The 72,089-nt window shown below is 40.8% G+C and overlaps 1 protein-coding gene across 1 annotated transcript; it reads left to right on the forward strand.

The window, feature by feature from the left end:
• Window positions 1-9,853: 9,853 nt before the first annotated feature.
• On the forward strand, window positions 9,854-12,716 carry LOC109241991 (cytochrome P450 86B1-like). Its single transcript, XM_019408820.1, has 2 exons — window positions 9,854-11,329; window positions 12,108-12,716. Exons 1-2 carry the CDS (start codon window positions 10,070-10,072, stop codon window positions 12,474-12,476), a joined length of 1,629 nt encoding a protein of 542 aa, XP_019264365.1. The 5' UTR covers window positions 9,854-10,069; the 3' UTR covers window positions 12,477-12,716.
• Window positions 12,717-72,089: the final 59,373 nt, after the last annotated feature.

A 72,089-nucleotide genomic window follows, 5' to 3' on the forward strand; every position in this document is an offset into this window, starting at 1 on the left:
CCGGTGTGGGAGCCAGTACGTGTTGTAATTTTGTTGACGGAATTGATCTAGTGAGAGTTTCCAGCTGATTTGATGTGTACCCTACTTGAGATTCAGAGTTGAGGGCAGGACCCTCGTTGTTTCATGTGATTTGATGTGTTGAGACCGGGTTGTGTACCGCGGTGGGAGTTATATCAGTATGAGATCCTTGTGATTCTTTTATATGCTTTAAATCTTCCTTGTTAGATTGTGTTGTAAATTAGTTTTGATAGAAAAATTTGTGCTTGACGGACTTGTGTGATAGTTCCTTTATGTGTTTCCTTTCAATATTCAGTCATTTTCGTTCTGTGCTTCTTGAGTTCTAGCTTGTGGGGTGTGTGCCCGTTGGTATTAGTCGTGAACTGGTGATTCGGGTGTTAGATGTATAATTTTCGTGGTTATTGTACCATCGTTAGTGTTGTGGAGGTTTCAAAAGGGTTCCTATCGAATATGAGGCTTATGGCCGATGCAGGATTTGATTTCGGGAAAATATTGTGATCAGGAATGTTATTATAAGCCTATGCGTGGTGTGTATGTTGTGTGGTTGTACACTGTGGGTGTAGGCATAAGTGGTTGCAGCTGGTTGAGACTGATACCGGATACGGATTTAGAATCAGGTCCCTTGGAAATGATTGGGAGATGGGGAGTTGGGCTCTAAGGCTTATTGGTATTGCTAGAAAGGCTAAATTTCAGTTGAGATGGTGTCGTCAGATTTATGTGGATTAGGGTAACCTGGCATCACTCGCAGGTGTATGCTGGAAGTGTGCATTCAATGAATTGAGAACTTCGAGGCGAATCTTGACACGTTCGTGGACGTAAGAGGGGGAGGATGTAACGACCCGGCCGGTCGTTTTGAGAATTTAAGCACCATTCAGCGGCGTAAGGTCTGGAACAGTTTCATAATGCGACTATCGACTTGCGTGCATGGTTGAATTCAGTTAACGGATGATTCAGGGTCAAATTGGAAGAAGGAATCTAGTTTTGGGAGTTTAAGCAGTTAGAATTTGACCGGAATTGGACTTTTGAGTAAACGGCCCCAGAATGAAATTTTGATGATTCCAACAGCTTCGTATGGTGATTTCGGGCTTAGGGGCGTGTTCGGATTGTGTTTTGGAGGTCCATAGCTTATTTAGGCTTGAAATGCCGAAAGTTGAATTTCTGAAGTTTCCGGTTCGATAGTGAGATTTTGGTCCGAGGGTCGGAATGGAAGTCCGGAAGTTGGAGTATCTCCATAGTGTTGAATGTGACGTGTGTGCAAAATTTCAGGTCATTCGGACGAGGTTTGATAGACTTTTTGATCGAAAGGATAATTGAGAGTTTTTGGAGTTCTTAGGCTTGAATCCGATGTTAAATTGGTGTTTTGATGTTGTTTTGAGCGTTCCGAAGGTTGGAACAAGTTTGAATGATGTTATGGGATATGTTGGCATGTTTGGTTGAGGTCCCAGGGCCTCGGGTGTGTTCCGAGTGGGCCACTGATCATTTTTCCCATTTTTGGAACTGCTGTTTTCTGCTTCTTTTATCCTCCTTCACGATCGCGAACAGCCTTTCGCGTTCGTGATGCCTTGTTGCTGACCACCTCGAAATCCTTCTTCGCGTTCGCGTCCAACGCTTCACGTTCATGGAGCCCTGCATTTTTCTTCTTCGCGTTCGCGTCCGTCCCTACGCGTTCGCGTAGGTTCTTGCCCTCCTTCTCCGCGTTCGCGAGCTCATCATCGCGTCCGCGATGAGCAACCTGGGCAGCCTCAACTTTTCTTCATCGCGAACGCAGTCCTTCCTTCGCGTTCGCGATGCACAAATGCCTGGGCGGACAGAATATATTCCAAAATCGAGGGTTTCACCATTTTTATCATATTTTGACTAGTGGAGCTCGGTTTTGAGCGATTCTTTGAGGGGTTTTCACACAAATCGATTGGGTAAGTGTTTTTCACTGAGACTTAAATATATTACATGAATTAGTCTTTATTTTTATCATTTAAATTGTGTTTTTAGTTAGGAAAATGTTGGTTTTTGGAGAAAGTTTTCAAAACGAAATTTCATGGTTTGAGGGACGAAATGGTATTGGAATTTGATAATTTTTGTATGGTTGAACTCATATTGGAATGGGTATTCAGATTTTGTAAAATTTGTCGGGTTCCGAGGTGCGGGCCCGGGGGTCGACTTTTGGAGCGATTTTTAGATTTTGTTGAAGGTTCAGACTTTATGATTCGGAATAGTTTCTTATGTGTTTTGTTTGTGCTTTGAAGTTAATTTGGTTAGATTTTAGCCGTCCGGAGGTCTTTTCACCCGAGAAGTGCATTTTTGAGTATGGATTTGTCGTCTTTGAGGTAAGTATCATGCCTAACCTTGTGTGGGGGACTTCCCTTTAGGATTTGAGTCTTCCATGCAAATTGTAATCCGTGCACGCGAGGTGACGAGTGTGCTCGGGCTTATTTGTGGAAAAATTGCCTTTAGGGTTCTTAGGTCCTTATGTTCATCATATAGGAAGTATTCTGTTATGATTGAGTTATCTAATTGCATAATTTACCTCTATATGCTCTATACGATGTTGTTAGCTATCCTCTAACTCATACCTGTTACTTGGCCTTAATTGCCTTAATTGAATTAGTTGTTCTTTTGTTGTTTTGTTAAGGTTATTGTGTTTTTCTTAGTTTCTCCGTGATTCTCTTGTTGCTATGTAATCATACTCTTGGTGGTGGAACTTCCTTGTGATTGGATTGTTGGACTATTATTGATTCCCTTGCCGGAATGCTATTGTTCATATTTGTTGGCTCAGGATACCAAGAGATCCCCAGCACATATATTGAGGATACCAAGAGATCCTCGGGATACCAAGAGAACCCCAGCATATATATTGAGGATACCAAGAGATCCTCGGGATACCAAGAGATCCCCAGCACATATATTGAGGATACCAAGAGATCCTCGTGATACAAAGAGATCCCCAGCTTATATATTGAGGATACCAAGAGATCCTCGGGATACCAAGAGTTTCCAGCACATATATTGAGGATACCAAGAGATCCTCGGGATACCAAGAGATCCCCCAAGTACTTACGTTTGGGACTACGGGACGGGATCTCGGGAGATCCCCTGTCGATATTCTATGAGTGTAAAAGCACGAAGGGTGATGCCGTGCACTTTCTGTTGCTGTGTTTATTTGTTGTTATCAATTCAAGTGTTTTAACGGTTTAGATTTCCCTTACTGCCGTGATTCTTTGTGTTGGAACCCATAGTGTTGTCAACACCTCGCCGTATATATAATTTCTACATTTTTTACTCAATTAGTTTCTCAACTAAATTTTCCTTAAATCGTCTGAGGTTGTATTCTACTTAAAAGGAATTTCTACTAAGTTGAAAATTAATAATTCATTCGATGTTGTATTCTGATTGAATATGCTACTTTCTTTATTCAAATGATTTCTAAAAATAACTTCATCTTTTCTCGCTGGTTTTTCCTAATTAGTTTAGAATTTGTAATCTACTCATATTAGGTAAATTAGACTCCTTGAACATATTAAACATCTTGAGTGCATTTGTACGGACATTATGTATTGTATAGCATGTGGATTTCTTTTGTTAAGAGTGAGATGGAAAATATGGGAGCACAAGGTGCATGTGTGTTGAGGTTTCGGAAGTTGAGATTATGATGTGAGAAACCGAAGATTGAGATGGTCGGGATTGTGTATTAGACATGATGTGAGTGATTGAGTTGGCATTGTTTTCTTTATTTGGATACATTCTTACTTGTCTCTGTTCCTGTTATGTCAGTGTTGATTTACTTGGTTATCTGATNTATTGTTGATTCCCTTGCCGGGGTGTTAATTGTTCATATTGTTGATTCCCTTGCCGGGATGCTATTGTTCATATTTGTTGGCTCGGGATACCAAGAGATCCCCAGCATATATATTGAGGATACCAAGAGATCCCCAGCACATATATTGAGGATACCAAGAGATCCTTGGGATATCAAGAGATCCCCAGCTTATATATTGAGGATACCAAGAGATCCTCGGGATACCAAGAGATCCCCAGCACATATTTTGAGGATACCAAGAGATCCCCAGCACATATATTGAGGATACAAAGAGATCCTCGGGATACCAATAGATCCCCAGCACATATATTGAGGATACCAAGAGATCCTCGGGATACCAAGAGATCTCCCAAGTACTTACGTTTGGGACTACGGGACGGGATCTCGGGAGATCCCCTGTCGATATTCTATGAGTGTAAAAGCACGAAGGGTGATGCCGTGCACTTTCTGTTGCTGTGTTTATTTGTTGTTATCAATTTCAAGTTGTTTTAACGGATTTAGATTTCCCTTACTGCTGTGATTCTTTGTGTTGGAACCCATACTGTTGTCAACACCTTGCCATATATATATATACTTCAAACTTCAATAATTTCTACATTTTTGACTCAATTAGTTTCTCAACTAAATTTTCCATAAATCGTCTGAGGTTGTATTATACTTAAAAGGAATTTCTACTAAGTTGTAAATTATTAAATCCCATGGTAAAGGTAATAATTCATCCGATGTTGTATTTTGATTGAAAATGGTACTTTCTTTATTCAAATGATTTCTAAAACTAACTTCATCTTTTCTCGCTGGTTTTTCCTAATTAGTTTAGAATTTGTAATCTACTTATATTAGGTAAATGAGACTTCTTGAACATCTTGAGTGCATTTGTACGGACATTATGTATTGTATAGCATGTGGATTTCTTTTGTTAAGAGTGAGATGGAAAATTTGGGAGCACAAGGTGCATGTGTATTGAGGGTTCGGAAGTTGAGATTATGATGTGAGAAACCGAGGATTTGAGATGGTCGGGATTGTGTATTAGACATGATGTGAGTGATTGAGTTGGCACTGTTTTCTTTATTTGGATACANGAACTTCCTTGTGATGGGATTGTTGGATTGTTGTTGATTCCCTGGCCGGGATGTATTGTTTATATTGTTGATTCCCTTGCCGGGATGTATTGTTTATATTGTTGATTCCCTTGCCGGGATGTATTGTTTATATTGTTGATTCCCTTGCCGGGGTGTTATTTGTTCATATTGTTGATTCCCTTGCCGGGATGCCATTGTTCATATTTGTTGGCTCGGGATACCAAGAGATCCCCAGCACATATATCGAGGATACCAAGGGATCCCCAGCATATATATTGAGGATACCGAGAGATCCTCGGGATACCAAGAGATCCCCAGCACATATATTGAGGATACCAAGAGATCCTCGGGATACCAAGAGATCCCACCACATATATTGAGGATACCAAGAGATCCTCGGGATACCAAGAGATCCCCCAAGTACTTACGTTTGGGACTACGGGACGGGATCCCGGGAGATCCCCTGTCGATATTCTGTGAGTGTAAAAGCACGAAGGGTGATGTCGTGCACTTTCTGTTGCTGTGTTTATTTGTTGTTATCAATTCAAGTGTTTTAACGGGTTAGATTTCCCTTACTGCTGTGATTCTTTGTGTTAGAACCCATAGTGTTGTCAACACCTCGCCATATATATATATATATATATATATATATATATATATATATATTTCAATACTTCAAACTTCAATAATTTCTACATTTTTACTCAGTTAGTTTCTCAACTAGATTTTCCTTAAATCGTCTAAGGTTGTATTCCACTTAAAAGGAATTTCTACTAACTTGTAAATTATGAAATCCCATGTATAATTCATTCGATGTTGTATTCTGATTGAATATGGTACTTTCTTTATTCAAATTATTTCTAAAAATAACTTCATCTTTTCTCGCTGATTTTTCCTAATTAGTTTAGAATTTGTAATCTACTTATATTAGGTAAATGAGACTCCTTGAACATCTTGAGTGTATTTGTACGGACATTATATATTGTATAGCATGTTGATTTCTTTTGTTAAGAGTGAGGTGGAAAATATGGGAGCACAAGGTGCATGTGTGTTGAGGTTTCGGAAGTTGAGATTATGATGTGAGAAACCGAGGATTGAGATGGTCGGGATTGTGTATTAGACATGATGTGAGTGATTGAGTTGGCATTGTTTTCTTTATTTGGATACATTCTTACTTGTCTCTATTCCTGTTATGTCAGTGTTGATTTACTTGGTTATCTGATGTACTCGGTTACTTGATTTACTTGGTTATCTGATTTACTTGGTATCGTTCTTTACTACCCGTGTTCTCCCTTTATTGTTCCTACTGTTTGTATTTTGATTTCTATCCGCTGTTGATATTACCTCGTTATCTTTATCTCGATATTTTATTATCATATCCTGTTCATTTTATTTGACCGGTAGGTGTCTCGACTGTTCCTCGTCACTACTCCACCGAGGTTAGTCTTGATACTTATTGGGCACCGCTGTGGTGTGCTCATACTACACTTCTGCACATTTTTTGTGTGCAGATCCAGGTATTGTTCACTAGTAGCTGTGCGGATTCTTGTCGAGGAGACTCAAGGTAGCCTAGCTGCTGCGCTCGCAGGTTTCGGAGTCACCTTCCTATTTTATATTCTCACTGCTGTACTTATTTCCAAATGGTTGTGTTTAGAAATGGTAGCGAAACTCAGTAGAGCTTATGACTTGTACTACCGGATTTTTGGAAGATGTTCATTGTATAAGGAATTTATTTTAGAAGAATTTTAGATGTTATTATTCATTGTTGTTATTCCGCAATTATTAGGATTACCTAGTCCTTAAGACTAGGTTCCATCACGAAACCCAACGGAGGGGAAATTGGGTCGTGACACCATAAGAACGTAAGTTTCTTTCTTAACCTCGACTTGAGGGAGTATTTTTTAAACTAAACTTACATGCTACATGTTATATATTTGTGGTGACGTATATGCGAGGTGACCAGCGTATATGCGGGCACCAAGGTTATACTATGTTCGGAGTAGATTTTAAGTTTTGTTATGCCTTATTTGTTACATGCTCTACTTGTGATATGCTTTAATTATTTTTATGATTACTTGGACTTTCTTATTTATGATAGAGATTATGTCTAGATTTTGATGCTTTATTTGAACTTGATGATATTTATGGTGAATTATACATTGGAGATGTAGTCATACGCATGTATAGAGATCATCTCATGTGCACATGCATACATTCCTATATGGTTATTTATCTGTCCATGTGCATCATACATGATTATCTCTTATTCACATGGATACGTTCTTACATAAGGTTCTCTTATATGAACCGAGATTATTGCACATAAGTTGTTCGTACAATTGAGAATTATGGCACGTGAGTTATTCATGTGGTTGATAATATTATGACACAATAGGCTTTGCCGTGCGATTATTGTGATATTGATATTGTTATGGAACAATACTTTATGTTGTGCGGTTATTGTGATATTAATATGTTATGGTACTATGAATTTTCTTGTGACGCTTAGATATGGATATGTTCCTTCGAAGTCAGGTGATTACCTATGTTACATTAGGCACTATGAGCGCAGGTGACTGGCGTATCGTGTTGGAGCACATGGGACGTGCTGGACCACATTGGAGCATATAAAATGTGCTAGATATTGGGTGTGCTTGAGTCTTGAGCATGTATTGACATTCTCGACTCATATAGACATATTCACAGAGGCGGATTCAGGATTTAAATCCTATGGGTTCAATTTTTAAAGTTTTTTGCATTAAACTCATTATATTTTTAAAGTTATGGGTTCTTATCTACTATTTTTGTAATTTTAATGAATTTTTATATATAAATTTTTACTCTGCATCAAAAGTTATGAGTTTAATTGAACCCGTCGATAATGCGCTACATCCGCTCCTGCATTTTCGTGCATATCATTGATATATTGCATGCATTTTACACATGTATTGGACTTGTTAGTGGATTGTTGGACACTTGGGAGAGTGTAAGATTGATGTGTATGTTGAGTGTTCATCACGCATAGACTTTTTAGACTCATATAGGAGAATTTGTATCAATGCTAATTAGGAATTAATCTGAAACTGAGTCTTTATCATGTATAGATACTCTACATTCACGTAGAAGTTTTCGAGTTAAAGATACTTGGTGCAAATCTCCTTTATATGTTGAATTGGTGCATTGTATATACTTTAATCTAGTTTTTGGAAAAGTATGCTTATATTATATTCTCCATTGATTGTATACCTTCTTATTGATATGTTCCTTGGTTGTTTCTCGGTTATTCCTCTGTTATTGTACATTTTATGAGCAACAAGTAAGTGAGTGTCTTTTGACAAAACCTCGCTACTACTCCTTTAAGATTAGTCTTGATACTTGCTGAGTACATGAGATCGGTTGTACTCTTACTACACTTCTGCACCTTGCGTGCAGATTTTGGAGCTAAGCTGTTGTAGAAGCCTAAGGCTAGCATTGAAAATGTACTAGCGTTCCAGTTGTAAACTACCATTTTGTTCATAGTAGTTTAAGACTTGTGTTTCTGTTTTTGTATATTCCAAAAGGATGATGTATTTTTTTTATATCAACGATGTGATCCTAATCTTAGTCGCTCGTGACTTATATTACCAGTTCTTGGGAATAGTTGTATTATTTTTTGTGTTCTTATTTTATTATTTATTTGATGATTTTGCGTTCGAACTGTGTTATATGTTGGTTGGTTTACTTAGGGGGTTGGGTTAATTGCCATTACAATTTGATGGAATTTGGGTCGTGATATAAATCTAAGTGTAGAAATATTCTTCTCTATTACATAGTTATCTATACTATATTAAAAGTACGAAGGCCCTTAGCGAAATATCGTTCGCCGTTTTTACCCTTTAAAAATAGATTATACATTGATTAAAATAGTAATTTAAGTTACTTTTCTAATATTTAGCAATTTATTTATAAAATCATTCTTTATTTGAAGTATATATCAAGTCCTAAAATTTAGGAATTAATAAGAATATTGTATGGAAAGGAAAACATGTTAAAGATTCTCTAATAAAGTAAAACAATCCGACTACATAGCATCATTAAAATTGTCTTGGATGGTGAAAATTTTAGTTTCCGACGATAATGGTGTAACTTTGAAGTGAAGTACACATATTTTGATTTTATAGTTTTTTTTCTAGCATTTAAAAGTAGTATAAATAAATAGATAATACACTTATATTTGAATTCCTTTTGTACTCAAATAATATTTTTCTTTATTATTTTTGATATAATATATAAAAATTGCACTCATTATTAGAATAAATAATTAAGTATTTTCTTCATTGAATTATGGATAATATTCTGAAAATTATGAAAGTAAAAATATAAATCGAATTATGAAATATACTGCAAATAAAGCCAAACTCCATCAAACAAAGTATGATTCGGTTTCTTTTCTTTAAAGTGTGAGTTGAATTCTTGCGATCCTACTTTTTCCCCATTCCTCTTTTTCCCATGCAATGGAATTAAAAGAAAGATTTTAACGGAAGTAAAGAATGAAATAATTTAAACTAAAAGAAAAGGGTAGGGTCCGGTTCATAACAAACCTGCCGCGGTTTAATGGGCTGACCCGAATCAGGCAGTTCAGCTACACACGTGGACAATTGCCCAGAAACTAACCAAAAAGGAATAGTTTCGACGTGTCACCAGTACATAAGGGTAAACACGAAACCAAAAGTTTTTGTAGCTAAACCACACACCTGAAAATTTTAGTATGCACAAAACCCCCTCAAAAACTGAAAAAACAAATAATGACCCTGCAAAACGTGTGCGACAGACTCAATTATACTTAGGTTAACTGTCTCACCCACTCCATAGCAAAAACCTTCCAACTATGGTCAACCCCATAAGCTTTAATAAGACATGTCTTTATTTCCACTCTTTCCAAAAATTGATTTTTGATCAAAACCCTGTTTTACAAGAAAAGTGATTGAAATCAAGGAGCAAGCACCAAATAGTTGAGACCCAAATATTGTGAGTAAACCTCTATTCCATTTTCAGCTCACCAAATCAAAACTGCTGGTTGTACAAACTTAAGCACGCCAAGAAAACACAAACTATACACCTCCCCCTTATAACAACTAGTATATTTCTAGCAGTAGAATCACACCAAAACAACCACTCCATGCATAGGTACAACATGATGAATTCATTGAACACCATTAACATGACTTGTTCATCCTCCACATCCTTGTTTGCATATTTAAACCCGAACACAAGTTTTCTTCTGTTGCCAGAGATACAAATGATGGAAATATTCCTAGCCTTTGTTGTTTTCATTTGTATACATTCTTTAAGGCAGGGAAAGAAACAAGGATTACCAAATTGGCCATTAGTAGGGATGTTGCCTTCTTTGATTTTAGGGCTACGGAAAGACATGTATGAGTGGATTTCTGATGTTCTTTGTAGGATGAATGGGACGTTTACGTTCCGAGGTCCATGGTTCACCAACCTCAACTGTGTGGTGACATCGGATCCCCGGAATCTTGAGTATCTTCTCAAGACAAAATTCTCAAATTTTCCTAAAGGTGAATACTTTAGAAGCACTGTTAGGGACCTACTTGGAGATGGAATATTCAGTGCAGATGATGAGATTTGGCAGAAGCAGAGGAAAACAGCGAGCATTGAGTTCCATTCTGCTAACTTTAGGAAAATGACTACTGATTCATTGCTGGAGCTTGTTCATTCTAGGCTCTTACCTGTTTTGGAAGATTCAATGAAGCAATTAATCCCCATTGATCTTCAAGATGTTCTCCTTAGGCTCACATTCGATAACGTCTGCATGATTGCTTTCGGGGTTGATCCAGGGTGTCTCCACCCTGGCTTACCTGAAATTCCATTCGCCAAAGCTTTCGAGTCAGCAACCGAAGCAACCATTCTCCGGTTTGTCACTCCCACGCTTGTCTGGAAAACAATGAGGTGGCTTGGGTTAGGAACAGAGAGGACGTTGAAGCATTCATTGAGGAAAGTGGATGAATTTGCTGATGAAGTTATCAAAACTAGAAAGAAAGAGCTTTCTTTAGAAGATGAGAGTAGCAAAAAAAGATCGGATCTTTTAACTGTGTTCATGGGGCTAAGAGATGAACAAGGAAGGCCATTTTCGGGTAAGTTCTTGAGAGATATTTGTGTCAACTTCATTCTAGCAGGAAGAGACACTTCTTCAGTTGCATTAAGCTGGTTTTTCTGGCTCTTGAATCGTAATCCGGAGGTTGAAGAAAGAATTTTGGCTGAGATTTCTAAGATTTTGAATGAAAGATCAGAGGATGCCATTAAGGAAACTCCTTTGATTTTCAAGCCCAAAGAGATCAAGCAAATGGAATATCTACAAGCTGCTCTTTCAGAAGCTCTCAGATTGTATCCTTCTGTTCCAGTTGATCACAAAGAGGTAAAACTTTCCCACCTTCTACATAAAATACATGTGAACACTATTTTATTTAAGTACTCCTATTTTAATAAAAATCTAACTGTTTGTATTTGATCATACTAGTCTATAATTTTAACAGTAGATTTGATCACTTTTGCGATAATATAACAACTCTTTTTTAATTTTATTAGCTACTCCCTCTGTTTCAATTCAGGTGAGGTAGTTTGACTTGACACGGAGTTTAAAAAAAAAAAGTAGACTTTTGATTCTTGTGGTCTTAAAAGCTTGAGGGGTAAAAGCTTTGTGGGGTCGTTACATTTGTGTGATTATAAAAACTTTTCATTAAGGGTAAAATGGGTAATACGAAGAATTTAAAGTTGAATTATTTTCAAATTTAAAAATATGTCATTTATTTTGGAAAGACTAAAAAAGAAAGTACTTGGTCTAATTTGGAACGAATGGAGTATTTATTCGTATAGTGCATGCGTTGATGGTCCTCTTCAGAGAAGTGGACGTCTTGTTTCTTTTATTTTTCTCTTTTGACTGGTAGAGGTGAAGTGTTCTTAGGTTCTTTATTTATTAGTTCAACTGTTCTAACAATTTGTTGGTAACTGAGATAATAATGTTTGGAGAGAAAAAGGTATGGCTTCCTGGAATGATCAATTGGGCATCGATGTTCCAAGAATAAAAACATCCAAGCTGTACGCTATTAAAGTCAAAATAGAAAAAGCTAGTTGAATGTAACTGGCATAAGGGTCTTTCCATTCTTTGCTCATCAATTGTTTGGTTTGTTATGTAGGTAGTTGAAGACGACGTTTTCCCAGACGGAACAGTATTGAAGAAGGGAACAAAGGTAGTGTATGCAATCTATACAATGGGAAGAATGGAAGGAATATGGGGGAAAGATTGCAGAGAATACAAACCAGAGAGGTGGCTGAGAGATGGCCGCTACATGACCGAATCCGCATATCGCTTCACAGCCTTCAATGGAGGACCTCGCCTTTGTTTAGGCAAAGATTTCGCTTACTATCAGATGAAATTCGTCGCTGCATCAATCCTCTACCGTTACAATGTCAAGGTAGTCGAAGGTCATCCTGTTACGCCCAAAATGGCTTTGACTATGTATCTCAAATATGGATTACAAGTCAAACTTTCCAGACGTACGTGATCCTTCTCACAAGAAATACTAAATACACCCTTTAGCTCTTAATGTTTAATTGTTCCTTTCTTTCTTTTCCTCCTTTTGTCTTTTTTCATATTTTCATTAATATAAAGACCAGGTTGTATGAAAAGGTGAGTTACTAGGAAAGGAGAAAGGGAACAAAAAAATTTATGAATTAGGTACATACGGTGAGTGACTGAAATATAATAGATTTCTGTTTTGATTGTTATGATTCTTTATTTTTAACATCCATTGTTTCAGTTTCTTGCTAATTTTCTATATCACATCATTATATATTACAAATATATAAGCACAGTCCAATAGATTATTGCATGCTAATACAGGTATTCTTTTTTCCTTTTTCCATAAACCCGAATCTGCCTCTCAAACAAATGAACTATGTCCATTTATTAGATGATAACACTATTTGGAAGAGAATAGCACTACTGGAAGAAACGGTATGTTTTCAGCCACAAAACGGCGGCAACTCTTCGCTTGAACCTGCTAGGCGTTAGGTTTATGCCGTTAGCCATTTGTTTTTCCTTTCTTAAATAGGGAATTTAAATTATTTAAAAGTATAATTTAGCAATTCAATTTTTTTAATTTAGGGTTCCTGCTTCCTCCATTTTTCATTAGCTTTAAGGCCAATTATTTCACTGTTCTTATTGAAAAGCCGACATTGGTCGAACATCAGTAACTAATACTCAGATGAAGAATTACAACCCTTCAAATAAATTGGTATTTTTCTTTAAATATTTTATATAAAAAAACTGTTTATCCGTAAAATCAGATAACAATTGAATTTATAAGTGGTTTTAAGGATACATGGATTAATCTGACACAAAGCGATAGATTGAATTATAAATAAAGTAAACAATAATAAAGTAAATTCAAACCGTGTGACTTGAACAGTTTTAACCTTGGGAAATAAGCAGGCGTTTGGACATGAATTCCGAAATAGATTTTCAAATTTGGAATTTCTCTAAAATGTGAATTGAAGATGAAGTAGTGTTTGGTTATAATTTTTGCAATATATTTGGATGTCTTTTTTTCAAAACCATAAAATATGATTTATACCCCATAATTTGTAAAAAATATCAAAATCGCCCCAATTTAATTATCCTACTTGAAATAAACAATCAAACATGCTATTGTTTAACTGTTATCATATTTTGCTTTACTTCAATATACAGAAGATGCAAAATCAATATCACATTTTCTAATATAGTCCGCTTCCCACTGCTATTACCAGTACTTGTATTCATATTCACAGGCCCGGTACCAACATGGTAGTCGTCACAAAAAAGGGTTCATTATCCGCTGCAGTAGCTTTATTTGATCGTCGAGGGAAAACAGGCGGGTAGTTGTAGGTTAATAATTGATGGGGTCATTTTATAAATTTTAAAAGTATAGGGTAAGTTTGTAAAATTAAAAACAAGTGAAAATGTATTTTCAATTGAAAAACTGGTAAGACCCAGTTTTCAAATTTGAAAATGTATTTTCAAGTGAAATTGGAAAAAATGGTAAGATATTGATAACCAAACATTGTTTAAAAAAAATTTGAAAAAAGGAAAAATTTTGTATGTCCAAACGGGCTCTAAGTCTCACTCGAATTGAATATGATCCAAATGATATCAAATACAGAAGAACAGTGGGTTGCAGAAAGAAAATAATATTATAATGCTTTGGGATGCGTGTTACAATGTGTATTACAAAGAATCAGACTCCCTTTATATAGTAGGGGAGTCCTGCTTTAGGTATAATTCTATAAAATGTAAGAAATCTCAGCTAATTAATCGGTATCTCATTGATACATGCCTAGATTCCCGTCGTGATATCCGACCGATCGCGGATATCTCATCCTTCCGTTATTGGGTCCGATAATGTTTCCTCGAGCTTATCCGGAGTCGGGGTTGGTTCCGGAGTCATAGACTCGAAGATCTTGGAGACACATGTTCTGACTTCGTACTTTGGTTCGATGGAACCTGAGGTCGATCTTCAATCCATCACGCTCGGTTCCGATCCGTCATGCAATATATGAGCCCGATTTCAGCCGTATACAGATAGTCCCCTCATTTTTTAGGAGAGCAAACGACGAGAAACGATATGAGCCCTCGATCTTCGTCACGATACTTCGCGCCAGAAACGATAATACTGACGAAACGTCTCGTCGGTTACGTCTTAATAGCATTAAATGTGCGTCAAAATTGCTGGTCGACCACTACAGGTTTTGAACCGTCACTTGCAAACTATATATACTTCCTCATTATCTCATTCAAACTTTACTTTCAAAGCTTCCTCTACTCTTGTTCTTAGAAATTCTTTGCACTCTCTAGTACTTGTACCCAGATTTCTTAAGGTTTTTGCAAGAATTATCGTTTGTCTCACTCCAAACCATCAAGCGTAACCTTTTAACTTCCTCTTCTCCACCTTTATTCAAAAGAAAAAATGGCAAAGACTTTTAAGACAGTTCCACAAAAAGAAACTGCCTCTTCATCACGGTCGGCCGGCGAGGAACCGGCGGCGGAACCTCCTCTTGAATCATTTATTCCTGGCGGGTGCTCAACCGGTGCTGATTTTAAGGTCGACAAAAACCTACTCGGTACCGGGTCGGTGCGAGCCAGTCTCGAGATATATATGCTCACTTCCTTGCTCGAGGAAGCGATTACTACCCACGTGGAGGGTTTTATAAGTGTTTATACTTATCCCTTTACATTGGGCCCCTTGGACCCGGTCATGAATATCTATCCACCCATATGGTCAAAAGAAACGAGAGAATCAGAAGGTACAAGTTTCAACAAGTAAAAGAAACAAGGTGAAGAAGGGTACAAGGTACCCAGTTAGTGAAGATGATCATTATCTACAATTCAGGAAGAGAGATATAAGCATTTTGAGTTACCTTCAACTGTAACAGAGGTATGTACAATTGGCCACACCCATCTGAGTTATGCCCTATGGGGGGCTAACAGAAGTAGTTTAAGAGAAGGACGAATATTAGGATCCGGCTGGGGTTAGAGTGACCCAAAATGGTGGATGAATTGTTTGCATTAGTTAACTTTCCGAAGGATATGGCAAATATACCAATAGATCTCCTTGTGATACACCCAAATGGTGCACTCTAGAATAGTACAACTAGATATGAATACTAGAATATTCAAAAAAAAAAAAAAATTACAAAGACAAGCATTGGAATCCTGGAAGGGATAAATATTACCTTAGTATGACTCCCGTTCCTAGTAGAGAAAGAACGTTAGGCAACCCGAAGAGCTAGTGGATGGAGCAAGGGGAACTAAAAGCAAAATAATGTCTTGTTGAAGTTTTCAGAATAAAGTGATAGACAGAAATATTAGCAGGGAAATAAGAAGAGAGATAATGAAGCATTATTGAGTAAGATGTGATAGATGGATGACAACGTTAGAAAAAAAAATATCAGTATTACAGAGCCTACAATCAAGCGAACGAAAAAAAATGAGAGGTGACAGGCCGGTGTGTAAAAGAGGAGGTAACCAGGTTGCTTAATATAGGTTCAACATATGAAGTTGAGTACCTGATTGGTTAGCTAATGTAGTAGTGGTACCAAAAAAGAATAATAAGTTTAGAATGTGTATTGATTTAAAGGATTTGAAGTCGAACATCGATCAAATGATCGATGTCACGCCTAGACATGAGTTGAAGAGTTTTCTTGATGCATATTTTGGGTATAATTAAATTAGGATGCACCCAGAGGATAAAGAGAAAATATCAGTTATTACAAATTTTGGTACGTGTTGATACAATGTGAGGCCTTTTGGGCTTAAAAGTGTTAGAGCCACCTATTAGATGCTCGTTAGTAAGATGTTTGAACATCAAATTGGAAAAAAATGGAAGTTTATATTGATGACATGTTGGTTAAGCCTCTTAGTGCTAGGGACCATTTGACTCATCTTCGAGAAACGTTTGACATCTTAAGGAAGTTCAACATGAAGCTTAACCTGGAGAAATGCGCTTCTGAAGTTGGATCCAAGAAATTTCTTGGCTTCTTGGTTTCACAATGAGGAATTGAAGTAAATCTTAACAACGTCAAAGCTGTAGAAGATATTCCTAATCCACTTAAAAGCATAAAGAAGGTGTATAGGTTGACCGGTAGGTTGGCGGCTCTTAGCAGATTTATATCAAGATCTTCAGAGAAGTGTCATCAATTCTTTTTGTTATTAAAAAAAGAAGGATGACTTCTTGTGGACACCGAAGTTCTAGCAAGAATTGAAGGATTTAAAGAAGTACTTGTCCCGTCCTCCTTTAATGCCTAAACCAAAGTACGGGGAGCAGTTGTTAGCGTATTTGGCGGTGTTAGAAGTTGCGGTATGTGCAGTTCTAGTCTGTGAAGAGGAAGGTATGTAGTTCCCTATTTATTATGATAGTAAAATATTATCAAGTGTAGAAACTCGATATTTGCACTTGGAAAAGTTGGCCCTAGCTCTCATAGTCGCCTCTCGAAAGCTTAGACCCTACTTTCAATGTCATCCTATAGCCGTTGTGACAACTTTTCCCCGGAGGAACGTCCTTCATAAACCTGAGTTATCAGATCGATTGGCTAAATGGGCAGTCAAAATTAGTGAGTTTGATATTGAATATAAACTGTGGACTGCAATCAACTCACAAGTTTTGGCATACTTTGTGGCTTATTTTAGTCGGTGGATGATGCCTTTAGCTGCAGAAGAAGCAGTTGGTATCAAGGACTATTTCTGGTGTTTGGACCTTTTTTATGGATGGTGCATCCAATGTGAAAAGGATTCAATCTTGGCATAGTATTAATTACTCTTTCGAGAGAAATACTGAGGCAGGCCATTCGAACTGTTTTATTAACTAACAATAAAGCCGAGTATGAGGCTATGGTTGCAGGACTAGAATGAGCCCGGGTACTAGGCTCTAAGGTGATTGAAGTAAAGTGCGATTACCACCTAGTAGTTAATCAAATATATCGGATTTTTTACGCTAAAGAAGAGCGTATGCAGCATAATTTGAATAAAATCCATGTTTTGCTTTCCCGGCTCAGGGAGTGGTTAGTGGTCCATATTCCTAGAGAGGAGAACGCGGAGGCTGATGTGTTGGCTAACTTGGGTTCTTCAACAGAGATGAAAGGCGCTAATTCTGGTGTAGTTGTGAAGTTGTAGCATAGATTCGGAGATGAAAGATGTTATTGCCAAGATAATTCAACAAATCCCGACTAGGATTGGAGATGAATTTATAAAATATTTAAGGCATGGTAACCTGCATGATGATTCTAAAGCCTCCCGGGCATTAAGAACAAAAGCTTACCAGTATTGTCTTGTTGATGGACAACTATAGCGGAGGTCTTTTCAAGGTTTGTTGGCCCGTTGCTTAGGACCAGAGAAAGCTGGTTATGTGATAAGGGAAGTTCATAAAGGAGTTTGTGGCAATTACTCCGGAGCATATTCATTTGTGCTCAAATTAATCAGAGTCGGTTACTATTGGCCCCGAATGGAGCAAGATTCAAAGGCGTTTGTGCAAAAATATGATAAATTGCAACGTGATGCTCAGCTGGTACATTAACCGGTAGAACTTTTCCATTCAGTTGTGACGCCATGGCGGTAGATGAAATGGGGGGATGGATATGGGTGGTCCTTTGTCTCAGGGACCCGGATAGGTAAAATTTCTTTTGATTTTGACGGATTATTTTACTAAAAGTATTAAGCCGGTTCTTTCAAGAAGGTTGGAGACTGATAGGTGATAAATTTCATTTGGGATCACATTATTTGTCGATTTGGAGTACCCAAAAAAGTTGCTTGTGACAACGGGCTACAGTTCATAGGCTCTAAAGTTACAAAATTCTTAGAAGGATTGAAGACAAAAATGATCATGTCGTCTTCATATCATCCATGTGTTAATGGTCAAGCAGAGTAAACGAACAATGTGATAATTCAAAACCTGAAAAAGGAGTTAGAGGATGGAAAAGGCAGGTGGCCTGAGGAGTTACTGGAAGTATTATGGGTGTATCGAACCATGGCAAAATCAAGCACCGAAAAAATACCTTTTTCCCTTGTGTATGGTGCACAAGCTCTGATTCCAATGGAGATAGGCGAACCAACCATGAAGTTCTCCTAGGCAAATGAGCAAGAAAATGATGAAGCGATGTTGATTAAGCTGGATTTGCTTGAAGAACATCGAAATTTTGCTTATGTGAGAATGATGGCACAGAAGTAGAGGATGGAAAGGTATTACAATCATAGAGCAAATCTTCATTATTTTAAAGTCAGTGACTTGGTCTTATGAAAAGTGACTTATAATACCCGAGAAATCAATGCCAAGAAGTTGGGACAGAATTGGGAAGGGCCTTACCAGATTTCTGCTATGATCGGTAAAGGTTCACATCAAGTGGAAATCAAGATGGAGTTATAGTACCAAGAAGCTGGAACGTGACTCATCTTAAAATGTACTACTGTGAAGATCGTTGATTATACTGAAAGTACGTGCTGCACTCTTTTTTTCTTCGTCCTATTTTTGTCCCAAATGGATTTTTCTAGCAAGGTTTTTAATGAGGCAGCAACATAAAGCCTTACTCCGACTGAGAATTGCTAATCGAAATGGGAAATCTAGTGTTTGAATTCTCATACTTTTCATTCAAATACGGCGGGGGGGGGGGGNNGGGGGGGGGAGGGGAGGGCTACTCCTATTAGAGCACTAAAAGTGTCAATGATAGCCTCAAAAGGGAAATGAAGAATCCGAAAATGCAGTAATATCGGGGACTGCTAAAACCGGAAAACATATCTTGAACTTAAATGTTCAGTTGTCACGAAAGATCTCGAGTCAGGACCGAGGACTGTATATCTAGCACCATAGAAATAAGAAGTACAAATTAGCCACATGTATTGGTAGTTCCATTTACAAAGCGAATGTAAAATTTTCTTACTTATATAAATGTACTTTTGAAAATAGAATGAATAAATGAAAGTTTTTTCATTTTATATCATATTTCTTGTCCAATAGAAATGGTTTTTTTTTAAATTTTAATGTCGTTTAAACTTCAAATGCAAGTGCCAGAATGAACAGGAGACATCTTCTTCAAGAGCATTGTAAACATAAGGCCCTCTCTTATGAAACCTTTCTAAATAAAGGTTAAAAACCGGAAGCATGAATACTCGGTATTGAAGTTAACCGGATGTGAAAGTTTCCAAACTTTATAAAAGAAAAGATTAGATAAAAAAAATATCTTTTTCTAACTAAAAAACCTGAGAGGTTAAGTAAGAAAGATATTTTTAATTTCGGGCCCAAAAGAGAGGCCAAAATTATAGTTACAAGAGTTGTAAAAAAAACTTTCAATCTACTTTATTAGCATAGGTTGAGGGTTGAGAAGCTTCTTCTGCATCTTTTGGGCTTAAGGATGCTCATCTTTGAGCTCAACTCCTTCTCCTTCGTCTTCGTCTTCGTCTTCCTCTTCAAATTCCGATGACTTGGAGCAAGTATCCGTAGAGCTTGAAGCAGTGGGCCGGGCAGGAATGTTCCCGAAGGCTGTTTTTTTCCAAAGCAAGAGCTTCGACAATGCACTCCTCTATATTTGAAATGCCATTTTTTGCATCCTCCAAAGTCTTCCTCCTCATGCTATAAACAACATGTTTCTCAAGTAAGAAAGAGTCTTCTTTGTCTCGGAATCTAGTTGGGAGTTTTTGGATTTTCAACTGCAGTCGCTCGTTATTGGCCTTTAATGTTGTAGGCCCCGAAATGGTCAGTGTTAGTCTTGGAATGTTTGCAATTTTGTTCCATGACCTTTTGGAACCTTTCTTCCATTTTTGTCTTCATATCTTCGACTGTAGTAGCTTCATCGGTCTTGGAACGTAAGTTAGCTTCTAAGTTGTTGATTCTATCCATAGAAGAAGACACATGCTCGACTGCCGAATTAACAGCATCCTGCAACTCTACCCACTTAATCTTCAACTCAGCAAGCTCGGCATGTGGCTGAGTGGCATCTTGTCTATGTGCCATTTTCTCTTGCTCTGATTGCTCCAACTGAGCTTCGAGTTCGCCCGTTTGAACAAGTTTGGCCTCTAAGACTGGAAGCCACTCGACAAGTTGGTTTCACTCAGCTTGAAGAGTCTCATTATCTAGTATCATCACTACCAGAAAAAATGCCTATTGCAACGGTTCGAAGTTTGTTGCAATAGGCTGAAGAACCGTTGCCATAGATCTATAGGAACGGTTTAGGACCCGTTACATTAGATCGCGTGGCAATAGGTCTACTGCAACGCTTTCCCGCAACGGTTCACTAATCGTTGCAACAGCTATATCTATTGCAACACATTAAAAACCGTTGCCCTAGCCTTACCTACTGCAACGGTCTTGTTGTCAAATGTGGCGGTTTAAAACCGTTGCAACTATAGTTATTGCAACGGTTGTATAGGGATATTGCAACTGATTTTTGATGCTATAGCAACAACTAAATGGGCTATTGAAGGCTATTGAAATCCCTCTTTGGAGCTATTGCAACGGTTGTTTGGTACTACTACTATAACTAATTTTGCGCTATTACAACGGTTCAATGGTCTGTTGCAATACCCCTATATATATATATATATATATATATATATATATATATATATATATATATATATATACACACACACACATACTGAAATTTATGTAAATCACAAAAGAAACTATGAAACAACTTTATAATCCAAAGAATGAACTAGTATTATTCATATATTAAAGCAAAATGTACAATATTGTTTGATGAATTTGAGAGTTGGTATACATAAATTTTCAAAACTTCTAATATAAAAGATTCCTAGAACATCTAAAGGCCTTGTGATGATCAACCAATATCTAAAGTACTTCACTGCTTTCATCTACTCCTTGTTCATTTCTTCATCTACAAAACCATTAAAAAAATGGTAAGCTATATAAGATTTGGTTATATAGCAATTAATCAAAAAAAAAAAAACTCACATGGAAAGGAAAGCAATATACAGAAGCTTAACATAGAGTTTGATTTGATCAATTTAATAATAAGCCTAAAGATATGCATATAGCTAGGGACTACCATCCAAATAATATCAAAGTGAGTTCGATTTTATCAATACTAACTATAGAGGGCAAGTGTCATAAGAAAAAAGCCGCAACTTCATAATTAAAAAAATCTAGGCAAATGAGAAACACCAAACTTTATAGGGCAGCAATTTCATATCTTACTCCCAGTTGAACACAAAAAGCAACATGAGGCAGAAACACTTCTTCAGACTACTATGCACCAACAAAAATAATTTAGATATTGTAACAATATCAACTCCAAGCAATACAAATATAAGCTATTAAAAGTAGATGGAAGAAATTTATTTCCAATACCTTCAGGTCATCTCATTAAACGATACACCTTATTTAACTCAGATACTTTTCTCTACTTTAAAATTGCAAGCTGTTTATGATTCAATCTTGATGAAGCAATCACAAACAAGTCTAATAATTTGATCACCATTAAGCAAACAACACTAGAGTCTCTGATTCTATTTTCTAATGGTTAATTCCTAAAAAATGATATTTTATCTTGTTGGTATAATTAATAACAGTAAGCAAATGAAAACTAGTGTTCTGCTTAAGCTTGATAAGTACATGAATTTCTTAGACTTCAACTGATCCATATGTTCAAATTCACTTATTTTATATTAGAAAATTTTAAAAAAATTTCATCAAATGGTGATACATTAACATAGCCACGTGCTGTCTGGCAAGCAATCATGGTTTAGCGTTTGACAAAAGTCAGTACCTATAAAGATTGTTGGTGTCAAACAACCTATGTTGTTTCTTTTTGTTATAATTATAAGTGGCAATAATATTCAATTGAAACTTTAGCACGGAGAAGAAATCTGAAACTACGAATGCAAAGAAACTTGGATTTTTACCTGATATGTTTACAATAGAACCTAAAATCTACACAAACAGATTGAAGGATAGGACAAAGAGCTAAAATCTACACAAACTGTAACTCATGGTTTTGGGGAGAGCGATTCAATAGAACAACTTTAAAAAGCTCTGCAATAATAGATATTAAAATTACGTATCTCAACAATAATAAGAAAAGTACTATGTTATGCATAAGATATATAGCTTTCATCTCTACAATTTTCATTTTCCAACTAGATGCACAAAGATGCCTCATTTCATTTCTTAAAAAGATGCCCTATTACTGAAAGTGACTAGCATACGTTCCTGATACAATAAAAGCATTGAGGGAGATTTAACATTCTCAACTAAAAAGGAAAACATAGCTGGTTGGACTCTAAAGAAAACTGAAGAAAGCATCAGAAGCATTTGCATGTTTTCATTCATAAACTAGTGTTTTTCTTTGTAGACCAATAATTTCTTGAGTTTATGTTTTATACTAATCATGGATGGCCCGTGCCAGCACAGGCCCAATATCGTGATGATATACAATCGCACATTATAAAAGCTGATATATGTAAGTCAAGAATTAGATAGGCAACACTCCATGCTAATTGTTAAATATTATTTACATACATTTTAAATAAAAATATACACCCTTATATTCGTGGCAACATCATATGAGTAGATGCTGAAAGTGTCACAATTTTTACATCAATATATGGATGGCATAACTATTTAGATATTGGCTAACAATGAAATGTTCTCATTCGGTGTGTAGTCTTCTTCTTAGCCTTCTTCATAGCATTTTCTTTTATACAAAAAACACTCGTAAATAAACAAGCAAGACAAGATGTATGTCAAAGTGAAGTTCTCAAGGTAGAAGAAAAGAGAACATATTCCAATGTATGGAGAGGAAGCATTATCATGAATCTCAACAGTTTCAATTTGAAAAAAGAAAAGGAAGTAATTTAAAAGAATAAAACATAATAGAGCATGTAAAAATTTACTATCAAAATCTTTTTCAAGTATATTACTCAACTAATTCGAAAAGATTAAATTTGAGAAGTATCCCACATCATGAGATAAGACTCATCCACATGCAAACTCATTCAAATAGACACAGATAATAGAGACACTCTAAATGAAATCTGCTATTTTTATTTGTTCAACCTTATCTATTTATTAAAATCACAACTTTACCTGCATGCCATCTGTATTGGGCTTTAAATACTCAATGTGCAAACCACAAATTGGTCTAATCAAGCCAAAAGTTCTCAGTCTCAAAGTGGCTCCAGAATCATAGATCTATCCACAACAATATAAGAGTAACAAATCTTTCTAGAGGTAAATAACAAAGACCAAAAAGAATTAAGTTTTTGCACTACCCTTACCTCATTCTTAGAGCTAACAAGTATTCACAAGAAAAGCAATAGAGAAAGAGGAAAAAGAAGGCTAACAAAAAGGTTCAAGGAGGTAAACAAGCAGACCATAGGTCCAAGTGTTTAATGATCAATTTTGATATCCGTGCCTTTATCACTCTAGTTATATGGTTAGGTAAGTATGTTTCACTACTTCAAACTGCTTCTTTAAGTTAGTATTTTTCGGATGAAAAAACTACATTTTCGTTATGTTAGTTATTTTCTTTAAAATTATGCATAGAGAAAATGAGCACTTCATATGGAGAACATCTCAACAGCACCATGAAAATACTTTCAAGAAGAGCTTTTTAGTGCAAATTCAACTTCTTCTTTATAAGCTAGCTGTTTAGGTTGGCATTCTATAGAGATATAGCTAAGGTAAAATGTAAATCAGTTCATACCATAGAAACATAGGACATGAAGTCAAACCTAATCTTAATCTGCAACATAGCATCATAGAATCCCAACTACGAATGCCAACTACATCATAAAGTAATAAAGATAATAAATAAATAATCCTGTAATCATAGAGGATATTCACTACAAAAGAGCGGATCACAAATCAGTTATTTCTGAACTCTATAGCACAAAATGGTTTCAACAGATTCACCCCCACCTACACACACTCAAGCATCTTACACTAATTCATAAACAAAGACTCCATCACTAGTCAAATTGGAAAAGGCTTTGTATATATATAAATACACCTTATAATATCTACAGACGACCTTATCAAATTCTACTATTTAATATACAAAAATACGATCAGCTACAAAATGAATCATCAGTATGATGATTGCAATAAAATCCAATAACAATAAGAAAGAAACACAAAAAATGAACTCTTTTCTTTTACATATATGATATACTGTACTTAATGCAGTACAAAATCCCTTCTTTCTAGTGCATAAAAAACTTGTGCTGCTAATAGCCAGAGAAACTCAAAGTTTTGGATACTGATTCTCTGCACTCGACCAGGCATCTATTGGCTTAAAATGCTCTCCCTTTTACGCGCTTATATATCAAATAGGATAACAACTAGAATAAGTATAGCAGCAGAAGCAGAGCAAGAATTGACCGCATTTGACAATATTTTAACATTTATCAATCTGGTCTAAGTGCTAATTCTATGATTCCATATAGCATAGTACAGTTTCAAAAGCAAGATACTTAATTAAATTAGAAGAATCACATTAACTTTAACCAATCAGAAGCATAATTAATCAGAAAACCCAAGATTATTGAAATTATTCGTGACTTTTTTCACTTTGTACATAAAGATAGAACACACCTTTTTTCTCACAGAATTGTATTACGGCTTCTCTGCATCTGGACTTTAAGCTTTAGGAGAGCCTGTACTTCAAAACACACACACAAAAAATTAACCATCAAACAAATACAAAACCAAAATCCCACATTAAGGAAGCTTACAGAAACACAGAAATTTAAACAAAAGCACAAAAAACCAACCCACGAGCAACCAACCCAGAAATTTAAACAAAAACAAATTAAAAAGCTGCTAAAAATTAAGCCTTCAACCATGAGCATATACTCAACTTGATGCGACCCACTTTCAAGATTGATATACCCAATTGATTAATTCATGAATGAGGCCCAAAATCAACACCCACACGAGTTAAGAAACTTTTGCAATAAGAATATGTTTACCGATTCAGATTTGGAGAAACTCTAAAGGATTAGAACGCCGCCTCCGGTGCGGCCGATTATGGAGGAGTTGTTGAGACTGGAGGAGATTGTTGATCGTCGAAACGGACGAGATTGTCGATTATGGAGGAGATTTATGAGGAGAATGTGAAAGTCGATCTCCTCGTAATTTTTTATGAAACTTGTACGCTAAAATAAATTAGGGTTTTACATATATTTGGTATTATATTAGATATAAAAACTAAAAACTAAAAATTGAAAACAGATTAAAGGCCCCTCTCATTTTAGCGGGTATAGAAAATTTGGGTAAAAAATAAGGAGGGAATAAAATAACCATAACAATTTATCCAACCGTTACCATATATATATTTATTGCTACGGTTATACAAAATCGTTGCCATATATACCTCTATCGGAACAGTTTTAAAGCTATTGCAACGGTTCAGTTGCTAAGTGTCCCGGTAGCTCCAATAATTATATGTAATGGTTAAAACCGTAACAATACACCATATATAGCAACAGTTACTTAACCGTAGCAATAAAAAGCGTTGCTATAGCTCCAGTTTCTATTAGTGCATCCTTTGCAAACCCCCAAAGGAATGAAGATTAGCCTGAAAATTTATATTTAAAATTGTCAAAGATGATGAAAAGGAAGTGTAAAGAAGAGGAGAGGAAGATGAATGATACCTGAGCAGAAAGATGCATATCGTAGTTGATTGAACATTCAACAGAAAGAGCATCCATCTTTCCACAATCCTTGTCCATTGTCAGAGGTTTCAAATCATTGGCAACCCCAACTAGTTTAGAGAGTACGTGGCACTCGTTTGAAACTGTAAAGGTAACATTGAATTTACCATTAGGGTTCTGGATGGAGGCCGGAAAGGCATTTCTATCTTCCATTTATCGGGGGATCGGGGGAATGTACACCTTGCTCTTGTTCGACTGAGACCGGTGGCCAGATAGGAGCTAGTGGTGGAGAAGATGCTGGGGAAGCATCAAAAGTAGAACCCTTCTGACCAACAGTGACAACCGGAGCCCGGAAATAGGAATCGGCCATTTCAGCCAATTTGTACTCTTGAAAGAGTTCCTCCACGTCCTCTCGTTGGGCTATTGGTGTTTTTCTTCTTCTTCTTCTTCTTCTATGAAGAGAAAGTTTTAATGTCGTCCTCGATTTTATCTTTATCAAGGACCACTGTGTCCGGTCCTTCTAGGATCACCTTCATGACCGGGGGCTTCTTTTTAGCCTCAGTCATATAGGGATGTTTTCTTTTTGGTTTCTTGCCCATGGGCTGGGGACTGATGGAAGATGCACCTTCGCCGGAAGTATAGCTCTATCACGAGCCCTTTTCCGGTCAGGAACCTCTTGATGTTGTTGTTGACCTACCCTCGGGTCGTATGAGACCTCGACGGTTGGGCAAACATAAAACCCCTTTGGAAGGCCTGAAGTAATAATATGAGATGTTAGCAATTTATTATTATATGAAGGAGAATATCAAGAAGGGAAAGATGAAGCTTTTCTCACCGTGATCTTTGGCCTTCCAGTTCTTCTTTATTAAACTTTCCTTCCACATGTGAAGATCCATATGGAAGTATCCAAAATATTTTGAACCCATTGAGTTAGGTCCTCTATTATTAGGGAAACCTAGAGAGTGGCAAAATTAGAAGGAAAGAAAGTTTAGGAGAGAGTGAAAATAATTTCAAAATAACACAGGAAGAGGTACTTGAGAAAACTTACGAGTGTAGTTCCAAGCTTTAGGGATAGGGGATGTTGATGCCAGTAAAATATCTCCGGGAGCGACAACAACAAATCTCTCCATTCAGCCACGGTCATTGTCATCATCCATACCGACAATGATGGCGTTATGATCACGTTTGTTGAGTTTGATCATGCCTCATCGGAAGATCTTGGGAGCATAAAGGCGAATCACATGTGCAAGGGTGAGGTTTTCTTGTGTCCAGACACATAGATAATGGAGGCAAGCTACCGTATGCCATATCGCCGGTCCCACTTGAGCCAGGCAGACTTGGTAGTTACGACAAAGTTCCAGGATAATTGGGTCTATTTCTTTGCCAATTATGAGAAAAAAAGAGTATCTATAAACAAAAACTTACTCTGGTTTGCTGAAAGTTACCCTCTCCACTTCAAGGAGGTCAAAACCTCGCTATTTTTCCGGTCAAAATCCTCCTTTAGAATGGGAATCCTCTCCGAACGAATAGAGGAAGGATATTTGCCGACGGCTCTATTTCTCTCATTGTCGGGACCATAGATTTCTTTTTGGACCTGACGATTGTCACGACCCGATCCTCCCTTCGTGAGATGTCATGACGGCACCTAGTCTCTACAACTAGGTAAGCCTAACATTTTGCGGAATAACAAAAATGAAAGCAAAACTTTAACAACTAACTGCAACAGATACTTAAATAATTGATAAAAATGCAGCTCGGCATGTATAATAACCAACACTCGAGTATACACAGTATTCTCAAAATCCGGAACATCATAAGTCACAAGCTATAGAAGAAAAATAGTATCTCTATACACCAAAGTCTAAGAAAAAGTACGAAAATCTAAATGACATAGGAGGGAATAGAGGGGGACTCCGAGGTCTGCGGACGCGGCGGATATACCCTGAAATCTCCAAAGTCTCACTACTCACTGATGACGAGGCTGATACGAAGTACCTGGATATGCACATAAACATGTGCAAAAGAGTAGCATGAGTACACCATAATGGTACCCAATAAGTGCCAAGCCTAACCTTGGTCGAGTAGTGACGAGGTCAGGTCAAATAAGGCAGAAAAAATATCGCAGTTTAATAAGAGACTGGAATTTAACAAAGAGGAAATCACAGAAAAGTAACAGTACAACACACAAATATAAAACAGCAGGGGATCTCCCGAGATACTGTCTCGTAGTCCCAAAAGTAAATATGCAAGGAGATCTCCCGACGTACCGCCTCGTAGTCTCAAAAGTAAATGTACAAGGAGATCTCTCGAGGTACTGCCTCGTAGTCTCAAAGTTAATGTGCAGGGAGATATCCCGAGGTACCGCCTTGTAGTCTCAAAGTAAATGTGCAGGGAGATCTCCCTAGGTACCGCCTCGTAGTCTCAAAGTAAATGTGCAGGGAGATCTCCCGAGGTACCGCCTCGCAGTCTCAAAGTAAATGTGCATGGGGATCTCCCGAGGTACCGCCTCTTAGTCCCAAAAGTAAAACACACAGCTCAAAACCGATGATTACAATAATTAACAGCAAGAATTCTACAGTTAAAACTGATCAGATCAAGGAAAAACAGGAAATCAACTAGGCATGCTGCACATAGTTCAAATAGGCATTTAAAGCACGTAAACATGCGATATTAGACTAAACAGGATAACTACACATGTTAGTATAACTCAATTAAGGTGAAAACAGGTTACTAGTCAGCAAAAATTGGATTTTACAACAAATAGCCCGTGTATGCACTCGTCACCTCACGTACACGGCACTCACATATCACAACAATACCAAATCCTAAGGGGATTTCCCCCACACAAGGTTAGGCAAGCCACTTACCTCGAACCAAGCTCAATCAATAAGTAAGAATGCCCTTTCAACAATTTTTCGACTCGAATGGCCCAAATATAACCAAAAGCAATTACATACCATAAATATAACTTAAGAAACTAATCTAATTAATGAAATCAAGGCCTAAGAAAAAAATAGAAAATGACCCCAAAAAGTCGACCCGGGCCCACGTCTCAGAATCGGGTAAAGTAACGAAATATGAACACCCATTCACTCACGAGTTCACTTGTACCAAAATTATACAAATCCGATATCAAAATCCGAATCAAAACTCAAAAACTTAGTTGAAGAACTTTCCAACTTTTTCCCCAAATTTATCAATCAAATTCCTTAATTAAATGATGAAATCAACTATAGATTAGTGGAATATAACCATAAATGAGTTAGGAATCGTTACCCAAAAGCTTCCTCTAAAAATCCCCCAAATTATAGCCCAAATCCGAGCTCTCAAAGTCCTAATGTGTAAAATGAGATCAAACCCTTGCATTCACTCTTTTCTGCCCAGCGATCTTCGCACCTGCGAACATTTAGCCACACCAGCGGTACCGCACCCGCGAAAATTCCATCGCAGGTGCGGACTTGACTTAAGTCCACTGGTTCGCTTCTCCGAGCACAAGGGCGCACTTGCGAGTGCGCGCTTGCGGACTTTTTTCCGCTTCTGCGACAATCCTCACTCAGCTCGCCTTCCGCTTCTGCGGTCCTAGCCTCCCACCTATGCCCACATGCCAAGCTTCTCCAAACTGCACCTGCGCTCCTCCTTCTGCATGTTTGAGTCCGCAGCTGCGGTCAACCCCACCGTAGGTGCGTTTACACCAGAAGCTGCAACGCTTTAGCCATTCCTCCAACTTCCAATTCGATTCGTTAACCATCCGAAATCAGCCCGTGGCCCCCGGGACCTCAACGAAAGGTACAAACAAGTCCTAAAACATCATACGAACTTAGTCGAGCCTTCAAATCACATCAAACAATGCAAAAAACACGAATCACCCTCCAATTCAAACTTAATGAACTTTGAAACTTTAATTTCTACAACCGAGGTCGACACTTATTAAATCACGTCCGATTGACCTCAAATTTTCAACACAAGTCATAATCGACATTACGGACCTACACCAACTTTCAGAATTGAAATCCGACCCCGTTTTAGAAAGTCCACTTCCGGTCAAACTTCTTGAAAATTCAACTTTCGCCATTTCAAGCCTAATTCAGCTACAGACCTCCAATTCACAATCTAGACACGCTTCTAAGTCCGAAATCACCCAACGGAGCTAACAGGACTAACGAAACTCCATTCCGGAGTCGTCTTCACACCGTTCCAACTACAGTTAAAACCTAGAACTTAAGCTTTCGTTTTAGGGACTAAGTGTCCCAAATCACTCCGAAACCACAAAGAAAATCTCCCGGCAAGTCACATAAGCATAAAAAAATACGGGGAAAGCAGTAAATAGGGGATCGGGGCTATTACTCTCAAATCAATTGGCCGGCTCATTACATCCTACACCTCTTAAAACCATTGTTCGTCCTCGAACGAGCATAGACTTATACCTGAAGTGGTGAAAAGATGAGGATAACAGCTCTGCATATCATGCTCGGTCTCCCAAGTCGCCTCCTCGACCCGTTGACCCCTCCACTGAACCTTCACTGAAGCAATGTTCTTTGACCTCAGCTTTCGAACCGGCCTGTCCAAAATAGCCAACGACTCCCCAACATAAGATAAATCCTTGTCCAACTGGACTGAGCTAAAATCCAACACATGAGACGGATCACCGTGATACTTCTGAAGCATAAAAACATGGAATATTGGATAAACTCCTGCTAGACTGGGAGGTAAGGCAAGCTCATAAGCAACCTCCCCAACCCGCAACACCTCGAATGGGCCAATAAACCTTGGGCTCAGCTTGCCTTTCTTTCCAAACCTAATAACACCCTTCATAGGTGAAACCCGGAGCAAGACCCGCTCCCTAACCATAAATGCAACATCGCAAACCTTCCGATCTATATAACTCTTCTGTCTGGACTAGGGTGTGCGAAGTCGATCCTGAATCACTTTAACCTTCTCCAAAGCATCCTGAACCAAGTTTGTACCCAATAATCTAGCCTCGCCTGGCTCGAACCAACCCACTGGAGACCGACACCGCCTACCATACCGAGCCTCATACAGTGCCATCTTAATGCTCGACTGATAACTGTTGTTGTAGGAAAACTCCGCAAGTGGCAAGAACTGATCCCAAGAACCTCCAAACTCCAACACATATGCATGGAGCATATTCTATAGTATCAGAATAGTGCGCTCGGATTGTACATCCGTTTGAGAGTGAAATGCTATGATCAACTCAACCCGAGTACCTAACTCACGCTGTACGGCCCTCCAGAACCGCGATGTAAACTGCATACCCCGGCCAGAGATGATAGATATCGGCACGCCATGAAGCCTGACATCTTGCGGATATAAACTTGAGCCAGCTGCTCGGAAGAATAAGTAGTCATCACAGGAATGAAATGAGCTGACTTGGTCAGCCTATACACAATCACCCAAACGGCATCAAACTTCCGCTGAGTCTGTGGAAGCCCAACAACAAAATCCATAGTGATCTGCTCCCATTTTCACTCTGGAATCTCTAACTTTTGGAGCAACCCACATGGCCACTGATGCTTATACTTCACCTGCTGTCAATTTAGACATCGAGATACATATTCAACTATGTCCTTCTTCATTCACCTCCACCAATAATGCTGCCTCAAGTCCTGATACACCTTCGCGGCACCCGGATGGATGGAGTACTGTGAACTCTGAGCCTCCTGGAGAATCAACTCACGCAACCTATCTACATTGGACATACATAGCGTGCCCTGCATCCTCAATACACCATCATCTCCAATAGTGACCTCCTTAGCATCACCGTGCTGAACCGTGTCCTTAAGGACAAGCAGATGGGGGTCATCATACTGACGCTCCCTGATACGATCATAAAGAGAAGACTGGGAGACCACGCAAGCCCAAACTCGACTCGGCTCAGAAATATCCAATCTAACAAACTGGTTGGCCAAGGCCTGAACATCCAATGCCAATGGCCTCTCTGCTGCTGGTAGATATGCTAAACTCTCCACCCTGTGACTCAAGGCATCGGCGACCACGTTGGCCTTCCCGGGATCTTGTCTCTTCAAATTTAACTATAAATAGTGATATTTGTACTCGTTGAAGGACACAAAATACTTGTATTAGAAAAGGCTAATATTCTTCTTCCATTTTGAAAATAGCTTTATATTATTGTTATTAAGGTTTGCCAATTGTCTTAGTTTTGGTGAGATCAATATGAAACTCGGGCTTGTTCTTTCTTCAATTATCTTTATTTTATTCCTTTTGTACTGTGTTATTTTGCTTTATCAGATCAAATTTAATCCACGTGTCTATAAACCACGTTACAATTTCAATTGTACCTATTTGCAGGTAAACAGATTTACATTTGAAACTTAATCTTATCTACAAAAAGGGGAGACATAAGGGGTGTGTTTGGTATGAAAGAAACTATTTTCCATGAAAAATATTTTCCTATAAATAACTTTTCTAAAAAATGAATGGTTTTATCACTTATTTTTCCTTGTTTGATTGGTGAGCAAAAAAAGTTCTCTAGAAAATATTTTCTAGTGTTTGATTAGAGAGTTATACTACTCTCCTTACCCTCCTTTCCCCAAACCCCCGTATTTCTTGTGCTCCCCCCCCCCCCTCCAAATCCCCAAATACCCAATGTATTCAGGACTCTATTTTTTTCAAGAATTTAATTATTCTTTTAAAGGTTCACCCAAAACCCAAAGGAACTAAAGTAGTGTTTTACTTTTTCCGCAAAAACAAAGTTTAAATTTATGCTCTATAAATAAAAAGTAAATACTCTTTTTTTGGTTAAAAAGGAAAGTACTCTTTTTACAAATACTTATTTTGTTGAAATAAAAGAAAATACTTTTATCATAAAAAGAAAATACTTATTTTATTGAAATAAAAGAAATATACTTTTTACTACATTATTTTATTGAAATAAAAGAAGGTATTTTTTCTACATCATAAAAAGAAAGTACTTTTTTGTTGAAATGAAAGAAAATATTTTATTATCATGGAAAGAAAATATTCATTTTGTTGAAATTTTAAAAAAAAGTACCCTATCTACACCATGAAAGAAAGTACTCTTAATAATATTGATCTATTTAGGGTAGGGGTAGGGGGTTGGGCAAGGTAGGGTGGGCCGGAGTGTGTGGGTGTGGTGTGGTAGGGGTCGGTAGGGGTGTGAGGGTGGGTTGGTGGGGACTGATGGGGATGGGGAATAGGGTGATCAGGAACGTTGAAAAAGAAAATGTTTTCGCTTCTCTTGATAGGGAAAATAATTTTTCACCAATTGGAAGAAAATAAATTTATGAGAAAAATACTTTCCAAAACATTTAATCCAATCAAACATCGCAAAATTGAAAAGTATTTTCCTCTATACCAAATATGCCCAAGAAGTCCTATTCTCTTCCAAATACTATTGTCACCTAACAAATGGACATAGCTGATTTGTTTGAGAAGCAGATTCGGGTTTATGGAAAAGGGGGGGGGGGAGGGGGGGGAAGAAAATACGTGTATTAGCATGCAATAATCTATTGGACGCTCGAACATGGGATATGCAAATGAAATCTGCCCAGAATTTCGGTCGAATTCATGTCTGACTTGGGCATTTGGCACTCAAAAATGGGATCAATGGATGCATTGTGGAATAACACCTCAATGCATTCCATTAAATCAACATCCCAAGAATGTTGCCAACCATTGATATCAACAGATGGTTGCTGGAGATCACACGACAACCTCCTCAAACAGGATATGCTCACACATGATCGAAAATGCTGGACCTTAAGCTGTACCAGAAATGAAAATCAAGGGCGTACCAAGGCATTAGACTTTGCGATTGCTATATATTATGTGGATCATCATAGAAGTTACACACTGGAGGGAGATGACCTAATAACCTAACCAAATATGACTTAAAGTCTTATCCAATTGAACAATCTGCCCCTAAGCTTTAATTCAATTCTTGGCTTGAGATCAAAATCTTGGAAACAGAAGAAATTTTCGTCCAAATTCTTGCCATGATTTCAAGTGAGACTTCAAAAATCAACCAAGAACATTTAAGTTATAAAGCAAGAAACAAAAGCAAGACTTCAAACGTTAGAAGCCTTGATTCCAAGCCAAATTTCGTTCAAATTAGAAACAGAAGCTTCAACCAAACTTCAAAAAACGTTGGAAACAAGTTTTAGCTTAAAATTCATTCTTTAGTTCACAAACTTTAGAAGCAGAAAGCAAGTTCAAGGAAATCCAAGTGTAATTTCGTTCATATTTCGCAGAAGCAGATTCGTTTAAATAATTCCAGAAACAGGTATGTTAAGGCTAAACCCTTCCTTCATTTTTGCATGATCTCGTCATTACACAAGTTTGATAACGAGGCATAAAGAAAAATTCATATCCTGGAATTTACGTATATTTTGCTAGTTTCGCAAATTACGTGTATTTCAAGCTACTAGTTGATTCCACTGAGCTAAATTGAGAAATTCCAAGTTCTTTAAAATCTAAGTTTAACCTACTGCGTACAGTATAAGAATAATAAGTATCCTGCAAGACTAATTTTTGTTAGCGAAGTTACATATTTGGTCATTCGGTTTATATTAATTCATTAGTAAGTTACAATATTCTCTTTATCGGGACTGCATATTTAGTTGAATATTTTGTTCTTCCAATCAAGAGAGCAGAGAATTTATATATACAACATTAAAGTATTTTCATTACCATCGAGCTATAATCGATGGGCAGGCCTCTATTGGGCAACCTCTGATCAGATGGTAAGTTATATACCGAGCCTGCTGTGGCCGAACGCCTATGAGCGAGCACAGTTGGTCGAGATATAGAGCCTAGTACGGCCGAACGCCTATGAGCGAGCCTACTACGGTAGAGCAGATATATATACATACCGAGCCTTATAGGGCCGGGCATCTATTTTACTCACTATATTGAGAGAGTTGAGTCAGTATCAGTTGATGAGCATATCCTCAGATTATCTTTGATCCTCAGTTTCTTTCAGTTATTATATTATTAGTTCAGTTTCAGCTTCAGTCTATTGCCTTACATACTCGGTACATTATTTCGTACTAACGTCCCTTTCTAGGGGCGCTGCATTTCATGCGTGCAGGTTCAGACAGACATACCGGTAGACCTCCCCAGTAGGTGTTTGCCCGATTTTAGCTTTATCGGTAAGCTCCCCGTCCTTCAGAGTTTCCGGGTCTTGATGTTTTGGTATGCACCTTGCATATATATGTAGATAGGATATGGGTAGGTCGGGGCCCTGTTCCGATCACAATACATCTATCAGTAGAGGCTTGTAGACATATCCTGTCAGTTAGTGCTGTATGTTGGGCCTGTAGGCCCTGTATGTATATTTTATTGGCTTGTCAGTTGTAGTAATTATGACAGCCTTGCCGGCCCAGCCTTATGTTGACATTTAGTCAGCTTTAGTCTCTATTCAATTTTTATATTTTGCATCGCACATTATCTTGTAATGTGGCCCATGGCCAAAGTATGACATTACATGTTCAGAGGCTCTTAGTCGCAAGTGATACGCAAGGATAGGTGAGGCACTGAGTATCGGTCTCGCCCCTAGTCTTGGGGTGTGACAAAAGTGGTATCAGAGCAGTTATGTCCTAGGGAATCTACAAGCCGTGTCTAGTAGGGTCTTGATTATAAATGTGTGGTGCACCACATTATATAACCAGGGGACTACAGGGCATTTAGGAGTTGGTTACCCTTCTTTTAAATCTAAATCGTGCTGTAGCACTAAGTTATAGGAAATTTGAGTTAAACATACGTGTTGACGTTTGCATGCACAGATGACGGTAACTAGGAAGACTACGGCTAGCTAGAGGAGAGAAACAACAGTAGGTGAGGGGACTAGCAGGCTACCCCCAGCAGATGGGGCCCAATCGGAGTCGCAGGGAGATATCCCTACCCTGCGATTACCGGCTCCTCCACCACCTGAGGAGATTCCTAGGAAGACTGCACATCCAGTTCCCCCTCCGCTTCCATCAGATCAGGACTTGAGAAGTGCGGTGCATTTGTTGGCATAGTTGGTAGCTACCCAGCAACAGGCTAGGGCATCCGCTAGTGCAGGACCTTCTGAGGGATCTGGGAGTTCAAGGGTCTGAGAATTTATTGCTTTGAATCCCCCAGAGTTCATGGGGACAGACCAGAGGGAGGACCCGCAGGATTTCATAGATCAACTTCATAGGATCTTTCGGGTTATGCATGCCACGGAGAAAGGGGCGGTTGAGTTAGCAGCTTTTTGACTCTGAGATATAGCCATCCTTTGGTATGAGTGATGGGAAAGGTCCAGGGGATGTGATGCACCTCCTGCCATTTGGGAGAATTTTTCAGATGCCTTCCTTGACCAGTACTTACCACGAGAGATCCGACAGGCCCGACTCGATCAGTTTCTAGCCCTCAAGTAGGGCAATATGAGTGTTCGAGAATATAGTCTCCGTTTTTGACTCATTGGCCAAATATGCACCATCCATAGTTGCTACTATGTGGGATAGAATCCACATGTTTATAGCAGGGTTGGCCCCAGAGTTGACGGAGACGAGTGCCACCGCTACATTGCAGGATAGTATGGATATCTCCCGGATTCAGGCATTTTCCCAGAATATAGAGAGGGGTAGGCATCGACAGTAGACTACGAAGAGGAATGAGTCAGGGCAGCGTAAGAGGATGAGATTTGCCAGGTCTTAGGAGCAGTCTCAGGGTAGTTACAAGACCCAGTACTTCGAACGGCCACCTAGACCTCCGCCACCTCAGCTACAGGGTTACAAGTATGACCACTATACTCAGTCAGGACCAGGTGAGAGCTCCCAGGCGTCAAGTTTGCAGCGATAACGAGGTTCGAGGCAGACATGGCCATTTCCTCTGCGGTGTGCCATCTGCGGTCGAGGATACTTGGGCCAATGCCGAGCCGGTTCTGATGCTTGTTATACATGTGGACGTCCAGGGCATATGATTGAGATTGCCCAAATAGAGATTCTGGGGGTATGGCGCAACCAGCAAATTCAACAATACGATCAGCTATGTCCGTGCAGCCTTTAGGGCGCGAGTCTCAGTCTTCGACTGGTAGAGGGCGAGGCAAAGGTAGAGGGTCTAGTTCAGGTGGTAACCAGAATCGTATCTATACGCTAGCAGGTCGAAAGGACCAAGAGTCCTCACCAGACGTTGTGACAGGTATGTTGACCATTTGTTCTCACGATGTTTATGCCTTGATAGACCCAGGATCTACTTTATCATGTATTACCCCATTTGTCGCGAGGAAATTTGGTATAGTGCCTGAAATACTAAGTGATCCTTTTGCGGTATCTACACTGGTCGGAGAATCAATTATCGCTAGACGCGTTTACCGAGGTTGTACGGTATCAATTTGTGGTTGTCAGACCTCAGCCGACCTAGTTGAACTAGAGATGTTGGATTTCGATGCTATCATGGGCATGGACTGGTTGGCAGCTTGTTATGCCACAGTTGATTGTCGAGCAAAGACAGCTAGATTTCATTTTCTGGGTGAGCCAATCCTTGAATGGGTAGGTAATACAGCGACACCCAGAGACAGGTTTATTTCCTATTTGAAGGCGAGGAAAATAATTGCAAAAGGGTGCATTTATCATATTGTGCGAGTTAAAGATGCAGATGCTGAATACCTACACTTCAGTCTATTCCAGTAGTAAAGGAGTACGCGGATGTATTTCCAGATGAACTTCCAGGTATTCCTCCGGAACGAGAGATTGATTTTGGCATCGATTTGCTTCCGGGAACGCAACCAATATCCATCCCTCTGTATAGAATGGCACCTACCGAATTGAAGGAGTTGAAGGAGCAGTTAAAAGATTTACTGGATAAGGGTTTCATCAGACCTAGTACCTTACCGTGGGGTGCACCGATACTATTTGTACGGAAGAAAGACGGCTCGCTAAGGATGTGTATTGATTATAGGCAACTGAACAAGGTAACTATTAAGAATACATATCCACTTCCAAGGATAGACGACTTGTTTGATTAGTTGCAGGGAGCTAGATGCTTTTCAAAAATAGATTTGAGGTCAAGGTACCACCAGGTCAGAGTTCGGGAGAAAGATATTCCCAAGACAGCCTTCAGGACTTGATATGGCCACTTCGAGTTCCTTGTCATGTCTTTTGGGTTGACGAATGCACCTGCCATATTTATGGACTTGATGAATAGATTATTCCGGCCATATTTGGATCTATTCGTGATAGTCTTTATTGATGATATTCTGGTTTATTCACGTTTAGAGGATGAGCATGTGGATCACCTGCGAGCGGTACTCCAAACCCTCCGTGATACTAAATTGTATGCTATGTTTTCTAAGTGTGAGTTCTGGTTGAAGTCCGTAGCATTCTTGGGGCATATTGTATCCGACGGAGGTATAAAGGTAGACACTTAGAAGATTGAGGCTGTGAAATTCTGGCCTAGACCTACCACTCCGACAGAGATTCGTAGATTTCTAGGCTTAGCAGGATATTACCAGAGGTTTGTAGAGGGTTTTTCTTCTCTTTCAGCACCATTAACAAAGCTAACACAGAAAGCGACTAAGTTTCAGTGGACAGAGGCATGTGAGCAGAGTTTCCAAGAGCTTAAGAACAGGTTGACCTCAGCACCAGTTCTAGCACTTCTAGAAGGTCCAGATGGTTATGCCATGTATTGTGATGCCTCATGTGTCGGATTAGGATGTGTCCTGATGCAACATGGGAAAGTAATTGCGTATGCTTCAAGGCAGTTAAAGAAGCATGAGCGGAATTACCCGACCCACGATTTAGAGTTAGATGCGGTGATTCATGCACTAAAGATGTGGAGGCACTACTTGTATGGCGTTCATGTTGATATCTATACGGATAATAAGAGCCTCCAGTACATCTTCAAGTAAAAGGAATTGAATCTACGTCAAAGGAGATGGTTGGAGATACTTAAAGACTATGACGTTGATATTTTTTATCCATCCGGGGAAGGCGAACGTAGTAGCCGACGCTCTCAGCCGTAGATCTATGGGTAGCCTATCGTATTTGCAGCCAGAAAAGAGGGGAATAGCCCATGAGGTTCATCAGCTAGCTAGTCTTGGAGTTCGGTTACTGGACTCAGGTGATATTGGAATTACTCTTCAGGATACGGAAGCATCCTCTTCAGTAACTGAAGTAAAGGAACACTAGTACGAGGATCCTGTGTTAGTTCATTATAAGGATACCACTCTTCAGAAGGAGAAGACACCGTTTGAAATTACAGGAGATGGGGTCCTCAGATATCAAGGGCGATTATGTGTGCCTAATGTTGCAGGGCTGTGTCGGCAGGTTATGGGAGAAACTTACTATTCTCGTTATTCTATCCATCCAGAGCAACAAAGATGTATCATGACATCAAGGAAGTATATTGGTGGGAGGGAATGAAAAAGGATATAGCAGAATTTGTTGCTCAGTGTCCTAACTGTCAGCAGGTTTAGATGGAGCATCAAAAACCAGGTGGATTATTGCAGGCTATGGAGATTCCGACTTGAAAATGGGAAGTAATCAATATGGATTTCATCGTAGGCTTACCTCGTAACCAGCGTAAGTTCGATTCGATATGGGTGGTTGTTGATAGGCTTATAAAGTCAGCCCATTTTCTGCCCGTTAGAACTACATATTCCTCAGAGGATTATGCGAGGCTTTATATCAAGGAGATAGTCCGACTGCATGGTGTCCCTGCATCTATTATCTCGGATAGAGGACCTCAATTTAGAGCTAACTTCTAGAGGTCCTTCCAAATGGGATTGGGGACTCAAGTAAGTCTTAGTACATCATTCCATCCCCAGACAGGCGGACAGGCTGAGCGTACTATTCATACACTGGAGGATATGCTACGAGCTTGTGTAATAGACTTCAATGGTAGCTGGGATGATCATGTGCCACTTATTGAGTTCGCATATAATAATAGTTACCATTCCAGTATTCAAATGGCTCCATACGAAGCTCTTTATGGACAGAAGTGTAGGTCGCCTATAGGGTGGTTCGATGTTGGAGAATCTGAATTACATGGGCCAGACCTGGTTCAGCAGGCCATAGAAAAAGTAAAGCTTATCCGGGATCGACTATTGACAGCCCAGAGTCATCAGAAGTCATATTCCGATGTGCGGCGACGAGATTTAGAGTTCAGGGTTGATGACTGGGTATTCTTAAAGGTATCGCCTATGAAGGGTGTGATGAGGTTTGGTAAGAAAGGCAAACTTAGCCCACGTATATTGGGCCTTATAGGATCATTCGGAGAGTGGACCAAGTAGCTTATGAGTTAGAATTGCCCTTGGAATTGGAGTCTGTCCATCCGGTTTTTCACGTATCTATGTTACGAAAGTGCATTGGCGATCCTACCTGAGTGGTGCCCACAAATGATGTACAGATTACAAAAGACTTATCATACGAGGAAGTTCCGGTTGCCATCCTAGACCGACGAATCCATAAGCTACGGAATAAGGAGGTAGCCTCCGTGAAAGTACTTTGGAGGAACAACAATGTGGAAGAAATCACTTGGGAAGCCAAAGAAAACATGAAGTCTAGAATCCCTACTTATTTCCTCCTCCAGAAAAGGTTCCGGCGAAGACATCATAACCATAAGGTACGTGTACACATTCTTTTATTGGTTATTGTCATTGGTCGTGAGAGGTCATTGTCGTTATTGATAGTTGTGGTCCTGTGTGGCGTTGGGTTACTAAACTTCTACGGGGAGAGTTGGTAATGGTGTTGTTACAGAGGCGACCTTGCCAAAGTTATATAGATCACAGGGAGTTGAACATTCGAGGACGAATGTTTCTAAGGGGGGAAGGATGTTACATCTCGCATTTTCGTACGTTAAAATTTTGTTTTCAGGTAACCGACGTAAACTAGGGGATGAAATCATCTTGATGTTAACATACTTACGCTATTTATAACAAGAGATAAATAAGTGTTATGAAGGATAAAGGGTACACGGATTAACGAAAACGAGTTTCGTTGGAAGTGTCCATTTTGGAATAAAATACGAGTCGAGTGATAATACCCGATTATATACTAGTACCATGCAAGGTACCATATGACCACGGTAGTATAATATATAAAGTATATATGAAGTATTTTAAATAAATAGAATTTTAAGTAATTTGTGATAATTTTTAAATTATATGGAATTACCCAGTTAACTAATAAGCGGACAAAACTTAATCAATTACAAAAGGAAACGTGGCCACTAATCAGAAAGAATGACTCACTAATCCTAAGTATAGGTGTCTACCTAATAACCTAACCAAATATGACTTAAAGTCTTAGTAAGACTTGTAAAGCCTTATCCAATTTAACAATCTGCCCCTGAGCTTTAATTCAATTCTTGGCTTGAGATCAAAATCTTGGAAACAGAAGAAATTTTCGTCCAAATTCTTGCCAAAATTTCAAGTGAGACATCAAAAATCAACCAAGAACATTTAAGTTATAAAGCAAGAAACAAAAGCAAGACTTCAAACGTTAGAAGCCTTCATTCCAAGCCAAATTTCGTTCAAATTAGAAACAGAAGCTTCAACCAAACTTCAAAAAACGTTGGAAACAAGTTTTAGCTTAAAATTCATTCTTTAGTTCACAAACTTTAGAAGCAGAAAGCAAGTTCAAGGAAATCCAAGTGTAATTTTGTTTGTATTTCGCAGAAGCAGATTCGTTCAAATAATTTCAGAAACAGGTATGTTAAGGCTAAACCCTTTCTTCATTTTTGCATGATCTCGTCATTACACAAGTTTGATAACGAGGCATAAAGAAAAAATTATATCACGGAATTTATGTATATTTTGCTAGTTTCGCAAATTACGTGTATTTCAAGCTACTAGTTGATTCCACTGAGCTAAATTGAAAAATTTCAAGTTCTTTAAAATCTATGTTTAACCTACTGCGTACAGTATAAGAATAATAAGTATCCTGCAAGACTAATGTTAGAGAAGTTACATATTTGGTCATTCGGTTTATATTCATTAGTAAGTTACAATATTCTCTTTATCGGGACTGCATATTTAGTTGAGTATTTCCTTCTTCCAGTCAAGAGAGCAGAGAATTTATATATATAGTATTAAAGTATTTTCATTACCATCAAGCTATAATCGATGGGCAGGCCCCTATTGGGCAACCTCTGATCAGATGGTAAGTTATATACCGAGCCTGCTGTGGCCGAGCGCCTATGTGCGAGCCCAGTTGGTCGAGATACAGAGCCTAGTACGGCCGAGCGCCTATGAGCGAGCCTACTATGGCATAGAAGATATATATACATACCGAGCCTTATAGGGCCGGACAACTATTTTACTCAGTATATTGAGAGAGTTGAGTCAATATCAGCTGATGAGCATATCCTCAGATTATCTTTGATCCCCAGTTGCTTTCAGTTATTATATTATCAGTTTAGTTTCAGCTTCAGTATATTGCCTTACACACTCGGTACATTATTTCGTACTGACGTCCCTTTCTGGGGGCGCTGCATTTCATGTGTGCAGGTTCAGTCAGACAAATGGGTAGACCTCCCCAGTAGGTGTTTGCCCGAGTTCAGCTTTATCGGTAAGCTCCCCATCCTTCGGAGTTGCCGGGTCTAGATGTTTTGGCATGCATCTTGCGTATATATGAAGATAGGATATGGGTAGGTCGGGGCCCTGTTCCGATCACAGTACATCTATCAGTAGAGGCTTGTAGACATATTCTGTCAGTTAGTGCAGTATGTTGGGCCTGTAGGCCCTGTATATATATTTTGTTGGCTTGTCAGTTGTAGTAATTATGACGGCCTTGCCGGCCTAGCCTTATGTTGACATTTAGTCAGCGTTAGTCTCTATTCAGTTTTTATATTTTGCATCACATATTATCTTGTAATGTGGCCCATGGCCAAAGTATGACATTACATGTTCGAAGACTCTTAGTCACAAGTGATACGCAAGGATAGGTGAGGCACAGTGCCGCTCTCGCACCTAGGCTTGGGGCGTGACATTGCTGATATCTGTTGCTATGTTTTTCTGGTTTCCTCTTACGTGTTCGCGAGAGGAGCCTTGCGTTCACGAAGAGTGTTGCTGAGCTGGTATGATTTTGTTCTACCCGTTTGTGAAGGAGAGGATGCAAACGCAAAGGTGTGGCAGCGTGTGCATCGCGAACGCGTGAGTGGTGTCGCGTTTGCGAAGAGGAGTGAAGGAGTTTGGGACCCAGGTCCTTGGTCTACGCGTTCGCGAGGTGAGGGACGCGTTCGTGAAGGTTAGAGTTTGTAAAGTTTCGCGTTCGTGAAGAGTAAAGCTGAGGGGTAATCTGAGTTGGTCTACGCGAATGCAAGAGGGAGGTCCTGTTCGCGAAGAAGGAAATCTGGGCAGACAATATTAATTTCAAAAACGAGGGTTTGAACCCATTTTTCATATTTTGAGCTAGAGATCACAGATTTGGGCGATTCTTGAAGGGATTTTCGTGGAGTTGATTGGAGTAAGTGATTCTTACTTGGTTTTGGTTAAATCCCATGATTATATATTTAATTTTATCATCTAATTTGTGATTTGGGGTGAGAAATTGGGGAAAAAGAGGAAGAACTCTTGAGTTGAGATTTTAAAGTTTTGAAGGGGATTTTGTTATCGGATTTGAGTGTGAGTACTGAGAGCTGAGAGCCGAGTGATTGAGCTGATGAGATGAGTTGAGTGACTGTTGCCTTGAGAGGCTATACTTGCTTTCATTGTTGTTGTACTTAGCTGATATTCGTCATTGTTGTAAAATTCTGAAACATTTTATATATGGTTTACTTGAACTTGAAACTGTATAAAACTTAATTGACTTAAATTGCCGGATTTGAAAGCATGTCTATTCTTTACTGAAGCTACTGAATGAACTGTATTTCTTTAGCTCGTCACTGCTTCTCAGTTCCTTATTTATTTCTGTTACTTACTGAGTTGGAAGTAATCACGCTACTCCCTGCACCTTGTGTGCAAATCCAAGTGTGTTCGGTTACGAAGGACATTGAGCTCGTGCGTGGTCGATTATCGGAGATTTACGAGGTAGCTGCCGGCGTCCGCATTCCTTGTTCTCCTTTTATGCTATTTTCTTTTCTGTATTGACATTTAGACACAGACTATTGTAAACATTATTTTTCTTGGACTGGAGGTCTAGTTGCTCATGACTTGGTGACACCCCGATGTTTGGGGCTATTTTTCCGCATTGTATTTTGAGTTTAACTCTTGTTTTATGGAAACACTGTTATGAAAAAGCTTTTGATTTATCTTTTATGAAATATCGAAGTGCTTCGAAAATGTCGGCTTGCCTAGTACCACGATAGGATCCACCACGACGGGTTCGATTTTGGGTCGTGACATTTTATTTCCTTAACGTGTAAAGCCTTATTTCCTTCCGTGTTGTATTACTGCCTTGCTTCCGTGTTGTTAATTTCTGGTAGATATCCTTATTGTTTCATTTCCATTGTCATTTTCAGTATATCATTTTATCTTTCGTCTTGTTTCTTACTATCTCTAGTAGGGCCTTGACCTGACCTCGTCACTACTCTACTAAGGTTAGGCTTGGCACTTATTGGGTACCGTTGTGGTGTACTCATACTACGTTTCTGCACATTCTTTTGTGCAAATCAAGATACTTCATATCAGTCCCGGCATTAGTGAGCTAAGGTTGCTTTGGAGACTTCAAGGTACACTTGCCCACGTCTGCAGGCCTCAGAGTCCCCTTTTATCCTGTTTTTCCTTATTTCTTTATCTTATTATAGACAGTGATGTATATGATTTGTTCAATAGTACTGTTACTTAGAGCTTGTGACTTATATTCCACCGGGTTTTGGGAGTTGTGCATATTGAGTTACAGATTTATTTACGTAGTTGCTGAAGTTTTGAGATTTTAAGTTTTTATTTAATGTTTTCGCATGTTGTTAGGCTTACCTAGCATTAGAGATTAGGTGCCATCACGACATCCTACGAAGGGAACTTGGGATCGTGACAGCTTCACGGATATTTCAAAGTTTGGAATATGCGATATGCAACATGCCTAAGGTGGTTTCTCATTTACATGTAATACTTCGTTACTTCTCATTTACTTTTACATGCGGCATTAATTGGCTATGATGGGAACAGGTGTTATTTAGACTCGTTGGAATTTGTATGTAAGCACGTTAGAGGCGAGAAGATGATGATTATGCGCCTGGAACTCTTTTATATATATATATATATATATATATATATATATATATATATATATATATATATATATATATATATATATATATATATCAATCGATATTATTATAAAAGTAAGAACCTTAAAAGTTAAAATCCTTCCAAATAACCTATTTATTATATTTAAAAAATAAATAAAATAGAAAGAAACTAATATTTTTAAAGTGTCCTTTGTTAGAAAGTTGTGTCTTTCGATTATGGAGTCTACAGCTCTACGCTATTGTGATTGAATGTTTAAGGCCATAATCAAATTTTGGAATTAAAAAATTCTAAGATATATTAAGTCATAATATTAGTTTATAAATTGGAAAAAATAATTATGGGAAACCCAAAACTAACGAATTAAATTGTTTAAATATCCTTTAAACAATTTAAATATTTTTGTATACGGCCAAAACCGGGCTCATCTATTGCATGACGGATCAGAACCAAACGTGATGGATTGAAGATCGACCACAGGTTCTACCGAACCAAAGTACAAAGTCAGAACATACGTCTCCAAGATCTACGAGTCCATGACTCCGGAACCAACCCTGACTCTGAATAAGCTCGAGGAAACGTTATCGGACCTAGTAACAGAAGGATGAAATATCCGCAACCGGACGGATATCACGGCGGGAATCCTGACACGTATCAATGAGAGATCGATTAATTAGCAAATCATGAGATTTCTTACCTTTTATAGAATTGTACCTAAAGCAAGACTTCCCTACTATATAAAGGGAGTCTGATTCTTTGTAATTCACATTGTAACACGTATCCCAAAGCATTATAATATTATTTTCTTTCTGCAAGCCACTGTTCTTCTGTATTTGACATCATTTTGATCATATTCAATTAGTGTGAGACTTATTTCCCAAGGTTATAACTGTTCAAGTAACACGGTTTGAATTTACTTTATTAATGTTTGCTTTATTTATAAGTCAATCTATCGCTTTGTGTCAGATTGATTCACGAATCCTTAAAACCACTTATAAATTCAATTGTTATTCGATTTTAAGGGTAAACAGTTTGGTGCCCATTGTGGGGCTAAGGATAATAGTGGTTATTTGATACAAATTTTCATAACACACACTATTTTATACTCGTTCTTTGAAGTGTCTCTGATTTCAGGCTTAAGTTCAAAATGTCCAACTCACAATTAGCACCTCTACCTGCTGACAATGAATTTGGTCACCACGGTGAGAACAATAACATAGCGTCTGGTAACGAGGTACCGCCCATTGATCCCATTGGAATTCAATTGCGGACCCATTGAACGCTAATTCGCACGTGGCTATCGATGCATGCCTCCCTGCTGACCCCGAGAATAACATTCGTGGTAGAGCCCGATCGACAGCACAGAATACTCAAAATAATGGAGGAGACGGGGTCAATCTACGGATGATCTTCGAAATGTTACAGGCTCAACAGGCAGCAATAGCCCAGTTACGAAACCAAAGTCGCGTGCCGAGCAGGATCGAGCCCGACCCGTCTCGAGAGATCACTCGCAGGGAGGAACCGGTCGTGGAAAGGTCGAGTGGGAACGAGTCGGGTAATAACCGAGATCATAAAAATGCTCGAGGACTTGATAAAACAAATAGAATCAGGGGAGAGGAAAATCGAAGAAAATGACAAAAAGGTGGAAACCTACAATTCTAGGGTCGACCAAATCTCGGGAGCACCGACGATACTGAAAGGCATGGATTCCAAGAAGTTTATACAGAAACCCTTCCCTCCGAGTGCGGCTTCAAAGCCGATCCCTAAGAAATTCCGCAAGCATGAGATTCCTATGTACAACGGAACGACTGACCCGAACGAGCATGTATCTTCATACACATGCGCCATCAAAGGAAACGACTTGGAAGATGATGAGATCGAGTTTGTCTTGTGGAAGAAATTCGGAGAAACCTTGTCAAAAGGAGCTATGATATGGTATCACAACTTACCCCCTAATTCTATTGACTCATTTTCTCTGCTTGCAGACTCTTTTGTGATGGCACACGCTGGGGCTATCAAGGTCGAACCCAGGAAATCAACCCTTTTCAAGGTAAGGCAAAAGGATAATGAAATGCTTAGAGAGTTTGTATCTCGGTTTCAAATGGAACGGATGGACCTGCCTATGGTCGCTGATGACTGGGTCGTCCAAGCTTTTACTCAAGGAATCAATATTCGAAGTTCGGTGGCTTCGAAACAATTGAAGCAGAATCTGATAGAATATCCGTGCTGACTTACATAACCGATATCAATCGAACATCAGAGTCGAAGATAATCAACTGGGGACTCCTTCCGGGTCCGTTTATCCCGTTAGACTTATCGATAGTGTGATGACCCAAAAGGTCATTTTATGTTTTAGAACTCAATTTGTGTTCCGAGGCCTTCAAACCTCATTTCATTCCTCCTTGATTTGCGTGCATAGTCCGGGCGTATTTCCGAAAAAGCTTTTATGTCGAAAGTTTATCAAAATAATAATTTTTACCTTTAAAAGTTGATTTAGTTGACTTCAGTCAACATTTTGAGTAAACGGACCCGGACTCATATCTTGATAGCCCTGGTGGGTCGGTATCAAAATATGGGACCTAGGCGTATACCCGGAATCGAATACCGAGGTCCCTAGCTCGAGAAATGAATTTTTGATGAAAATTGAAAGACTAAAAATTAAGTAGTTTTAAGAATTTTGTTAATGTTTAATCTTGTTGGTATCGGCCCCATATTATGGTTCTGGATCCCAATACAAGTCCAAAAAATTATTTATACCTTATCTATAAAATTTGGTGAGAAATGAAACTGATTTGACGTGATTCGGATGTCCAGTTGCAAAAATAGGAATCTTAATGTGTTCTTAAGAACTTCATGTGATTTGATGCTAAATTCATAGTTCTATGTGTTATTTTGGTTATATGATCGCACAAGCAAGTCCGTCTGGTATTTTAAGACTTGTGTGCATGTTTAGTTTGGAGCCCCGAATGCTCGGGTGAGTTTCGGGTAGGCTACGGGATGTTTTAGACTTGGAAAATCTGGTGTTTTTGGTTTCAGCTGTCATTTGGTATTTTCTCCTTCGCGTTCGCGAAGGGACTCTCGCGAACACGAAGATCAAGCTTGTCTGAGGAAGATTTTCTCCTATGCTAACGCGAAGAACTGGTCGCGAATGCGGAGCGTTGGGGGCATTACCCTTCGCGAACGTGACCAGGCCATCGCGAACGCGAAATATTGGGACCTGGGGGAGGGGAAGTATACTATTCGCGAACGCGACAAGTGGCTCGCGAACGCGTAGGATGGTGGGACTAAGCCTCCGCGAACGCGAAGTGTATCTCGCGAACGCGTAGGCTAATAGATCTGTAGCTTCGCGATCGCGACAGGCCCTTCGCGAACGTGAAGAAGGCCAGTCCAATGATTTTAAAACAGACCCAAAAATGAGACTTCTTCAAAATTTCATATCTCTGTCACTAGAACTCAGCCGATGGCGATTTTTGAAGGGGGAATTCAACACCAAATCATAGGTTTGTACTTTTTAACTCATTTCCTTCAATTTCCATCTCACCCATTAGATTCCTAGTCTTAAATCTTGTTCTTTCATGGTAGAAATTAGGGGTTTTTGGAAGAATTGGGGTTTTTTTGCAAATTGTAAATTTAGACCTCGATTTGGGGTCGAATTCCAGAACTTATTACATACCGGGGGTGAATGGGTGAATGAGCTTTAGTCCGAACCTCGAGTTTTGACCAAGCGGACCTGGGGTCGATTTTTGACTTTGGGGAAAATGTTGAGAAACCTAAATTTATATATTGAAATTGATTCCTTTAGCAATATTTGATGTTATTAAGTTAATTATGGCTAGATACGAGTGGTTTGGTGGTGGAATCTAGAGGAAAAGCGGTAATTGAGCGGTGAGTGGCCTCTGGATCGAGGTAAGTGTTGTGTCTAACTTTGACTCGAGGAATTAGGGAACCTTGACTTAATTGCTATGTGAAAATCCATGTGAGTGGCGTATAGGTGAGATGACGAGTACCTATGCGCCGCCAATTTATCTGTTTTACCTATTTTCTTCCCGTTCTTATTATATTGTCTTCCCTGCCTTAATTGTTACATGCTTCGCTGGTATTTCCATGTTTAATTGCTACTTGTCAGATATTGTTTTTCATTGTTAAAAGTATTATATATCCCATTGTTTCGTTGTCTCATATTATTGGCTTAAGCTGGTTAATCGGTGTTTTATGGTATATTTTTGTATAGGTTTCGTTGAGTAGTATTATTTGTGTGATGTTCCATAACGTACAAGCTTTTCCGTTTGCTTTGGTTTGAGGTTTAAATATTGTGGAGAGTTTTGAGTTACACTGTGAAATTTTTGTTCTAACTGTGTAATTGGTGCTAATATGGTGGGATCGGGTTGCACGCCGCAACAGGAGGAATAATAGTGATATATTGAGGAGGAATAAGGGTGAAATGCTAATATATGGTGGGATCGGGTTGCGCGCTGCAACAGGAGGAATAAGGGTGATATATTGAGAAGGACAAAGAGTAAATTGCTATTATACGCTGGGATTGGGTTGCACGCCGAAATAGGAGAAATAAGGGTGGATTGATGTGAAGTAATAAGGGTGAACATTCACAATGATATTGATTATATGGTGGGATCGGGATGCGCGCCGCATAAGTTTATGTGTTTATGTATTATTCTTTAGTTTTACTATTCACTTAAGGATTGGTTATAGCTGGATACTGATAAAACACTTGAGTCCCGTATTCCTTCCTTGTAAGATACTGCTTATTTTGTAATGTTCTTCTTTCTGCTTTTATTATACATTGTATGCAGGTTATATTGTAATTGCCCCGCGTAGCCTCGTCACTAACTAGTCGAGGTTAGGCTCGGCACATACCAGTACATGGGGTGAATTGTACTGATATTGCACTCTGCACTTTCTATGCAGATTTTGGAGCAGGTAGTGGCTGATCGAGGGATTGGCTTTAGGTTACACAGTTTGGAGACCCAAGGTAGTTTTGTTGGCGTCCGCAGGCCCTAGTGTCCCCTTCCACATCTATATTTTACTGTTTTCGTTATTTCCAAGGCAATTGTAATTTCTTTCAGACCGATGTTTGTAGAAAATCATAGTGTTTTCGTGGATTGTGACACCGGATTCTGGGTAGTAATGGTAACAGTATTAATAATAATATATAGGCAAAAAGGTTATTTACTTACTTCCACATTTATTTCTACTTGATTTAGCTTGTTAATTTTTAATCAGTGAAATATGAAGGAAGATGGTTAATAAAACTCTAACGTTGGCTTGCCTAGCGAGTGCGATGCTAGGCGCCATCCCTGTCCCAATGATGGGAATTCCGGGTCGTGACGAGTTGGCATCAGAACACTAGGTTGCCTAGGTCTCTCGATTCACGAACAAGCTTAGTGAAGTCTGAGGGATCGGTACGGAGACGTCTGTGCTTATCCCCCAGAGGCTACAGAGTTTAGGAACAATTTCACTTATATTCTTCTCTGTCGTGCGATTTGATCTCTCAATGCTAATTGAACTCTCTACTCTTGTTCCTTCGCAGATGGAGAGAACACGTACCGCTTCATCAGCTGAGCAGCAGCCAGAGCCCCCAGTGGCAGCTCCTATGAGGGGCAGAGGACGAGGCCGAGGCCATGCCAGAGGCCGGGGCAAGGGCAGGGCTCAGCCCAGAGCTCGAGCGGCAACACCAGCGGCCGAGCCTCAGGTAGAGTTTGATGAAGAGGCTCCAGCCCAGATTGTTCCAGCAGGACCAAGTCATGTCCCAGAGGGGTTCATCGCCACCCTGATACTTCATGATGCTTTGGTACGTCTAGTGGGCCTCATGGGGAGTGTGGCACACACCGGCACATTCCCTGTAGCACTAGCCGTCTCTCAGGCTGGGGGAGGAGCACAGACTCCCGCTACCCACACTTCGGAGCAGATGGCTCCTCGGTTTCAAACTCCAGTAGCTCAGCCCGTTGGGGTAGTTCAGCCGGGTGTTACGACACAGATTGGTGATGGATGAGCTATGTCTTCTGAGGTTTTGTGGAGATTAGATAGGTTTACTAAGCTTTTCCCCCTTCACTATGGAGGTACTTCTTTAGAGGATCCCTAGGACTACCTAGACAGTTGTCATGAGGTGTTACAGAACATGGGGATAGTGGAGACCAATGGGGTCAACTTTGCTGCATTTTATTTGTTAGGTTCCGCCAAGAAATAGTGGAGGGATTATATGTTGGCCAAACCAGTTGGGTCGCAAGCTCTTACTTAGGACCAGTTCTCTCAGCTATTTCTTGATAAGTATTTTCCTATCACTCAGAGAGAGGACTACCGGAGGCAGTTCGAGCGTGTGCAGCAGGGTTTTATGACCGTCACTCAATACGAAACTCAATTTGTGGATATGGCCGTCATGCTATTCTTCTACTTCCTACAGAGAGCGAGAGAGAGAGAGGCTGAGGAGGTTTATTGAGGGACTTGCTTAGCCTATCAGATTACAGATGGCTAAGGAGACAGGGAGCGAGATTTCTTTCCAGGATACAGCCAATATTGCCAGGCGAATTGAGATGAATCTATCTCAGGGGAGTGGTCAGGGGTCTGACAAGAGGCCGCGTCACTCTGGTGGATTCAGTGGGGCCTCATCTGGAGGTCGAGGTACTTTTGGTAGGGGCCATCCTCCAAGGCCATTTCATTCAGCACTTCAGACATCCCATGGAGCTTCAGGGAGTTGTGGTCCTTATGTACCTCCTTCAGGGCAGCCAGCTTATAGTGCACCACCAGCTCCTATCAGAGCACCTCCTCTTTAGAGTTATTATCGCGGTCAGTCTGATCGTCCGAGTCAGTCTTAGTTTCCATAGCCATAGTATCAGGATGGATGTTTCGAGTGTGGTTATTCTGGGCATATTCGGGGGACCTATCCGAGATTAGTGGGCGTTCTGCCACAGCAGCAAGATTCTCGTGCCATGATTTTGGCACCGGGCGCGCCACTGCCCGCGCAGCCAGCTAGAGGTAGGGGTCAGGGAGTTAGAGGTAGAGGTCAGGCCGCTAGAGGTGGAGGTCAGGCCGTTAGAGGTGGAGACCAGGCCGCTAGTGGATGCTAGCCAGCAGAGATCGTCCCAGAGATATGGTTTAGAGTGGTGGGGCCCAGCCCCGATGTTATACTTTCCCAGCCAGGCCTGAGGCTGAGTCAACCGATGCTGTTATCACAGGTACTGTTTCAGTTTGCAGTAGAGATACTTCAGTTCTATTTGATCCAGGGTCTACATACTCCTATGTGTCATCTTACTTTGCTTTATATTTGGTTGCGCCTCGTGATTCTTTGAGTGCTCCCGTGTATGTGTCCACACCGATAGGGGATTCTATTGTTGTATATCATGTCTATCGCTTGTGTGTGAGTCTTGAGACTAGCATAGATCTCCTACTTCTTGATATGGTTGATTTTGATGTCATTTTGGAGATGGATTGGTTGTCACCTTATCATGCTATATTGGACTGTCACACCAAGACTGTGACCTGATCCTTGCCGGGGTTGCCTCGATTAGAGTAGAGGGACTCCCGGTCATTCTACCAGTAGGGTTATCTCTTATATGAAGGCTCGGCGTACGGTCGAGAAGGGCTGTTTGGCTTGTTTGGCTTATTTTCGTGATTCTAATACGGAGGTTCCTTCCATGGATTATGTACCAGTTGTTCAGGAGTTTCCACAGGTATTTCCTGCACACCTGCCGGGGATGCCACCCAATAGGGATATTGACTTCGGTATTGATTTGGTTTCGGGCACTCAGCCCATTTCTATTCCGCAATACCGCATGGCCCCGCCAGAGTTGAAAGAGTTGAAGGAGCAGTTGCAAGATTTGCTTGATAAAGGCTTTATTAGATCCAGTGTCTCGCCTTGGGGTGCGCCCGTGTTGTTTGTGAAGAAGAAGGATGGGTCGATGAGGATGTGCATAGATTATCGACAATTTAACAAAGTCACCATCAAGAACAAGTATCCATTGCCGAGGATTGATGACTTATTTGATCAGCTTTAGGGTGCCAAGGTGTTTTCAAAGATCGATTTGAGGTTTGGCTACCATCAGTTGAGGATTAGGGCATCCGATGTCCCTAAGACAGCTTTTCGGACTCGGTATGGGCATTATGAGTTTCTAGTGATGTCATTTGGGCTGACAAATGCCCCAGCAGCATTCATGGATTTGATGAACCGGGTTTCTAAACCCTATCTGGATTCCTTTGTGATTGTTTTTATTGATGATATATTGATCTACTCCCGCAGTCGAGAGAAGCATGAGCAGCATCTTCGGACCGTTCTTTAGGCTCTAAGAGACAGCCAATTATATGCTATGTTTTCAAAATGCAAGTTTTGGTTGAGTTCAGTCGCTTTCTTGGGTCACGTTGTATCAGCTGAGGGTATTCAGGTGGATCCTAAGAAGATCGAGGCAGTCAAGGACTGGCCTAGACCCACATCAGCTATAGAGATCTGGAGTTTCTTGAGATTGGCGGGTTGTAAACGTCAGTTTGTGGAGGGGTTCTCATTATAGCATCCCTGATGAACAGGTTGACCCAGAAGGGTGCCCCGTTCAGATGGTCGGACGAGTGTGAGGCGAGCTTTCAGAAACTCAAGACTTCTTTGACTACGGCACCGGTGTTGGTATTGCCTACAGGTTCTGGGCCTTATACAGTATATTGTGACGCATCTCATATTGGACTTGGTGCGGTATTGATGCAGGGTTGCAAGGTAAATGCATATGCTTCACAGTAGCTAAAGATTCACGAGAAGAATTATCCAGTTCATGACTTAGAGTTAGCAGCCATTGTTCACGCGCTGAAGATTTGGAGGCACTATCTCTTTGGCGTGTCCTGTGAGGTGTTCACAGATCATAAGAGTTTGCAGTATTTGTTCAAGCAGAAGGAGCTCAATTTGAGGCAGAAGAGGTGGCTGGAGCTATTGAAAGACTAAGATATCACCATCTTGTATCATCCCGGGAAGGCCAATGTGGTGCCCGGTGCTTTGAGTAGGAAGTCAGCTAGTATGGGTAGCCTTGCGTACATTCCAGTCGGTGAGAGACCGTTTGCATTAGATGTTCAGGCTTTAGCCAATCAGTTCATGAGGTTGGATGTTTCTGAGCCAAGTCGTGTTTTAGCTTGCACAGGCGCTCGGTCTTCCTTGCTTGATTGTATCAGGGAGCGGAAGTATGATGACCCTCGTTTGCTTGTCCTTAGGGACACAGTGCGGCACGGTGATGCCAACCAGGTTACAGTTGGAGATCATAGAGTTTTGAGGATGCAAGGTCGTGTTTGTGTGCCTAATGTGGAGGGGCTTCGTGAGTTGATTCTAGAGGAGGCTCACAGTTCCCGGTATTCTATTCATCCGGGCACTGCCAAGATGTATCAGAACTTGCAGCAGCATTATTGGTGGAGGAGGATGAAGAAGGATATTGTTGCATATGTAGCTCGGTATCTAAATTGTCAGCAAGTAAAGTACGAGCATTAGAGACATGGTGGTTTGCTTCAGAAGATAGAGATTCCTGAGTGGAAGTGGGAGCGTATCACTATGGACTTTGTTGTTGGACTCCCACGGACTCAGAGGAAGTTCGATGCAGTTTCGGTTATTGTAGATAGACTAACCAAGTCAGCACATTTCATTCCTGTGGAAGTATCCTATTTGTATGCGGTAAAATCGGAGGGTCCAATTTTTGACCATTACAACGCCTTGTAAGCAAGCTTTCCAAAGGCTCGAGACTACGGTCGTGATTTATCTCGAGGGGCCATCAGTGTCCAACCTCGAGGCAGTGCAAGTCGACAGTTATGGTAGAAAAGTGGGAAGTTCCCTAGGCGCACGACTAGAGCTGACAAAGTCTAGAGGTCTAGCTCTGACCCGTATCAGGGCATTAAGTGGTTGTACCTGCCCCATATCTTTGTAATTAATGCATTTGTACTATGTTCCCCCTCATATATAAAGGGGAATCCTTGTCATTTTGTAGACATCTGTTGCTCAATACTAAAAATACAAGAACATTCTCTCTGCTCTCTAACATATTCCCTTGATCTCATTACTTCCATTTATTACTTACATTCATTGTGTTCTATTTATTATTCTTCATTTATTACTTATTATTGGCCATAAAGAGCCATGATTTAATCTATCATAAATGTTAGTCCCTCCATCGACTGCCCACGGCAGGGTATAGGACTCGGCCTCGAGGCCCCGAATAAACAAGCTCGAGGCCTCGCTTATCAGCCTATTGGTTCGGTTATCACCTTGTTTTCAAGCTCTTATCTCGTTTTTTATTCTCTCACTTAACATCTATTGCCTAAACAACCAGCATAAAAATAGATCACATATTGTAGAACCACAAAATCAAATTTAATTATAATTACCATTTTCACGGTAAACAGTTTGACGCCCACCGCGGGGATAAAAATAATAGTGATTATTTTCTTGCTGGTTTAACTACGTAACGCAAGTTATCTTTCACACTTTTTCTTGTCCAAGACCTTTGATTTCAGGTCAAAATGTTTAACTTGGTAAACGCACGTGAAAGCAACAATCTTGAAGACCATGGAGAAAACGGTGTTGACGTCCCAGGTATTGGTGTACCACCACGAATCCCTGAGAATGCACCAGAACAAATTCCCATGGATGCGGTCTCACGCGATGCCCAACACATCGATATAAGCTCCCACACTAAAAGGAGCGTGCGCCAAGGAGACCAACAAGAAGCTCAGAAAACCCCAGCTCGGGAAGAACAGGAGGTTAGCCTTCACGTTATTTTTGAAATGATACAGGCACAACAGCTGGCGATCGCTCAACTGCAAAGTTACCAGAAAACTCCCAGCACGGTAGCACCGGGGACGGCTCCCCCAGCCGAGCAGGTACCAGAGAGATCAAGCAACAACGAGTCAATAGTCGACCCCGCCATCGTAAAGATGATCAAGGACCTCACAAAGAGGATCGAGTCGGGCGAGAAGAAGATAGAAGCCAACGACAAAAAGGTCGAGACCTACAATTCCAGGGTCGATCTGATTCCGGGCGCACCCCCCGATCCTGAAAGGTCTGGATTCAAAGAAGTTCGTACAAAAACCGTTCCCCCAGGAAGGGGCTCCGAAAATCATTCCGAAGAAGTTCAGAATGCCGGACCTTCCGAAGTACAACGGAACCTCAGACCCCAATGAGCACGTTACTTCATACACTTGTGCAGTGAAGGGCAACGACCTAAAGGACGACGAGACCGAGTCCATCCTACTGAAGAAGTTTGGAGAAATGCTATCTAAAGGGGCAATGATGTGGTATCACAACTTGGCCCCAAACTCGATAGATTCATTTGCCATGCTGGCAAATTCTTTCATAAAGGCACATGCTGGTGCCATCAAAGTAGCAACAAGGAAATCTGATGTCTTCAAGATCAAGCAGAGGGAGAATGAAATGCTGCGAGAGTTCTTATCTCGCTTTCAAATGGAACGAATGGAACTACCACCGGTCTCCGACGACTGGGAAGTGCAGTCCTTCACTCAAGGTCTGAATGAACGAAGCTCGGTGGCTTCGAAATAGCTGAAACAAAACCTAGTCGAATACCCGGCCATGACTTGGTCGGACGTCCACAACCGATACCAATCAAAGATCAGGGTCGAAGACGACCAACTAGGATCCCCTTCGGGCTCGATATATCCAAGAAGGCTTCTGGCGAAGGAGCCGAAGCCAAACAAAGAAAGGTACCAGCCATACACTAAAGACAGGAGAAATGCCCCGAGGCGTGACATACCCCGGAATGATCAAAGAACAGACCGAGGGCAGAACCCTCAGGGACTCGTCAGCAGAGCCGGGTTCGATAGACGCGCAGGGCCGGCAGAGGCACCCTGCTTTTCGGAATACAACTTCAATGTCGATATTTCAGACATCGTATTCGCCATCAGTAAAATTACAGACACCAGGTGGCCAAGGCCTGTACAATCGGATCCTTCACAAAGAAATCATAACGTGGTGTGTGAATTCCACAACACGCATGGCCACAGAACCGAAGATTGCCATCAGCTCCGGGAAGAAGTAGCCCGACTACTGAGCAAAGGTCACTTCCGAGAATTCCTCAGCGACTGGGCCAAAAACCAGTTCCAGGAAAGAGAGGCGACCAAGAAGAACGAAACAAATGAGCCACAACATGTCATCCACATGATCATGGGAGGAATCGATGCCCCATAGGAACCCATGACAAGAAGAACAAAAATATCCATCACTAGAGAAAAGCGAACTCGGGGTTACATACCCAAGGGTGCTCTCACATTCAGCGATGAGGACATTGAGACCTTGTCTCAACCTCACAACGACGCGCTGGTAATCTCTTTCCTTGTAAATACATTTCAAATTAAACGTGTACTTGTGGATCCAGGTATCTCGGCCAACATTATCGGGTCGAGGGTGGTAGAGCAGCTCGGGCTGCTTGACCAAATCGTGCCCGCCTCTCGAGTCCTTAACGGATTCAACATGACGAGCGAAACAACAAAAGGGGAAATCACCCTCCCAGTTAACGTGGTAGGTACAACCCAAAATGTCAAATTCCATGTCATCGAAGGAGACATGAGATACAATGCCTTGCTCGGAAGGCCATGGATACACTGCATGAGAGCAATACCATCAACCCTTCATCAAATGATGAAGTTTTCGACAAAGGATGGGATAAAAACCATCTATGGGGAATAGCACGCGGCAAGAGAAATGTTCGCAGTACATGACGTAGCACCGACACTACTACCTCCACCTTCGAAAGAGCCGAAGGATAAGAAAACAGTGAAATAGCGAAAGCGAGCTACACCCTCGGCTAAGTCCGATTGAACGAAGCAAAGGACCGTACCGCGTCCTCGTGATAAACGATCGAAACATATCAGGGGCCAAAGTGCCGTCTGCACTAAGGTATGATCGCCTCCTTTTGTCAATTACATCTTATACTAACCTTAGTGCAAGTATCCGATCGAAACAGATGAAGCGCTTCCCAACTCGAAGGCCTTAGGTTTCAAAAGCATGCGTTGCACTCTTTTTCGGGTTTTTATCCCAAGAAGGGTTTACCGGCAAGGTTTTTAATGAGGCAACATCTATGTGCTATCTAAGAAAAACTCAACAAGTATTCAAGTCTTCTCTTGCAATAAACCTCGAATACTGGGGGGGCATCCCCCTCAGAAGATCACCTCCTCGGAGAAGCTAAGATATGCTGAATAGGGTCTCGATAGGAAAAACAATGTACCGGGTCAAACGATCGAACGAACCGTGCCCTCATAGAATAACTAATCCCTCAACAACAAAGACATGTGTACTTGTACCAAGCAATCAAAGAATACTTTCGAAAAGCATTTTGCGTTTCAAAGAAGCTCGGTATTTTTGCAAAAACGGCTCCTCTGTCAAAAATGTCCCGAACACTTGGGGACTGGCGTCAACAACTCGGAATAATGCGACCCCCGGGTCGGAGCTCCAAACTCATAAGCCCTCAATGAGGCAACGTTAAGATCACAAAACAACTCCAGAGCCAAAAACGTCCCGAACACTCGGGGACTGGCGCCGAAAACTCAAGGCCACGTGACCTCCGGGTCGGAAACCCCAAAGTCATAAGCCCTCGATGAGGCAGTACTAAGATTGCAAGTAATGGCTCCCGAGCCAAGAAACCCTCGATGACACGGGGACTGCCGCCAATCACCACCCCCATCGATTTATCAAAACCCGAGGGCACAAGACCAGATGCAGACAGCCTCGGTCTCGTAAGACCTATATAAGGCAACAACAAAAACTGTAAGACCTCAAAGGCATGTGAAATCTGTAAGACCTCAAGCAAGACATGAACCACACTTGTACCAAGTGACAACAACTGTAACACCTCAAAGGCATGTAAAACTTGTAAGACCTTACTAAAGGCATAAACCTGATCTTAAAGTTAAGGCTATATATCGAACTTGTAAGACCCCTAAAAAGGCATACCCTCGATATTGACGCCGAAACTACTTCACTCGGGGACTGAAAGGCTCCGGCCAAACACAATGACTACGGTCACAAGGCTGTACCAGCCAAACTAACGCGACTCAGGAACGCCTGACCGTCGCTATAAAATCACAGGCCTTCAATTACTTCGAATATACTTCGAAAAGAACCGGTTAAACAAGCTACCCTCGACATAGGCAAAAGAGCTTCGACCACGTCAGCTCCTAATTACAGGCTTCGAGATACTCAGCCACCAAGCCGAACCTCCCGAGGTGCTCGATCATTGCCATATAAACGACTCATAATCGAGGCTTTTATCAAACCATCGAAGAGTCAGGCAAACACAATTCCAAAAATCCTTAACGACGGAAAATAAAGCCCATATAAAAGGTCGTACCGACCTTATGTGTAAGAGCCACTGTTCGCTAGCCCATATAAAAGGTCGTACTGACCCAATGCGTAAGAGCCACTGTCGCCAGCCCATACAAAAAGTCATACCGACCAAAACGCGTAAAAGCCTAAGGGTCGGCTTTAAATTCAAAAACTTGAGGGTCAAATGAGCTTGAGTCGAAACACGACTCGGAGACTAAACCCGAAACAGTTAACTAAATATGCCTAAGGGCAAAAGCATAAGAGCTCAAATGCCGGCTTATATTAAAAGGCCGTGCCGACCGAAGCGCGTAAGAGCCTACGGGCCAGCCCAATGAGCCCCAGGGCCATACTATGGATCTAAGGATTCCTTTCAAACCAAAGACAATTCATCCGGCTAACAACCGACAAATATCAAGGCAAAAGAAATGCGTGAAAAACAAAAATACGATGCTTCCTTTTATACATGTATTAGAGGGAATACCAGCTTTATTTACAAAGTTCTTTGAGAACACTACATACAAAATCAGAAAAGGAAAGGCCTAATCTACGCTCCCCTCAAGGACTACGGCCCGTCGACCTGTTTCTCGCCATCTTCGGCATCGAACAGAAGGGACTTAGCATCATGTTCATCCGCCTTTGCTTGTTTCACCTCTTCCGAGAGGTCAAAACCCCTAACATTGATCTCCTCGAGGGTTTCCCTTCGAGATTTACACCGTGTATACTCCAAGCTCCTGCTCTCACGGTCGAGAACCCTTCTCAGCTTAGCTCGAGCATCGACAACATCCTTCGAATAGACCGCCACTTTCTTATCGGCCTTAGTTTGGCTCATTATGGCTTCGGCCCGGGCGTCCACAACCTCCGGTTTTATCTTCAAAAGCTCGGACTCAAGCTCTCTAGTCATATCTGTTTGCACCAAACTATTCTCGCGAGCTAAGCGGAGTCGAACCTCGAGGGCAGAAGCTTTAGCCAGAGCACCTTTTTTTTGCTATAGTATGAGCATCCGCCCGAGCCTTTAACTCATCGCATTCACGTTTGGCTTGGCCAACTCCACTCCTAAGGCGTTCCAGGTCTCCAGTCTTCTTCTGCAGCTAAAATAAGCGAAACGTCAACCTCAGGAATAGAAAAGGGAACATGCGCCCTATATAGAGCATTAAGTACCTGTTCCTCGAGGTAGGTTTCGTAGTTCAGGCTTCGACTCGCCTCGTACTGCAAGCGCGCCAACTCGTCTTCGCTCTCATCACAAAGAAGCCTGAGGGACTTCTCCCCATCCACAACTTTTCGCAGCATGGACTCACGACGAAGCAACTAAGACTTGAGCTTGTCAAAAGCCTATGAAAGAGAAACTCGACAAGAGTGTAAAAATTACAAGACTATAAAATCAACAAGGACGGCAAAAAACTCACCTCAGAATAGAGCCGCTGAGCTTCCTCGAAGTTGAGGGCAAATCGACTAGTCCAACTCCGTCTACCCCGGAAGAACCCCCACCCGATGGGGACATGATCGCTCAGCATATGCGACTCCTGGTTTCGAACATCCCTCGAAGTACCTTCGATGGGGGAAGACACATCCTCGCCGAGCCCCCGGCATGGATTCATCTTGCTGAAAGCACCTTCACCCTGTGAAAGCCCTTTTTGCTTATTATTATTGCTCCGTAGCCCAGAAGCTGGCGATCCTTCTCACCCTCCAAGAGGGCACGATCTCGCCCCGAAGTATTCCCCGGTACCTACGGCGATGGGGTTAGTATGCGTAAAAAGAAAGTGCCCTTAAAAGAGCAAATCACATAGTGCGTACCGTGGTGTTTGGCCTCTCATCTGCCTTAGACAAAACTCACCACTTACGCTCATTGTAAGTCGAGCAAGTTGCCAGCTTCCGAGCCCAGTCCGTCAGGTCGGGGACCTCGCACGACGTCAATGAAATTGATGCAGAAAGGGAAAGGAAGGCGCATTTACAGAACCTGTCTGTGCCACAAGCAAAACTACAAAGGCACAAGTATATCACTTACGTGTAAGATTCCACTCCTCAGGGAATGGCAGAAATCCACGAGGATAATATCAACGATCCGTACTCGGACGAATCGGCTCATCCACTCCCGATCTCCGTCGTCTTCATCATCAACGACGAAAGGTATGGTGGATCGGCATCGTAAGGTTAGCAAACCTCGATGGTGAAAAGGCCGGTACAGCCTGATAAGATGACTGAGCGTGAATTCAAGTCTTGCTCTCTCCGCAAAGAACCTCATCATCAGTACTATCCGGCAAAATGACGGGTGAATCTGCGCCAAGGTGACCCGGTATTTCTGACAGAAATCAAGCACAACCCTATCAAGGGGGACTAGCTTGAAGGGGTACATGTATACGTTCAAAACCCCCTCAGCATGATCCATAATGCTCTCTCCCGGGGAAAGTACCCGCAGTACTGCCTTTCCCCCCCATCCGCAGTCTCTCCTCACTTACTTAAGATGCCCCTCTCCTACTAAGGAAATAAACTTCAAAACATACTCCCTATGACCCCAAGCATTTTGGTTCAAAAAGCCTTCAAGGGCGGAACTCCCCTCTCCTCGCCGAGCGGGCCTTGGTGTGGCAGCCATAACTGTGGTAAAACTAGAAAATCCGAGAAAAGCCCTCAAAATTAAAATGGTGAGAGCCTTGACTCAGGAAAAGAAAGCTCTACAAAGGAGGATAACTACTCAGAATAGCAGAACCTTCAAAAGAGCGAAGGCAACCCTATATATGGAAAAAGCAGCGACTATCTGCCTACCTCAAAGGCCGACTAAAAATACTGGCTAAAGCTTTTACCGCTTTGGGAGGATGTGCCATCGGGATCGCCTCGGTCATTTCGTAACCACGTCATACACTTGATGCTGCCATGCGTCGTTTTGGGGTCAGAGACCCCCGCATCAACCAAGTCTCTAGAGGGTATGCGATCTCGAGGATCTCCATCAAGAAGAAGACAAGCTCCAGGAAGCTAATGACATCACTACACCTCTCGAGATGGTACCCAATCTCGAGGACCTCCACCAAGAAGAGTATATGCTCCAAGGAGCCATTGACACATGCTAAGCCTCGAGATGGTACCCAATCTCGAGGACCTCTCTCAAAAGATGATAAGCTCTAAAAACCTACTCATATGGGCTTGGCCTCGAGGTACTGTCTAAGCTCGGGTAGGCCCCCATCCGGGATATATCTGCGACGCCTTAAGGCTATCTACATTGAGTTCAAAACAAGCTTCCAGGTAGCCCGAGCTTGAGCAAACCCCCGCTCGGGGACTGCTCCCAAAAGTCTAAAGGCTATCTTTATTCTCAGAACTCCGAGAAAATCCTCCCGTCGAGGACTATTGCGGGGTCAAAAGGGCTACGTCTTGCATTGAAAGTTCAAAGCCTTACTCTCCTTCAACTCGAAGTCGGGGATCCCGATGGCCCGAGTTTATCAATCCAATCTGGGCTCGGTCCAAGGAACGGGAAAGGGTTCTACGGGGAATCGTGTTAATCAGTCAAAAGCCAGAAAAAACACTAGCACCCGAGCTTGATATTCGCACCGATCAATGGAATCATACATTCAGATTCTTCACAAATGCAGATAAAGGGAAATGAAGCATAAATCAGAAGCAAATCGAAGAAACACCTTTTTCATTAATAAACGACGATTATAAAGCCCAAGAGGGGTCCTTACATGTGTTTATAATAGCCCATGAGGGGTCCTTACACAGAAACAAAGAAGCAAAAAAATGTACATACAATGAAAGCCAAGAGTCTAATATGTTCTCGAGGGTGTATTCTCGGCAGCAGTATCTTCGAGCACCGCCCCCTCGGGAATCATATCTCCGGAAGACTGATCTCGGCCCCCCACCAACGGCGTCTCGAAGGACGAGGAAAGCAAAAGGGACAAAGTGGCACACCAGGCCGGAGTAGGGAGGTGAGCAGTGGAGTAAAGTCTGAACGCCCTCCTGAGTAGCGGTGTAGAGTCCAAACATCTTCCTAAGTCGGGAGAAATCAGCCCCCCTATCTCATCGCCTCGAGCCGACAACGATAGCAGTAACAACAACAACAACAACAACGAAAAGTCAATGCAATCTTGCTCGGTTAGGGAAAGCCCTAAAAAAAGGCCATGGCGTGGCTGATGGGAACGCCGCCATGTAACCTTAAAGACGCGGGCCTCAAACATGGGGGATAACAATGGATGAGATGAAGAGAAGAAATGGGTGAAGGATATCAGAAGACACTTCAATGAGGAAATGGTTCCAGGAGGCTTCCATTTATAGAGGGTGGCAGTGTAACCGGCGGCCCCATCAATGTCTTTGAAAGACGTATCAGCAGGCGCAATCAATGCATTTTTTGGAACTAAATCGACGGCGATATTATCGCTTTGGAGAATAAGAATCGGCAGTACATTGAATGACACTGAAAAGATGAATCGAAGGGACGCCTCAATTATCACAAAGGCTTACATCATAAGTATGACATCATCATAGAAAGTTCTAAAAGATGGATATCAAAGTCGTTTCTTATCGTTCCACTCTAAGAAACGCGGGGACTATCTGCATGCGGTAAAATCGGAGGGTCCAATTTTCAGCCATTACAATGCCTTGTAAGCAAGGTTTCCAAAGGTTCGAGACTATGGTCGAGATTTATCCCGAGGGGCCGTCGCTGTCCAACCTCGAGACAGTGCAAGTCGACGGTTATGGTAGAAAAATGGGAAGTTCCCTAGGAGCATGACTAGAGCTGACAAAGTCTAAAGGGCTAGCTCTGACCCGTATCAGGGCATTAAGTGGCTGTAGCTGCCCATATCTTTGTAATTAATGCATTTGTACTATGTTCCCCCTCATATATAAAGGGGAATCCTTGTCATTTTGTAGAAATATATTGCTCAATACTAAATATACAAGAACATTCTCTCTCCTCTCTAACATATTCCCTTGATCTCATTACTTCCATTTATTGCATACATTCATTGTGTTCTATTTATTGTTCTTCATTAATTACTTATGATTGGCCATAAAGATACATCATTGAATCTATCATAACTGTTAGTCCCTCCATCGACTGCCCACGGCAGGGTATAGGACTCGGCCTCGAGGCCCCGATTAAGCAAGCTCGAGGCCTCGCTTATCGTCCTATTGGTTCGGTTATCACCTTGTTTTAAAGCTCTTATCTCGTTTTCTAATCTCTCACTTAACATCTATTGCCTAAACAACTAGCATAAAAATAGATCTTGTATTTTTAGAACCACAAAATCAAATCTAATTGCAATTACCATTTTCAAGGTAAACACTATTCTTCGGAGCAGTTGGCAGAGATTTATATCCGTGAGATCGTTCGTCTTCACGGTGTGCCGTGTCTATCATTTTTGATCGAGGTACGCAGTTTGCCTCTCATTTCTAGAGGGAAGTACAGTGTGAATTGGGTACGCGGGTCGAGTTGAGCATATCATTTCATCCTCCGAACCTGTGTTATTGACTTTAGAGGTTCTTGGGATCAGTTCTTGCCGTTAGCATAGTTTTCCTACAACAACAATTATCAGTCGAGCATTCAGATGGCTACCTATGAGGCGTTATATGGTAGACGGTGTCGATCTCCGGTTGGATGATTTGAGCCAGGGGAGGCTCAATTATTGGGTACAAATTTGGTACAGGATGCCTTGGATAAGGTTAAGATCATTTAGGATAGACTTCGTACAGCTCAGTCCAGACAGAAGAGTTATGCCGACCGTAAGGTTCGTGATATGGCATTCATGGTCGGAGAGAGAGTGTTGCTTCGGGTATTGTCCATGAAGGGAGTAATGAGGTTTGGAAAGAAGGGAAAGTTAAGCCCTAGGTATATCAGACCATTTGAGATCCTTGAGGGAGTGGGGGAAGTGGCCAACAGACTTGCATTGCCACTAGGCTTATCAGCAGTACATCCAGTATTCCTTGTGTCCATGCTTCGAAAGTATCACGGAGATCCATTCCACGTGTTAGATTTCAGCACTGTCCAGTTGGACAAGGATTTGACCTACGAGGAGGAGCGGGTAGCTATTCTAGACTGGCATGTTCGTCAGTTGAGATCGAAGAGTTATCCTTCGGTTCGAGTACAATAGAGAGGTCAGCCTGTTGAGGCAGCAACCTGGGAGTCTGAGTCTGATATGCGGAGCAGATATCCCTACCATTTCACCAGCTCAGGTACTTTTCTATGTCCCTTCGAGGACGAACGGTTGTTTTAGAGGTAGAGAATGTGATGACCCAAGCGGTCATCTTATGTCTTAGAACTCGATTCTGTGTTCCGAGCCCTTCGAAACCTTATTTTATTCCTCCTCGATTTGCGTGCAGTTCGAGCGTGTTTCTAGAAAAGCTTTTATGTCAAAAGTTGACCAAAATAATAATTTTTTCCTTTAAAAGTTGATTTAGTTGACTTCCGTCAATATTTTGAATAAACGGACCTGGACTCATATTTTGACAGTCCCGGTGATTCGTATCAAAATATACGACCTGCGCGTTTGCCCGGAATCGAATTCTGAGGTCCCTAGCTCGAGAAATGAATTTTAGATGAAAATTGAAAGATTGAAAATTAAATGGTTTTAAGAATTTGGTTAATGTTTAATCTTGTTGGTGTCGGGCCTGAATTTTGGTTCTGGAGCCCGGTACAGGTCCAAAATAATATTTATAACTTATCTCTGAAATTTGGTGTGAACGGAACTGATTTAACGCGATTCGGACGTCCGGTTGCGAAAATAGGAATTTTAAAGTGTTCTTAAGAATTTCATGTGATTTTGATGCTAAATTCGTAGTTCTGGGTGTTATTTTGGCAATTTTATCACACGAGCAAGTCCGCATGATGTTTTAAGACTTGTCTGCATGTTTAGTTTGGAGCCCTGAGGGCTCGGGTGAGTTTCAGGTAGGCTACGGGATGTTTTAGACTTAGAAAATCTGGTGTTTTTGGCTTCAGCTGTCATCTGGTATTTTATCCTTCGCGTTCGCGAACGCAAAGAGAAAGCTTGTCTGAGGAAGATTTTCTTCTACGCGAACGCGAAGGAGTAGTCGCGTACGCGGAGCGTTGGGGGCATTACTTTTCGCGAACGCGACCAGGCCATCGCAAACGCGAAGCATTGGGACTTGGGGGAGGGGAAGTATACTCTTCGCGAACACGGCAAGTTGCTCGCGAATGCGTAGGCTGGTGGGACTAAGCCTTCGCGAATGCGTAGGATAACAGATCCGTAGCTTCACGATCACGACAGGCCCTTCACGAACGCGAAGAAAGCCTGTCTAGCGATATTAAAACAGACCTAAAAATGGGAGTTCTTCAAAATTTCATATCTCTCTCACTAGTACTCAGCCTAGGGCGATTTTTGAAGGGGTAATTCAGCACCAAATCATAGGTTTGTACTTTTAAACTCATTTTCTTCAATTTCCATCATCACCCATTAGATTCCTAGTCTTTATCTTGTTCTTTCATGGTAGAATTAGGGGTTTTTGGAAGAATTGGGGGGGTTTTTGCAAATTGTGAATTTAGACCTCGATTTGGGGTCGGATTCCGGAACTAATTACATATTTGGGATCACGGGTGAATGGGTGAATGGGTTTTTGTTTGAACCTCGATTTTTGACCAAGGGGGCCCGGGGTCGACTTTTGACTTTGGGGAAAATGTTGGGAAACCTAAATTTATGTGTTGAAATTGATTCCTTTAGCAATATTTGATGTTATTAAGTTAATTATGGCTAGATACGAGTTGTTAAGAGGTGGAATCTAGAGAAAATGCGGTAATTGAGCAGTGAGTGGCCTCTGGATCGAGATAAGTGTTGTGTCTAACTTCGACTCGAGGGATTAGGGAGCCTTGACTTAATTGCTATGTGAAAATCCATGTGAGTGGCGTATAGGTGAGGTGACGAGTACCTATGCGCCGCCAATTTATCTATTTTACCTGTTTTCTTCCCGTTCTTATTATATTGTCTTCCCTGCCTTAACTGTTACATACTTTATTGGTATTTCCATCTTTAATTGCTACTTGTCAGATATTATTTTTCGTTGTTAAAAGTATTAAATATCCCGTAGTTTCATTATCTCATATTATTGGCTTAAGCTGGTTTATCGGTGTTTTATGGTATCTTTTTGTATTGGTTTCGCTGAGTAGTATTATTTGTGTGAAGTTCCATAATGTACAAGCTTTTGCATTTGCTTTGTTTTGAGGTTTAAATAATATGAAGAGTTTTCAGTTAAACTGTGAAATTTCTGTTCTTACTGTGTAATTGGTGATGATATGGTGGGATCGGGTTGCACGCCGCAACAGGAGGAATAAGGGTGATATATTGAGTAGAAATAAGGGTGAAATGCTATTATATGGTGGGATCGGGTTGCGCGCCGCAACAGGAGGAATAAGGGTGATATATTGAGGAGGAATAAGGGTGAATTTGCTATTATACGGTGGGATCGGGTTGCACGTCGCAATAGGGGAAATAAGGGTAGATTGATATGGAGTAATAAGGGTGAATATTTATATTGATATTGATTATATGGTGGGATCGGGATGCACGCGGCATCAATTTGTGTGTTTATGTATTATTCTGTAATTTTACTATTCACTTAAGGATTGGTTATAGCTGGATACTGATAAGACACTTGAGTCCTGTATTCCTTCCATGCAAGATACTGCTTATTTTGTCATGTTCTTCTTTCTGCTTTTATTATGCACTGTATGCAGATTATATTGTAATTGCCCCTCCGTAGACTCGTCGAGGTTAGGCTCGGCACTTACCAGTACATAGGGTCGGTTGTACTGATACTGCACTCTGCACTTTCTATGCATATTTTGGAGCAGGTAGTGGCTGATCGAGGGATTGGCTTTCGGTTACACAGTTTAGAGGCCCAAGGTAGTCCTGCTAGCGTCCGCAGGCGCTGGCGTCCCCTTCACATCTCTGTATTTTTGTTTTCTTTATTTCCAAGAAAGTTGTAATTTCTTTCAGACCGATGTTTGTAGAAAATCATAGTGTGTTCGTAGATTGTGACACCAGATTCTGGGTAGTAATGGTAACAATATTTGTAATAATATATAGCCAAAAAGGTTATTTACTTACTTCCGCATTTATTTTTACTTGTTTTAGCTTGTTAATTTTTAATCAATGAAACGTAAAGGAAGATGGTTAATAAAACTCTAACGTTGGCTTGCGTAGCGAGTGTGATGTTAGGGGCCATCACGGTTCCGATGGTGGGAATTCAGGGTCGTGATAGATAGAGTCAAGAGAGATATCGATCGTGAACCAAGGTCGAACAGAGATTGGTATTAACCGTACAATGAGGATCGAAGAAGCAATGGGTCCGGACAGAGTTCTATATGAAAAGAAAAAAGAAATGACCAAGGCCAAAGCAATCGGGGAATCATTAACAAGAATGGTTTTGACAGGCCTATCGGACCTAAAAAAGCACCGAGGTTATCAGAATATAACTTTAGCGTCGATGTTGCTGCCATCGTATCGGCTATAGGACGCATCAAAGATATCAAATGACCTCGAACTCTACAATCCAACCCAGCCCAAAGGGATCCAAACCAGATTTAGAAATATCACGGAACTCATGGCCACAGAACAGAGGATTGCGACAGTTGAGGGAGGAGGTAGCGCAATTATTCAACAACGGACATCTTCGAGAATTCCTGAGTGACCGAGCCAAGAATCATTTCAGAAATAGGGACTCTAATAAACAAGCCGAGCAGGAAGAACCTCAACATGTCATACACATGATGATCGGAGGGGTCGATGCTCCTCAAGGTGCAACGTTAAAGTGCACCAAAGTATCCATCACATGGGAGAAATGGACTCGAGATTACATACCAGAAGGAATATTATCTTTCAGCGACGAGGACGCAGAAGGAATAATGTAGCCCCATAACGATGCACTAGTAATATATGTAGTCATGAATAAATCTTGAGTTAAACGTGTTTTAATTGATCCAGGCAGCTCGACCAACATCATTCGATCGAGGGTCGTAGAACAACACGGCCTACGGGACCAAATCGTGCCTGCAGCCCGAGTGCTAAACGGATTCAATATGGCTTGTGAAACTACTAAGGGAGAAATAACATTATCAGTAAACGCCTCCGGGACCATCCATGAAACCAAGTTTTACGTGATTGAGGGGTACATGAGGTACAACGCCCTGTTCGGGAGGCCATGGCTCCACAACACGAGGGCAGTGCCCTCGACTCTTCACCAGGTGTTGAAATTCCCAACGCCAGGAGGGGTTAAAATGATTTACGGGGAGCAGCCGGCCGTAAAGGAAATGTTTGCAGTAAAAGAAGTGATTCTGGTATAAACACTGGCGACATCGAAGGAACCAAGTTTGAATACAAAGCAGGAAACTAAATAGCAATTATCGACACCAGCCACGACCCAATCGAATAAATAGGGGACCGATGAAGATGATGATTACGGGGTTCCTAGATCTTTTATAGTCCCCGATGATTCTGATGCTACAAAATCAATGGTCGAAGAGCTGGAGCAAGTCACACAGATCAAACATCTACCAGATCAGAAGGTATACCTGGGCACGGGGTTAACCCCCGAGCTCAAGAAAAAACTCATTCAATTTCTCATAGCTAACATAGATTATTTTTCTTGGTCCCATCTCGACATGACAAGAATCCCACCGGAGACAATCACTCACAAGTTTAGCCTGGTTCCGAATTCCACCCGGTCAAGAAGAAAAGGAGACCCCAGTTCGAGATCAAACACGCTTTCATCAAGGACGAGGTAACTAAACTCTTTAAAATAGGGTTTATTCGGGAAGTCAAATACCCGTATTGGTTAGCAAATGTAGTAGTAGTCCCTAAAAAGGGAACACATTGAGAATGTGTGTAGATTATAAAGATTTAAGTAAGGCATGTCCCTGACTCTTTCCCTTTGCCCAACATTGATCGCATGATCGATGCCACGGCCGGCCACGAGATCCTTAGTTTTCTCGATGCCTACTCCGGGTACAACTAAATACGGATGAACCCGGATGATCAGGAAAAGACATCCTTCATTATTAAATATGGCACATACTGTTATAATGTGATGCCATTTGGGTTAAAAAGCGTCGGTGCCACTTACCAACGTCTAGTAAACTGGATGTTCGAAGAACAAATAGGGAAATCCATGGAAGTTTACATTGACGATACGTTGGTTAAGTACCTAAGAGCGGAGGACCATTTAAAGCATTTGCAGGAAACCTTCAATATATTGAAAAAGTACAACATGAAGCTAAATCCGGAGAAATGTGCGTTCAGAGTCGGATCAGGTAAATTTCTCGGGTTCATGGTATCCAACCGAGGAATCGAGATCAACCCCGACAAGATCGAAGCTATCGGGGATATCACAATAGTGGACAACATGAAGTCCGTGCAAAGGCTAACTAGGCACATTGCCGCCCTAGGGCGATTCATCTCGAGGTCCTTCGATAAGAGTCATTGATTCTTCTCGCTACTCAAAAATAAGAACAATTTTTCATGGACTCCAGAGTGCCAACGGGCCCTGGAGAAACTAATATGATATTTATTGAGCCCGCCGCTGCTTCATACACCAAAGGCAGATGAACAGTTGTACTTGTACTTGGCAATATCAGAAATAGCGGTAAGTGGAGTCCTGGTCCGAGAAGAAAAAGGTACGCAATTTCCAATTTACTATGTTAGCATGACCCTAGGTAAGGCCGAGACTAGGTACCCTCACCTGGAAAAATTGGCGCTCGCTTTGCTAAGCGTCTCTAGGAAACTGAAATCGTATTTTCAGTGCCACCCCATATGTTTTGTGACAGCTTACCCTGTCACGACCCAAATCGTGGGCCGCGACAGGCACCCGGCACCTTACTCAACCGAGTACCGACATAACATATCTTTCGTATCATATTATCATAGGTAAATGAGATGGAAAGGCTGTTGTGAGATAACTAGAATGAAACATGAGGGAACACACGACCTAGGACGACCCAACATGTAATACAAACTTATACATATGACATACGAGCCTATAAGGCCTAAATGATCACTCGTACACTGAACATAGGTGGAGAAGGCCATACAATCTTTCATATACATGACATATGTCTACAAGCCTCTTAGAGTAGATCAATACCATAAAGGTCGGGACAGGGCCCCGCCATACCAATCAATACACGTCCAAATCACACTAACCAAATAAGCAACTCCGGAGCAAATGGAGTGCCCCAACACCTTCTGCTGAGCTGATAGCCTACTTGGAGGACTCTCAACTTATCTATTAGGACTTGCAAGCATGAAACACACCGTCCCCGGGAAAAAGGGACGTCAGCACAAATAATGTACCGAGTATGTAAGGAATGAAAATCAGTAAATAATAGACATGAGAGAAACATGGAGTAAAAGACTCAACATGTAAGTCTGAATAACTTTGTGAATCATTTAATATTTATAATGTCATGCATATGCGTATAAATGTCATACCATGCATAGGTATATGCGTACATAACATCATCGAGCCCCTAAGGGCATCCCATCATATCATCTCGGCCACTGTGGGAAAAATCACCAACGTATACCAGCTGATCA

Source organism: Nicotiana attenuata, unplaced genomic scaffold, assembly GCF_001879085.1.
Source record: "Nicotiana attenuata strain UT unplaced genomic scaffold, NIATTr2, whole genome shotgun sequence".
NCBI lineage: Eukaryota > Viridiplantae > Streptophyta > Magnoliopsida > Solanales > Solanaceae > Nicotiana > Nicotiana attenuata.

Bases quoted from the DNA above. Each gene is read 5' to 3' on its own strand.
- LOC109241991 (XM_019408820.1), top strand. From the start codon at position 10,070: ATGCATAGGTACAACATGATGAATTCATTGAACACCATTAACATGACT. The intron at 11,330-12,107 runs GTAAAACTTTCC...TTTGTTATGTAG, and splicing joins TTCCAGTTGATCACAAAGAG to GTAGTTGAAGACGACGTTTT.